Source organism: Oryza brachyantha, chromosome 2, assembly GCF_000231095.2.
Source record: "Oryza brachyantha chromosome 2, ObraRS2, whole genome shotgun sequence".
NCBI classification, from domain to species: domain Eukaryota; kingdom Viridiplantae; phylum Streptophyta; class Magnoliopsida; order Poales; family Poaceae; genus Oryza; species Oryza brachyantha.
The window spans coordinates 11,241,118-11,310,491 of NC_023164.2; the positions used below are offsets into that span (position 1 = coordinate 11,241,118).

Below are 69,374 nucleotides of genomic sequence, written 5' to 3' on the forward strand. Positions count from 1 at the left end.
AAACTACTATGCTTTACAAACATTTTGTTTGTAGTTTATGCCTAGTAATTGTCATGTTGATTCATTTCCTTGTTTGTAGAATGCCCTGCTCACTCCGCATTGGACAGTAAACGCACACACGGTGATGTACGTAACCACTGGCCAAGGGCACGTCCAGGTGGTGGATAACCGTGGTAGGAGTGTCTTCGACGGTGAACTTCGCCAGCAGCAAATCCTGTTAATCCCACAGAACTTTGCAGTGGCGGTGAAGGCTCGGCATGAAGGGTTTACCTGGGTGTCCTTCAAGACCAACCACAATGCCATCGATAGCCAGATCGCAGGGAAGGCATCCATTCTTCGTGCTTTGCCAGTTGACGTGGTCGCCAATTCCTATAGGCTTTCAAGGCAGGAGTCTAGGAGTGTAAAGTTCAACCGTGGTGATGAGATGGGTGTTTTTGCACCAAGGAGTGGGCAGCAGCAATCTGTTGAGTGGCAGATCAATGAGCAATAAACTAGATGTGTGGCATTCTATCTTACTTTTATCAATAATGTGAAGGAGAACTATACATCTTTTCCCATAAAATTATCAATAAACAATTGCTAGAATATTATAATACACCCTACGGAGGTCACATAACTCACAACTGGATAGCAATATTTTTGGCATTTATATTGGAAGTCATGACCACATCACATCATTTTAGCTGCATCAACACTTAACAACTACCAGCAACAATGTATTTCGCTTCGGCTGTGGATAGGGCTATGGAGTTTTTCTTCTTGGAAGACCACGAAACAAGTGATTGACCTATGAAATAGCATGTGTGAGATTTGATCTTCCTATCCATTCTGCAATTGGCATAGTCAGAGTCTGACTAACTGATTAGATCAAATGTTGAGCCCCTAGAATACCACAACACAAGGTTAGATGTATGAATTAAATGTCTAAGGATTCCCTTCATCGCCACAAGATGGCATTCTCTTGGAGATGCTTGAAACTGAGCACATAAGCAAACACTTAACATGATGTCTGGTCTAGGTGCACAAATATAAAGAAAGGATCCAATAATTGAGCGATAGAGTTTTTATCAACTGGTTTACCTTCGTCATCAAGGTCAAGATGACCATTAGTAGGCATTCGAGTCTTGACAAGTTTTCCTCTTTCCATCTCAAAGTTCTTGAATATATCCTAGAGATTCTTCGTTTGAGACATGAAAGTTCCTTTCTCATTTGCTTGAAATCCAAGGAAGAATTGCAATTGGCCCATCATCAGCGTCTCGAAACGTTTAGTCATAGTTGTACTAAACTCTTCACTAAATTATTTGTTACTAGAGTCAAATATACTATCATCAACATATATTTGGGAAACAAATAATTCTAAATTGAACTTTTTAGTGAAGATAGTAGAGTCTCACTTTCATATCTCAAAGTTGTTTTTAGTATGAAATCATGGGGATATTCACACCAAGATCTAGGGGCTTGTTTTAGCTTGTAAACTACCTTTATTTATTCAACTTGTAGACATGGTTCGGGGTAATTTGGATTCTCGAAACCCAGCGGTTGTTCTACAAACACAGGTTCTTGTACATTTAATAAAGCTTAAAATCATGTTGAGTAGTAAAAGCAAGTAATATGTGAATTGACTCAAGTCTAGCTACCGGCACAAAGGTTTCTCCAAAGTTTAATCCCTCGACTTGTGTAAACCCTTGTGTCACTAACCTCACCTTGTTTCGGGTGATAACTCCATTGTCATCTTGCTTCTAGTGAAAAACAATGGGCCTACTGGTCGATCGGCTAGTTGACCTAACCCAAATTGTTTATATTTTCCTTGTCAATTACAGAGGTCAAATTGACTGGTACACCATGAACCCTAATTTGATAGGACATGAACTGCAGTTAAGCAAATCTCTTGGGCCTTTGTGTGTGCTAGCACAATTTTCGCATAACAACGGTGGAATTTCGCATCAACAATCTTTTTGGCACGCCTGGTGGGACTCAATTTTCCACACAAGTAACAATGCCTGGAGCAGATAAGAATGTTGATGCTGGTTACGTGATTACTGTAGAGTTTGACAAGCTAATAGATGCATAGAGGCAGATGTCCTGTTAAAAAAATTATGCAAAGTCAGGTACCCTATATCGGTGAGGCAACAACACTATCAAACCATTCAGTATACAGTCTTCGATACATGAAAGTTTTCTCCTTAGGCTTCAAACCAAACGGCTACCTCATGTTCTCGGCTATCTTATCCGTCCATTTATCTAATCCTATAATTTCTAAGTGATAATTTTGAATGGGGTGATTTTGAATCATCAAGGCTCTCTCTCCGGGGGCATGTTACATTCAGACACCTCACTTTATTGATTCCATTCAGGTATCTCCCTTCTTGGTGGTCGATGCCCCCATAGTGAGTTGTATGATGATACCTAGGAGGAATTATATTACGCACTACATCTTTCCATTTCATAAGTAACTTGGGGTGCTTTTGTTGTATTCTCGGAGGGGAAGTATACAGGCCCTCTATATGGCTCATTAGCAACCGATCCATCTACCACATTCTTGATCAAATTTTGCAAAGTATTCTGTAGGGTTCCTACCCGGTTGATCAGTGTCTGATGAACAACTTCATTTATGGTCTCATAAAACATCCTCTAGGGACTATTATGTTGAGGTGGTTTACTTGACTAACCAACTTCTCCAAAGGATGGTTTTGGCAACTGAGACTTCTGAACGGTCCCTGTCCTGGTCATACTAAACGATTGGGTGGCGTATTGTTTGTGGACAATTGATGCAAGCTTGGCTTCTTGATCTTGTACGGATTGGAGGAGGTCAACGACGGAAGCTTCTTCAGCTGATTTTTCTTATGCATCACCTCCAACTGACTCAGTAGATCATCTTGCTTCTTATTGAGCTCCTAACTTCGAGCTTTGCTTTGGCGTTCATCAAGTTTGGTCTCATCAAGTTTGGTCTTCTCAGCTTGGGTTGATAGTCGATCCTCTTGCAAATCTTGAGTTAGTCTATTCTAAACCACCCGATCGGCCATATATAGTCTTGCCTTACTCACATTGAAACAATGAGACTCAAAGAAGAATGCAGGCGTCAAGGCATTGACAAGGTCTTCTGGGAGTTAGTGCTCGATCTCTGCAAACACCTAGACCTCTGATCGGACTAGATTGTTCTACCTGGGCACCAATTAGAGTGTCGATTCGATGCATGATGTCAGACGGTTGGTCTCATAGATCCTCATAGATGATTAACCAAGTTGGCGAACTCTTGGTTGCTTCCTCCCCCTCTTGAACATACTTGCCGATGTCGAAGGAGAATAAATCATCATGAGACTGCAACGGAAGGAAACAGAGTGAATATTGATGAAATAAATGACAATAAGCTACGAAATTACCTTGGTAGTGGTTGCTTCGGGGGTGGACATCCGCTATAACGTTGCTGGCAATAATCTCGGCATTGCCACTAGTAATTAGGACTTCAACTTTAAGTATCTCAGTGAGGCAATATCGGCTTCAGGAGCAGTTGTAGGTTGAGGTGTAGGAGCCGATGGAGGTGTTATTACTTATTAGAGCAGGTACAATACTAGACTATAAGTTAGCTATAAACATATTTTAAGGAAATAAGAAAGGAGAGAGAAGAAAAGTGGGCTACTAATTTGTAGTCAGCTGCAGCACGAACTCCATGACACAATGTGTGTATGACAGGTTGGACATGATAGTTTATGTTTTGTAGGTACTTATTGTATAATTGACTATTAGATTGACTATAGATAAATTGGAGCTAGTATGTGGCTATACTATTGAGCTTGCTCTTACAGTATATGTTGACAGTGTTGTGGCAGGTGCAAGCATTTTGTATTTGTGACCATGGGAAAGGAAAATCGCTATATGTACAACTTTTGTTGTACGATAAACGTACGATCTAACAAATGAATGTGCTGCCGAGCGACAGACATACTGCTGACGAGCGACGGCGTGCACTATGCAAGCATACTGTCGACGACTGATTTCGGCAATAAACTTATATGGTGGCTACCAAGCTCGGAATTCGATGGCTAAGATGAAGAGGGAGACGATTTACCTAGGTTTAGGCTGTTGACGTGGCGAGATAATACCTTAGTCCTACTTGGCGATCGTATTACGTAGATGAATCTTTGTTACCCTCAAGAGGGCACCCCGTACACCTTATATAGTGGAGAAAGGGTTATGGACTTGATAGAGTCCTAATCTAGTAAGACTAAGATCTATCCTAATTCGGTTACGGCTCGGGTCCGAAGTACTCGGCATGCAATCCGGTACATACTAGACTCCTAACTGATACCATACATATATATTCTCCTTCCTATCCGGTACCCCATTGACCTTACGTATAGGTATCCAATAGCAGCCCCCGGAGTCGTCCATATCAGCGCAAGTCATCCGTGTAGATCGTTGATCATCAGGCATATCTCGGCACTATATGCTGACACTATCCGAGTGCTTTTCAGGTGCTCCCCGAGTGCTTCCCTAGTGATCTCGAGTACTCTGTGATGATTGTGGAGGCTGTGGATGGCTCCAAATGGAAGAAGACATTGTACCTAATAGGTGTAGCCCCCGACTCTATGCTTAAATGCGTAACAATTAAACATAGTCATCTATGGATTGTTACCTAGCAGGTTTTTCTGACTCGAGCTGCACTGTATCAAGTGTTTACGGACCCGAGTGGTTTAGAAATAACAATGTGCCGTGTTTCCCCAGACATACGGCGTTCAGCTATGTTTTTCCCATGGGATAGATTGCGTCCACTGGCTCAACTGTTACAACCAAGTAGTTAGTACCGAGTATATTCGGGTTTACTGAAAGTTTAGGCACAGTCTAAAAAACGCAATTAAGTGCCATGGGCGATATCGACCGATGCCTGCCCGAGTATGGCCATGGGCCCATAACATAGGCGTACCGTCGATTCCCGATTTGAAGGAAATTACGAATTTTATTTCACCGTTTAACGTGCCCATAAAACTCGTAACGTTCCTTTAAATCAGCTTGGTATCCATTATGCCAGCACCGAAAATTTCAGCCTGCTCTGTCCGCCAGGGAACATAACTATACTTAGCCCAGTAACGGAATTTTCTAGCTGTTAGGCCCATTGACAGCCCATTTAAGCCTCCCGTTACCCTGACTTTTCTTCTTCTTCTCCGCCGCACAAGTTACTGTAGCCCCAATTTGCTCCGGCGATCCCCACGCCCAGTAACCCTAGCCACCGGATTCACCGCCTCCACCTCTCATTGCGTACGTGCCCTCCTTCTTGTTTGCCCGCGGTCCCAACAAATGGTTTCCCCAACTGATTCCAAGAAGGCACTGCCGCTGCACGCCTGGCAAGCCTCCATCATCTCCAACGACAACCTTTCGGTGCTATCGGGAGCGGGGCTAATCTAGAGCAAAGAGTTGGCGGGATATCGTGGTGCTAAAGGTGAGGCCTTTCCTACTCCCGACTCATGGGAAATAGTAGTTTTTGAGCCCTTTTTCGAACGTGAGTTTGGTCTGCCAGTTTCCTCCTTTTTTTCACAGCCTATTAGATTACTATGAAATTGAGCTCCATCACCTGAACCCTAATTCCATCCTTCAAATCGCGGTGTTTGTATACATCTGTGAAACTTTCCTTGGAATTCCTCCTCACTTCAACCTCTTCCGCCACCTCTTCGTCGTAAAGCCCTAGCCCAACCGGAATCATCCATCTGTGGTGGGCAAGGCAGGCGTCCAGCTTCGCGAGGGGACTAAGAAGGCTTGGTTCACCTTGCCGATGAGGACCTCTCTCAAAGGTTGGCACGCAGCCTGGTTTTACTGTTCCAATCTGGCCGACTCCCTTCCTCCCTTTGTTGGCCACGCCCCCGTAGCTTGGGAATCATGGTCACAATTACCAACGTCTGAGGAAATGTCTCAAGTCAACTCACTGCTCAATTTGATCGAGAACCTAAAGTCCGCCGGCCTGACCGGCGTTTGGGCGACAAAGCACTTCATTCGCCGCTGGATCCAGCCTCTAAAGGGCTGGGTCCGATTCGCCTTCAACTACACTAGGAGCGACGACCCAACTCGGGAGACTGCAGAGACACTGCGGTCAGAGGATATCTGGTCACGAGCCCGTAGGCTATTCGCTCCGAACACCCTGATATCGGCTAGCGCCTCCGGTTTTCCATCTCCGTTCAACGCTGGGAACGCTCCTCGTGCGGTAAGTCGAATCATGCCCTTGAGGACTTGTCTCCTATTTTGGAAGATGTTTGCCCCTGTTCATGTATCTTGATGCCTAGTTTTCGCGGCAGGATCGGCACCAATTCTTGTCCTACCCCGTAGTCGGGTTTTGCCCATGCTAAAGAGGAGATTGGAAGCCTCAGCCGATGAGCCCGCTGCCAAGAGGATGGTGTTTGATCCCGACGCCGAGCCAGCCGAAGCACCAGAAGATAACGATACCCTAGCTCTGACTCGCTCTCCGAGCCTGCCAGCCTCGAGGCACTTGAGGAAGCTGATTTTCAAGACCGGTCCAAGGTAATGCTACCTAGCCCGTAATTTACTTGTGGTTTATACTTGCTAAACTGCCATGCTTTCCAGGAAGTCGAGTAACATCGACCCCGCTGCTCCAACTGGTTCTGGGGAGGTTCCGACCCCGGGCCCACCAACGGCCATTGCGCCGGTTTCCCCAAGCACGATCCCCACACCAACAACTAACCCCATTGCAGGGCCAGCCGTCGGAGCGATTCTTGCGATCGTCCCAGCCATCACCTCAGCGCCAACCATGGGGTTGGGACCTGGCGTAGCGCTCCCAGTCGCAGGCAACGCTGGGCTAGATGTTGAGACACCCACTCCATCGATCGTGACGACGACCCTAGGAACAACCCCTCCTAGGGCCCGTGAAAGCCGCGTCGAGCAGGCCAAGGTCAACCTGTCGGACGACTCTAACGACATCTCCAAGATCGAGCGATACATCGAGAAGTCGGTCAAGCTTATGAAGGTATGCTTCCTTGTTGCTACCCCATGCGCATGACTTCCTTAGCTCACATCAAGGTGCTCAGCGAATCGAGGTGCGATCCAAGGCGAAGTCGGAAGCCCTTCTCTCGCTAGACCCGCAGCTCGGGGACATGGATGCCCTGCGCCGGGATCGCAACGAGATCTTGGAGCGTGCCAAAGCTATTGTTGACTTCAAAATGTGAACGTTGACGTGTCACACACGAAGGCCTGGGAGTCAATCTTAGACAGCTCTAGTGCAGGACCTAAATATTAGAAAAGGGTGTGCGGGCGTGCCAGTCAATTTGATCCTAAAACTGACAAGATGAACAGTAAAACAATCCGATCGGCTATCAAGTCGATAGGTGACTAAATATCCAGCCAATCGAATGTTGATGTTGCAACGGTTAGCCGATAGGATGAACGATCGGCTGTAAAAAGCATGGACTAGCTAGAAACACCAATATAAATAGACTTGAAATAAATATTAGACTAATGTAATCTGCCAAGTTACTTATTAATCTTAGTCGATCAGACAAGCTCCTATAACCAGATCGAACTAGACGTACAGAGATTGGACTTAACCAAGACAGTATATAGTCGAGCACGATATGATTATAGGAAACATGAAGATCGATAAGGCTAGTAAATAAACCAACGAATTACTTGGAATAAACAATGAATCATGTGTTGCGATCGGTGAAGACTAATTAACATCCAATCCTCATAAGCCAATGCAACATAAATAACTGCTGATCTAACTAAATCAAGCCGATTGGTATAGAAATAATGCAGTAAAGCAATCGGCTACTCTATTGATGTTGTAAATATAATGAACATGTAGATCGGCAAAGATCATCGGCTATAGACGGCGAACCAACAACCAAGATCTATAAAATATCTAGCCCAGATTACTAAGGATAATCGTAGAAGATCGGACCCAACCGAGACAGTTCAAGATTAAACCTAGCAATGTCAGGATAGATACTAAACAGATCTAGATTGCTATCAAGCCAATGAGCCGATGACTGGTAACTTATCGGCTAGTACTCTGATAAGACAACGAGTAAAATATATCATTCCGATATAAACCATCTGACAAAAGTAATCTACTAGATTGGATCTAACCGAGACAGTACTAGATTGAATATGTCAAATAGCGAATATCAAACAAACATAGATCGTCCAAAGTGGCCAACTAGATCAACTCAAAACACGAAAGTGATCTAAGTTGAAACTGATACGATAACTAGTAATCCCGCAACTACATTAGAAGATCAGACTGAACCGAGATAGCTCGAATCTAGCCGAACGATTACCAGGGCCCGGCGGAACGTAGGACTTACCCTTCCATCGTAGATCAAGACGATGCAGCCCCACGTCAGGTGCCAAGTTCCGCCGGAGTTGAAACCTCGGACAAGAGGGTGGCGATGCACCGAAAGAAGTTAATCTAATTGATGTGTAGATGATTACAATGACCACAGGCATACATATTTATACCCTCGGGTGGATGCTAAACCGTGTTGGACACGACATACAACTCCTAATAGATAAAAAGAAATAACAAACTCCTAGATAAATTCTATCTCTTAGAGATAAAATAAAAATCCTAACCAACTCTAATTAATAGATAAATTTACGCCGTCAAGCCTTGGTCTTCATGATTCCTTCCCAAATCCGGTCTCTTCTGGATAAGATTTTCTATCGGCAATTGCACCTTTCCTTATCCGAATCCAATACGGAAATTTACCAAATTTCGGTGTTAACAGCTATGGAGAGCCGCCTACAAGGTGAGATAGCTGACCTCCACATGGAGCAAGTGTCGAGCACCGCCCGGATCAAAGGTGCGATATTTTGACTTTGATTGTCATCCTCACTTCGTCACTAATCCTGATCTTCTCTCACTAGATCAAGATATAGCCTTGAGAGAGCTGAAGAAAGTGAACACTAGGCTACAAGCCGAGTGCAACAAGCTGCTAGCGGTGAAGGTCGAGCTCGAAGCCGAGCGCTCCCAGCTGTCGGCCTCGAAGGCTGTGCTGGAAGCCAAATGCTCTCGGCTTAAGAAAGCTAAGGACACTGCCATCGCCGAGCTCGTGGGTAAGTTCTTTTCACTCCATCCCTCGCTTCTTCCTTTGCATCGTCGGCCGACTCATGCCATTCTTAGCAAAGGCACAATCTCAGGCGAAATCCATGGTGGAGGCAGCCGAGACCAGGACCCAGGAAGCTGAGCTGGCTTGGGACCGGCTCATCATGGTTGCCCTTAACGTGCTTGGGGCGACGCTGCTGTTGGCGCAGGGTTCTTCGTCGGTCAGTATAGACGGGGTGATCCATCAGCTCGAGAAGATGTCTGCGGCTCACGGCGCCGAGCTACAAGAGACAGCGAAGTTGGCATCTAGCCACGCCCTTGCCATCATGAAGTTGTTGTATCCCCGAGTGGAGGTTGACGCCATCTACAACGGGTTTGCTGCCGACTGCGACGAGGAGACAGCGTTGAGGTACGTCGACGAGGCGCAGAGGGCCATAGAGTCGATTGCAGATGACCTAGGCCTGTAAAGAAGTAGGAGAACTTGCAGTAGTTTGCCATATTTAGGCTGAACAATTGTAATGTGATTTTATTTAATCTATTTGCTTTAGAGTCTTTCGCTGTGGTGTGTCTCATTGTCATGTGAAGAGTTATTCTCTCGGCGTATGTCTGTCCCAGCAGCCCCCGGGTGGACTTAGCCAGCGCGGAGCTTAGCGTAGTATTACCCGGTTTGGTGGAGAGCGAGGTGTAGCCAAGCGAATGTACAACCGCATCTAGACTTCGATTTAACCGACAGTTAAAGAACTCGTTGGCAGCAGATTTATTAAAAGGCACCCAGAGGTAGAGTACATTGTAGCCCCCGACTGATCTTTCGAGTGGGGACCACTCGGCGAGGGCAGTCGCAGGTAAACAAGAAAAAATTACAAAAAATCAACTATGTGTGGAAGGGACGTAGCTGTTCGATGTTCAATGAGTTCTCTAGCAGCCTTCCTTCTTCCATCCTTAGTCGGTACGAGCCAGGCCAAGTGACCTCGGCTATGATGTAGGGCCCTTCCTAGATTAGAGAGAGCTTGTGTCGATCCTTAGTGGTCTGTACTTTTCGTAGGACCAGGTCACCAACTAGGAATACCCGTCCTCGAACATTCCTGTTGTGGTATCGGCGGAGTCCCTGCAGTAGCATGCCGACTAGATGGTCACGATATCCCTAGCTTCCTAGCCTGTTGAGGTCATCTTCTCTGGCCATGTCTGCCGTGGACTCGTTGTAGTTGCGTATGCGAAAGGTTTCATGGTCGATTTCGGTGGGTAAGACTACTTCAGCTCCGTACACGAGGAAGAAGGGCGATTGTCCCGTAGCCCGACTGACGGAGGTGTGGAGCGCCCAGAGTACTAGTGGCAGCTCTTGTACCCATCGTCCGGCATAGGGATGTAGTCGGTCGAAGACTCTGGTTTTGATTCCTTGAAGGATCATGCCGTTAGCTCTCTCGACCTGCCCGTTGCTCTTCGGGTGTGCTACGGACGCGTAGCAAATCTTGATCCCACGCTTCTCGCAAAAATCCTGAAAGATTCCAGAGATGAACAGCCTACCATTGTCCATGATGATCCGGTTCGGAATGTCGAAGCGGTAGATAATGTTCTGTATGAAGTCTTTCGCATGCACCGAGTCGATCGTGGCGACTTGTTTTGCTTCTATCCACTTGGTGAATTTGTCGATGGAGACAAATAGGTGGGTGAAGCCCCTGGTGCCCGCTTGAAGGGCCCGACGATGTCGAGTCCTAAACAGCGAACGGCCATGAGATCGGGATAGTTTGCAATTCCTGTGCCGGCACGTGTGTCTGCCTTGCGAAGAATTGATACCCTTAGCACTTTCTAACCAGTTCTTGCGCGTATGTGACGGCAGTTGGCCAGAAGAACCCTTGCATGTATGCCTTTTCAACTAGCGTCTTGGCTGAGGCATGGTTGCCGCAGAGGCCTGAGTGGATCGACTGGAGGATTCGTTTGCCCTCATCGGTGAGCACGCAGTGCATAAGGATGCCCGACGCACTCCGTCGAAGGAGCTCTTCCGTGTGACACGATGTAGCAGTAGCTTCGTCTACTGACGCGCTCGGCTTCTGCTTTATCAGCCGGGAGGACCTCTTCCATGAGGAACTTGATGAACAGGGTTCTCCAGTCGTCATTGACGACTGCAACCGTTCGGCCGTCAGGTTTTGGTGATCCGCTGCTGGTCCCTTCGTCTGCTCCATTGCTTGGAGTCGGCTTTCCTTTCGACAGTTGGCTTTGTGAGGTGCTCGACGAATATGTCAATTGGCACCTGTAGTCGCTTTGAACTGAGGTTGGCTAATTCATCGGTGGCTTCGTTGTTGTGCCGCAGAACGTGGACTAGCTCAAGCCCTTCGAAATTGTTTTCCAGTTTGCGCACCTCCTGTCGATAGGCTTGCATGTTTTCGTCAGCACAGGTCCATTCGTTTATGACCTGGTTGACTACTAGTTGGGAGTCCCCATGAACTAGCAGCCGCCTAATCCCAAGGGATATAGCCAACCACAGCCCATGGAGGAGTGCTTTGTACTCGGCTATGTTATGCGAGGCCGGGAAGTGGAATTGGAGTACGTACTTGAACTTTTCGCCATTGGGCGATATAAGCACCACTCCAGCCCCAGCCCCCGACATGCGTAGGGAACCGTCGAAGTACATTGTCCAGTGGGGCAGTTCTTCTGGCAAGGTTTCCAGTTGTACGTCGATCCACTCGACTACAAAGTCGACTAGTGCCTGCGACTTGATCGCGGTGCGGGGCTTGAAGGTGATGTCATATGGCATCATCTCCAGTGCCCACTTTGCGATGTGGCCTTGCACTTCCTTATTGTGTCTGAAACCTGGTAGGCTTGGAAGTAGTGAACGAGCTTCCTTACCGTGATCAGGACGCCGTAGAGCAGTTTCTGGACTTGGGGATACTTTAACTTGGACTCCCCGAGTACTTCGCTAACGAAGTACACTAGGCACTGGACCAATTGGGCGTGCCCATCTTCTTCCCGCTTGACCACGAGGACTGTGCTAACGACCTGTTCCGTGGCTGAGACGTAGAGTAGGAGACGGGGGGAGAGGTCAAGTATCTCTTGAAGTCCTCAAAGGCTTCTTGTGCTTCTGGGGTCCATGCGGAGTGGTTGGTCTTCTTCAATAGCTTGAAGAATGGCATCCCTCGTCAGCCCGAGTCGTGAGACGAATCGGATAAGCGCCGCCATGTATCCGGCCAGCTTCTGGACGTGTCAGAGTTCGTTGGAGGCTTCATGTTGAGTATGGTCTAGACTTTCTCCGGGTTAGACTCGATGCCTCGTCGGGACACGACGAAACCAAGGAGCATGCCAGAGGGGACGCCAAACACACACTTCTCAGGATTTAGTTTCATCCTGTATCATCGGAGGTTATTGAAGGTTTCCTCTAGATCATCTAGTAGATCATCCTTCTTCCTCGACTTGACAACCACGTCGTCAACGTATGCTTCTACATTTCACCCGATCTGGTCATGGAGGCAACCCTGGATCGTTCGTTGATAGGTTGCCGCTGCATTTTTCAGACCGAATGGCATCGTGATGTAGCAGTACGCCCCGAATGGTACGATGAAGGCGGTCTTCATCTGATCGGCTAGTCATAGGCTGATCTGATGATAGCCCGAGTAGTAATCAAGGAAGCTGAGTAATGCACAGCCAGCCGTCGAGTCTACGACTTGGTCAATGCGCGGCAGACCAAACGGATCCTTAGGGCATGCCTTGTTAAGGTCCGTGTAATCCACACACATTCACCATTTGTTGTTCTTCTTTTTGACCAAGACGGGGTTGGCCAACCAGTCGGGGTATTTGACTTCTTTGATGAAGCCAGCCGTGAGCAGTTTGGTCAACTCCTCCTTAATTGCGTCTTTCCTATCATGTGCGAAGCGGCAAAGGCGCTGCTTAACTGACCTAGCGTCGTCTTTTACATTCAAAGAGTGCTCAATCACTTCCCTAGGGACTCCCGGCATATCAGACGGTTTCCAAGCAAAAATGTCTTTATTATTTCGGAGGAAAGTGATGAGCGCGAGTTCCTATTTAGAATCTAACTGAGTTCCTATGAATGTAAATTTAGACAAGTCGGTGGGGTCAAGGGCGATATGCTTCTTCTCGTTGGAGGTGATCTTTGCCTTCTTTTTGGACGGTAGATCGTCGTCCCCCATCTTGTGAGTCGAGGCTTCGCGTATCTGCTCCCGGCCGGCCTACTCTTTAGCCTGTTGTGCGATTTTGCAGCTTTCTGCCTCACAGCTGAAGGCCTGCTTGACGTCGCTGCGTAGGATGATGACGCCATGTGGTCCGGGCATCTTGACCATGAGGTAGGTGTAGTGTGGGACCGCCATGAACTTCGCCAGTGCTGGCCTGCCGATAATGGCATGGTACGTTGTTTCGAAGTCTGCGACTTGAAAGTAGATATTCTCTGTCCGGTAGTTATCCTTTGCTCCGAAGGTTACCGGAAGAGTGATTTGCCTGAGTGGTGTTGCCGACAACCCGGGAATGACCCCATGGAAGGGCGCATTACTCAAGCGTAGCTCTGACCTCGGGATCTTCATGTCATCAAGCGTCTTGGCAAAGAGGATGTTGAGGGCGCTTCCTCCGTCGATGATCATGTGCTTCAACTTGACGTTCTTGATGACTGGGCTAGCACCAATGGGTACTGCCCCGGGTGAGCCACTCAGTCAGGGTGATCCGAGTGGTCGAACATGATCAGAACTTCCGACCATTGTAGGTACTGGGGGACGTCCACCGTTGTGGTGTTTATCTCCCTTGATGCGAGCTTTTGCTTTCGCTTGGACTCGTATGCGAGCAGGCCACCAAAGATGTGGTTTAGCTCGGCGTGCGGATCCTGGAAGTCGTCATCTTTCTTGTCGACGGGCTTCGTCTTGCTTGTCCTGGCGGCCCCCGACTGGCCTTTGGCTAACTGCTCTGCGTAGTGACGCATGACAAAGCAATCTTTGACCAAGTGGGAGGACTTCTGGTGGTTGGGGCACTTGCTGTTCATGACTTTGTCATAATCAGACATCTTGGGGCGCTGGATCGGCTGTCGATCTATGACGGCGACCAGCTCCTCGGGCTTGCATTTCCGTGAGTCCGAGTCCTTCTTGTGCTCCTTCTCCTTTCCTTTGCCAGACGGCTATCCTTTCTCCTCATGATTGTCTCCCCGTGTGGCAGACATCGCATCGAGGGCCGCTGCGTAGGAGTTAGTCATGTCGAAGAGATCCTTGACAGTAGTCGACTCTTTCCTGGTAAATTTCTCATCGCGTACCCCTTTTCGTAATGCGGTGATGACCACGTCATCTTTTATGTCTGGGATGGAATTGCGGACCTCTGAGAACCGTTTAATGTAGGCCCGCAGGGATTCGCTTTTCCTTTGTTGGACTTGGTATAGATCGTACTTCGTCCTTGGCCTTTCGTACGTGCCCTGGAAATTGGCGATGAACCAGTCGCGAAGCTCTGCCCATGAGTCAATGGACCATTTAGGGAGCCCCGACAACCAATGTCCGGCAGAATCGTCCAAGGCAACCAGCAAATAGTTAGCCATGGCTTTGGTATCGCCTCCTCCAGCCCGGAGGGCCATGGAGTATACCGTGAGCCACGCTTTCAGGTCAGTGGAGCCATTGTACTTCTTAATGCCAGTGGGCTTGAAACCAGTCGGCCAAGTCAACTAACTTAAGTTCTTGGTGAAGGCCAGGACGCCATCTGTCATGTCAGTGTCAGAGCTCTCGAGTGACCGATGCCTAGACGTCTGGCTATGACTTCGGTGGTCACGGTGATGGCGGCGGTCCTCCCGGTGAGTGTGGCGTTGGCGTTCGAGCTTGCGGCGGAGGTCGGCGGAGTCCTCTTGATTGAGGCGCCGCTTCCCGTCCCTGAGATCTTGGCATTGCCGATCCAGTCGGTGAATATCATCGTCGATGCGGCGTTGCCTTTCAACGGAGTCTCTCCTCCGCGCTGAGTTAGGAGAGTGCCGGTGTGCTCTGCTTTCGCTATGGGGCCACGACCCAGTCGGTTGTCGGGAGACGTTCGCCCAAGACCTAGGAGATCTGGACGACTAGGCCTTCGAACGAGAGGCTGGGGTACCTGTCGTGCACTGGAGGGAGTGTTGGATTGCAGCAGTAGTCACCATGGCCTTGACCTTGTTTATGGTTTCTACCACCGGTAGATCTGGCTGTGGGAGCTGCTGGATGATGTCGCTGAGTAGATCGGTGGCCGCACGGACGTTCTGCTGGGGCGTCTTGAAGACGTCATGCCCGTCGACTTGGGTTTGGAGCAGGTCGTGCTGCATCTTCCGAGATTGGACTCGCAGCGCGGCGTGAGACTGTGTCGCTTGTCGTTCCCTTTCCTCCCGCTCCTGGCGTTCTTTTTCCTCCTCGAGTCAGCGCTCTTCTGCTAGTCGGGCCGCCTCCTCTTCTTTCCGCTTGGCTGTGGAAGAAGGTGACGCCAGCTTGCTAGCGGCGAAGACCTCTCGGGGCGGCACGAAGCTTCTGGTGCTACTACGAGTCTCGAAGGGGTCGACCAAAGGAGTCGACGCCGCCCCGAGATTAGTCTCCACCTCCATCGGAGTCGCGCCTTGACTTGCCTGCCGATCTGACCCGGGAGAGAGCATCTCGGTGTCATGTGACCCAGATTTGATCTGGGTCTGACCGGATGTCTTTTGGTCGGGCTGGAACCGGCAGACCTCTTCATCGGAGTCGGAGGAGCTCGAGTCGGTGTATGACAATGCACCGAACTGGTCGATCTGAAGCCTAATGCCGCCGAACTTGAAGGTCGAGCCTGGCAGGAACTTCCTCTTCATTATGTCGGAGTTGAAGTCCATCGAACTTCGCTGAAAAGAGCTTTAGATCGAAAAAGAAAGGATAGCGCACCCCTACCTGGCGCGCCAACTGTCGACGATTGATGTCGGCAATAAACTTATAGGGTGGCTACCAAGCTCGAAATTCGATGGTTAAGATGAAGAGGGAGACGATTTACCCAGGTTCAGGCTCTCGACGTGGTGAGATAATACCTTAGTCCTACTTGGCGATCGTATTGCGTAGATGAATCTCTGTTGCCCTCAAGAGGGCACCCCATACCCCTTATATAGTAGGGAAAGGGTTATGGACATGATAGAGTCCTAATCTAGTAAGACTAAGATCTATCCTAATTCGGTTATGGCTCGGGTCTGAAGTACTCGGCATACAATCCGGTACGTACCAGACTCCTAGCTGATACCATACAGATATATTCTCCTTCCTATTCGGTACTCCATTGACCGTACGTATTCGTGTAGTCTCCGAATACCCCGGTATAGGCATCCTATACATACGCTGCACCGTGATTGTACCACGGCCGTATGATGGTCATACGTATAGCATCTCTCTTGGGAAAGTGATCCCCATAAGAGAGTTAATGGTGTAGAAGCGCCAGGCCCCAAGGTGAAGTAATGCCGATGGAGGTTGTTAAAATATAGGCTGGCCACTCTAACTCAACTCTACAATGGCCCTGCAAGGTTAAATAAGAGTTTAGAAAATATGGAGACATCAACATCACAATAAGAAAGGATGGCCAATGGTACCTCATTATTTGATTGCTCGTAATCAGGATCAAGGGTGGCACAGTAGTGTGCAGCAGCAAGGCAAAATACGTGTTTCTGTCATTTCTTCCACCACTTGGATAATAAGACCTTGGTGTTGGCAGTAGGGATGGCAATGGGTCGGGTCGGGTTGGGTACGGGCGGAGAAAGAACATACCCGACCCGATACCCGCCCGCCAATACCCGACCCGTACCCGAATTGGCTAGCAGGTAAATTGTTGTACCCGAACCCATGCCCGACGGGCAAGCGGGTACCCGGTGGGTATTTTTAGAAAAATACATTTTAGTTACATCCCAGAATCATTGGTCCACACTTCACAATTTCACAATGAACACAAAAGAGAAAATGAGCTCAGTACACCGTGTATTGATGGGAGACCGCTGGCCTGCCAAGGAGACCACCGGTCCGTCGCCTGCCGAGGAGAGGCCGAGCTGGTCCCGCCGCTGGCCTACCGCCCGCCACCATCCTGCCGAGGACCACGGAGACCTGGTCCCGCTGCTCGGCCACCTGCTGTCGCCCGCCTGCCGCCACCGGCATGCCCCGATTTGAGAGGTGAGGGACAGAGGGAGGCTGAGAGGTAAGAGCCAGATCTAGAGAGTTGAGAGAGACCGAGAGAATGAGAGAGTGTGATGCCGCCGTCGGCTGTGTGCCTGTGTAGATGGGGTTTTTGATAGAGCTAGGGTTTTTATTTTGTGATATATATGATGGGCCAAGTGGGCCAGAACAGAAAAAGTCTATTATACATCCTCTATCTAATTTTTGGGTCGGGTACAGGTTACCCGCGGGTAAAATTTGTTACCCGACTGCTACCCACTATGTTACCGGGTATCAGGCGGGTATGTCCACAGGCAAAAATTTCCCATACCCATGCCGGTCGGATACCTGCGGGTAAAATTGCCATCCCTACCAAGTTGGCATTACAGTTTCAAACCCATCAAACTCTCCAGATACTAGGCCATCAAACAGAGAACGCATGCATCCGATCATAAGCCAACACACTACTGGTGACGTGGCCTCTAAATTGCAGTTTGTCGATGAAGAAGAGGCTGATCGGTAGCTGACAAAACCCAAGCTGACGGACACAGACCGATGGGTGATAGAATTCATAAGATGGTTGCTGAGTTTGGGCCAGGCTGGGTAGGGCTGACCAGGCTGACCCCAACTTAAACAAGCTTACTCTTCGTTGCCTGAAATGAATTGTGTTATAGCAATAGAGGCCTGCCTTTTCATTGCCTAAAATGAATGGTGATATATAGCAGGACAAAGGCACAACCAATTGTGGTTAGCATTGCTGCATTGGCGATGGTATTTCCAATATGCACATAGTAGCATTGTCAGCTAAACGTTATCTTCTGAAAATTATATAAAAGGGGATAGTGTTTCTGTCAGCCGTTAATCATAATCACATCATCATTACATTATGTAACTTCGCTCAAATTAGAAACTAAGAGGGTGTTTAGTTGTTGGGGAAATGAAAAATTTCTGGTGTTATATAGGACGTTTGACCAAATATTAGAAGGAGTTTTTGGACACGAATGAAAAAACGAATTTCACACTTGCCTGGAAACTACGAGACGAATCTTTTGAGACTAATTAATCCGTCATTAGCACATATGGGTTACTATAGTACTTATGGCTAATCATGACTAATTAGGCTCAAAAGATTCGTTTCACGATAACTGCACAATTAGATTTTATTTAATGTTTAATATTTTATTTAGATATCCAAAGATTTGGTGTGATTGTGAAAAAAATCTAGGAAGTGGATAAGTCTTTCCCGTAGAAACCCAAGGGTGTGGGTTCGACTCCCAGGATGGCATGTTATATTCTTTTTGGTAACGCGATAGCATGTCGGACCGTCGGAGCAGAGTGTTTAAGTGCCAAAATTATAGTGTTATTTGCTATATTTTTTATTATCAAATATTTTAGATACAATAGATTGAAAATTTGAAACCAAAAAAATAAAATTTAGATTTTTAGTTTCAAATTTATAGTGTTGTTTTTTATAATTTTTAATTATTGTTTTTGGTAGCGCGATAGCACATCGGACTATCGGAGCAGAGTGTTTAAGTGCCAAATTTATAGTGTTATTTGCTATAATTTTTTATTATAAAATATTTTAGATACAATAGATTGAAATTTTGAAACCAAAAAAAAAAATTTAGATTTTAGTTTCAAATTTATAGTGTTGTTTTTTATAATTTTTAATTATCAAACATATCATGCAATAGATAGTAAATTTAACAACAAAAATTTGTCACCTAAATAAATTCTCAAACTAAATCATTATTGTTGTGATTTTAGGGTAGATTATTTTGATATTGTACAAAGTTGACGAGCAAAAATATTTCTACATATAAATATTTTATTTATGTATAAATATTACATTTTACAAAGTTGACGAGGAAAAAACATTTTTGTCGTCCAAAACCATTGTTTGAACATGATTCACACTCGACTTTAGTAAAGAAAAACTTTATAGCCAAATGACTAAGGCATTGGTAGCAGACCTATATGTGCTAGGTTCAAATCCTAGTAAAGTCAAAAAAAAAATTGTCTTTTAATTGCTGGTATAGTTTTAATTTATTGTCTTTTATTAGAGATAAATCTAACATCAGTAAAGTGTAAAGTAATAATACAATTACACAATTGTATGATTATCGCACTTTACTGTTCCTGACTCAACACGTAATTTGTTTTTAAAATTTATTTTAATTTGCATAATTAAAATTAACTTAAACAGTGCAATGCACTGACAATTTTTTCTATTCTTCTGAAAATTCAGGTGCGATTAGCGTACAACGAAGTTTCTGCATTAGCGTAAACCGAAGTTTCCGCACACGTTTGGGTAACTTTTTTTCTTGGCACGCTTTACGTAAGCTCCAAAGAGGTAAGAATAAATCATGGTACAGCGTAACAAGCCAACAGGACGAAAGTTTTGGCCGATGAAGGGGGAGACCGTTTGGTTTTTCATGAAAAAAAAAACAAGCCAAACGATATATTTATAAATAAAAAATAATTTATGAATAAAAATTTCATATACGTATTCTTAGCGATCAAAAAGCTATTCTTAACGATCAAAAAGCTAAGACTGAAAAATAAATTTTGGTAAAAAAAACCTTAAAATCAACTCTAAATTTATGGTTAACAATTCAAATTTTGGCTTATAAACATAGATACAAGCAAAAAGATGATGTGGAAAGCGTCAACCAGACATAAATAAGAAATTGCCTATGTTAGTTCCGCCCAATCCATACCATGTTTCCGTCTAGAATGACTCGAAATTAGTTGTTGAATACAGAATGCCTGCTCTGCTCCCAGATAATTTACCACTACTGTTCAACCATCTAGCTACGCTCCAATTCAGCGTCGAGAAAATCCAACATATGAGCATACACTATAGTTGCTTCTGCATCCTAGGAGCCAGTAATCTCACATTTGGCCATCATCTTCACCGCAAAAGGCATCACCATCAACTTCAGTCACTCAAATTGTTCTCACCTGCGCTAGGCTGCACTGGCCTCTGCACTGGCTCATCATCCTCAGATTCTGACCATGCTCGTCTCTTCCGCTCTATAGCAGATTGAGGATGTCCCTACAGACAGGAAAAGATAAAGGGTGAAATAAGGCAACTCTATACCAAAGTATCCCATAAAAAGTGACTATTTCTTGTAATGATAAACAGGCTAAGAAATGCAGATGAACATAAGAGGACAAAACTAGGTCTAACAAGTATAAAATTTCCCATACCCATGCCGGTCGGATACCTGCGGGTAAAATTGCCATCCCTACCAAGTTGGCATTACAGTTTCAAACCCATCAAACTCTCCAGATACTAGGCCATCAAACAGAGAACGCATGCATCCGATCATAAGCCAACACACTACTGGTGACGTGGCCTCTAAATTGCAGTTTGTCGATGAAGAAGAGGCTGATCGGTAGCTGACAAAACCCAAGCTGACGGACACAGACCGATGGGTGATAGAATTCATAAGATGGTTGCTGAGTTTGGGCCAGGCTGGGTAGGGCTGACCAGGCTGACCCCAACTTAAACAAGCTTACTCTTCGTTGCCTGAAATGAATTGTTATAGCAATAGAGGCCTGCCTTTTCATTGCCTAAAATGAATGGTGATATATAGCAGGACAAAGGCACAACCAATTGTGGTTAGCATTGCTGCATTGGCGATGGTATTTCCAATATGCACATAGTAGCATTGTCAGCTAAACGTTATCTTCTGAAAATTATATAAAAGGGGATAGTGTTTCTGTCAGCCGTTAATCATAATCGCATCATCATTACATTATGTAACTTCGCTCAAATTAGAAACTAAGGGGGTGTTTAGTTGGGGAAATGAAAAATTTTTGTTGTTATATAGGACGTTTGACCGAATATTAGAAAGAGTTTTTGGACACGAATGAAAAAACGAATTTCACGCTCGCCTGGAAACTACGAGATGAATCTTTTGAGCCTAATTAATCCGTCATTAGCACATATGGGTTACTATAGTACTTATAGCTAATCATGACTAATTAGGCTCAAAAGATTCATCTCACGATAACTGCGCAATTAGATTTTGTTTAATGTTTAATGTTTTATTCAGATATCCAAAGATTTGGTGCGATTTTAAAAAAAATCTAGGAAGTGGATAAGTCTTTCCCGTAGAAACCCAAGGGTGTGGGTTCGACTCCCAGGATGGCATGTTATATTCTTTTTGGCAACGCTGGCAACGCGATAGCATGTCGGATCGTCGGAGCAGAGTGTTTAAGTGCCAAATTTATAGTGTTATTTGCTATATTTTTTATTATCAAATATTTTAGATACAATAGATTGAAAATTTGAAACCAAAAAAATAAAATTTAGATTTTTAGTTTCAAATTTATAGTGTTGTTTTTTATAATTTTTAATTATTGTTTTTGGTAGCGCGATAGCACAGCGGACTATCGGAGCAGAGTGTTTAAGTGCCAAATTTATAGTGTTATTTGCTATAATTTTTTATTATAAAATATTTTAGATACAATAGATTGAAAATTTCAAACCAAAAAATAAAATTTAGATTTTAGTTTCAAATTTATAGTGTTGTTTATTATAATTTTTAATTATCAAACATATCATGCAATAGATAGTAAATTTAACAACAAAAATTTGTCACCTAAATAAATTCTAAAAACTAAATCATTATTGTTGTGATTTCAGGGTAGATTATTTTGATATTGTACCAAGTTGACGAGCAAAAATATTTCTACATATAAATATTTTATTTATGTATAAATATTATATTTTACAAAGTTGACGAGGAAAAAACATTTTTGTCGTCCAAAACCATTGTTTGAACATGATTCACACTCGACTTTAGTAAAGAAAAACTTTATAGCCAAATGACTAAGGCATTGGTAGCAGACCTATATGTGCTAGGTTCAAATCCTAGCAAAGTCAAAAAAAAAATTGTCTTTTAATTGCTGGTATAGTTTTAATTTATTTTGTCTTTTATTAGAGATAAATCTAACATCAGTAAAGTGTAAAGTAATAATACAATTATACAATTGTATGATTATCGCACTTTACTGTTCCTGACTCAACACGTAATTTGTTTTTAAAATTTATTTTAATTTACACAATTAAAATTAACTGTTTGACTCAACACGTAATTTGTTTTTAAAATTTATTTTAATTTACACAATTAAAATTAACTTAAACAGTACAATGCACTGACATTTTTTTCTATTCTTCTGAAAGTTCAGGTGCGATTAGCGTACAACGAAGTTTCTGCATTAGCGTAAACCGAAGTTTCCGCACACGTTTGGGTAACCTTTTTTCTTGGCACGCTTTACGTAGCTCCAAAGAGGTAAGAATAAATCATGGTACAGCGTAACAAGCCAACAGGACGAAAGTTTTGGCCGATGAAGGGGGAGACCGTTTCGTTTTTCATGAAAAAAAAAACAAGCCAAACCATATATTTATAAATAAAAAATAATTTATGAATAAAAATTTCATATACTTATTCTTAGCGATCAAAAGCTAAGGCTGAAAAATAAATTTCGGTGAAAAACCTTAAAATCAACTCTAAATTTAAGGTTAACAATTCAAATTTTGGCTTATAACCATAAATACAAGCAAAAAGATGATGTGGAAAGCATAAACCAGACATAAATAAGAAATTGCCTATGTTAGTTCCCCGCCCAATCCATGCCATGTTTCCGTCTAGAATGACTCGAAATTAGTTGTTGAATACAGAATGCCTGCTCTGCTCCCAGATAATTTAGCACTAGTGTTCAGCCATCTAGCTACGCTCCAATTCAGCGTCGAGAAAATCCAACATATGAGCATACACTATAGTTGCTTCTGCATCCTAGGAGCCAGTAATCTCACATTTGGCCATCATCTTCACCGCAAAAGGCATCACCATCAACTTCAGTCACTCAAATCGTTCTCACCTGCGCTAGGCTGCACTGGCCTCTGCACTGGCTCATCATCCTCAGATTCTGACCATGCTCGTCTCTTCCGCTCTATAGCAGATTGAGGATGTCCCTACAGACAGGAAAAGATAAAGGGTGAAATAAGGCAACTCTATACCAAAGTATCCCATAAAAAGTGACTATTTCTTGTAATGATAAACAGGCTAAGAAATGCAGATGAACATAAGAGGACAAAACTAGGTCTAACAAGTATAAACTAACTTTCTATATAAATCTTGGAAAGGAATTAAAATTTACAATACCATCATTGATAAAGCAGACATGCAAATAATGAGTAAATAGAAATGAATTTATACAGGTTATTTATGAAAAAAGGACAGAACCCTAACCATGTCATCTTCAGCATCAGAATCTTCAAGACCTGCAGCAGCAAGAAGGTGACCTGGGGCTTTCTCTGAATCGTCACCATCATTACCCCTTGCTGTATTTGGGTAATCATCTTCTGCTTCCGGTTCATCTCTGTATTCATCTTCTTCCTCTTCCCCATAGTGTGCCTTTGTCTTCTGATCCTTCCTTTTCCTGCCACCCTTCCTCCTCCTCTTTTCACTTCCCCCCTCTTCATCTTCATGCTTAGACCTATCTTTTCTCTTGCCAGGGTTATTGCTTGAGGTTTTCCATTGCTCCTAATGAAAGACAGTCGATAACAGAATGATATTTTAAACTGTCATGACAGACCAAATATATTTGCAGTATTCCTGTCTGAAAAACAATCCTGGAGTAAAATGCTTTTAAGTAGGTCTTAGAGACATATATACAAAGCAAAAAACCACACAATCGGCCAGCTAACAACAATATCAACTGTTTAGGGGGACTCAGTTGAATGCCTCAAGTTAGTCAGAAAAAAAACATCACCAGTTCTATGATATATTTGCCATTCACCAGATGTAAGAGACATTAAGTAGCATTTTTCTAAACCAAAAACTTAAGGTGGCAAGTATCTGAGAGCTTTTCGTCAGCTGACTCTGTTTGCTAAACCTATGTACCCATTCTTGGTAGAATGTGCATAAATTTATTCCAAGACTAGTACCTGATTTCCTGAAGGATAGCATTCAACAAAGTGTGAGGCTATCAGATTTCACAAGAGTCTAAAGGTTCATTCAAACTCGTTCAATTAGAGCACGGCAGGAAAATAATCAGTTCTCACCAAAAATGAGGGAAAGGAACTAAACACGTTTGTGTTTTCAAGTAGCATTAAGAAATCATGTCTTCCATGGAAAGGGATGGAGTGTTTTACATTTGACATAGATAATCTTTTATATGTATCAAAATATATCAAACATCATAAAACGAACTATGACAAGAGGCCAGAGTTGATGAGACCATGTCACAGTTTAAATAGGTGATACATGCAGCTTGAAGAAAAGCAATATCCTGTTTATCCTTAGGAAACAAAAAATATCTCATGCCACCAGGTCCTGAATATGAATAACATGTAAAATACCTTGACACGCTCGAAGTGTTGCTCCTGTTGCATTACTTGCTTTAGCTCGTCCTCTTGCTTCCTTCTTTCTAACTGTTGACGCCACCACATTAGGAATAAACTTGGTACAGTTTTTATCAACATAAAGGCATATTGCAATGCAGTAAATGCAGTAAGACCTACCTGGGCTTTCCTCTGTTCTTCAGCCTTGCGGCGAGCTTCATCAGCCAAAGCAATTTGTCGGGCAACTTCCATTTTTTGCTTATTTTGCTGCTCAGCCTGCTCAGCAGCATCGCGATGAACCTTAGCAGCATCAAGCAAATGTTTGCAGTACTCAATATGAGTTTCTATTTTTCTCTCATCAAAACCATGGGAATGGTATGTAGATGCCACAGACAATAGACTGAATACTCTAATAGCATTCTGAAGCTCAGAGACTGTTGCACGAACCTGGAAACAGAGAAAGAAAAAGTTACAAAACCAGAAAAGGTTTTCCAAGTATATATATAAGATAATATATTTGTCAAATATCATTCAGAATGACAAGTATGAGGGAGAAATATGTACTAGTCTTTTTTTAAAAAAATTATAATGTCATCTCCAAACACAATCAATTTGGACATATAATCAACTATGATTGAAGGCATGGTTATATAATACTCTCTCCGTTCCATATTATAAGACTTTCTAGGTTTGCCTAGATTCATGCATGTATCGATGTATATGTTGTATATATGTGTATAGATTCATTAGCGCACAAATAAATCTAGGCAAGACCAGAAAGTTTTATAATATGGAACGGAGGAAATATATAAGATGATATATTTGTCAAGTATATTCAGAATGACAAGTATGAGGGAGAAATATGTACAAGTTTTTTTTTAATTTACAATGGCATTCAAACACAATCAGTTTAGACAAATAATCAACTATGATTTAAGATATGACTATATAATTCATTTTGCCTAAAGTATATAGCACTTTGATGAGTTTTCCAGCTAAGTAATAATTTCCAAAATCAAACAAACAGATCAAGTATAGGAAAGCAGCATTACTGACTTCATCAACTGTTCTTTTTGTCTTCTGTAGAGTAGAAGCGGAGAATTTCTGCATCGAAACACCTACATTGAACCGCAATAAATAATTTGATGGAGCCAAATGAATAGCTCTCAGTAAAGTTTTCCTGCAATCTTGCCATTGTTCAGCTTCATAGTGTGTCCGGGCAAGATACAAAAGTATAGTCGCATCAGTGTTGTAGAAGAACTTCCGCAGGCAATTTTGGTACTGCAAGAAAGAATCAATAACATTTTGTCAGCTCTTTACTGTCTTAAAGATTCGTGCCTATGCATTCCTACGTCTGTGTGGAGAGAGTACCATTTTCACAGCTTGTTGAAATAAACCTTGAGCAAAATATATGTGAGCCAAATTTATCCAAACATCAGGCATCTGAACAAATATACTTCCTGATGCAGCTTCATGTACCTAATTCATTTCAAATTGCTAATGTAATTTCTCACAATCTGCAGTAATCATATAGAAATAATGAGCAGCTATCTCCCTTGACCTGTGTAAATAGCTCCTTGGCAATATCCCATTGGGCTTTCTCAGCATATAAGATACCAATACCATTTGCAGCAAACATATTACCACGGTGCTGCTTTAGTACCTGCATCAGACATTCAGATCTCAAAAAATGAATAGAACAAGTGCTTAACGTAACCACCCTAAGCATCAAGGTGCAATATTTGCTCATTTCTACGACAAATCCAACAAAAGTGCATCCAAAAAATGAGTGAGCATATTATCACATATTGTCGTGTCTTACTTAAGTGTTGCAATAGCACCAGAAGTCCAAATCAAGCCTTTCAAGTTCCTTGATTTTTTTCTAAAGACTACATCTACATCATGCCATGATCTTTCGGTAGATATCAAAAATAAAACAGACATTTGAGTGTGAAGGTTTTCCATTTCAAATGAAACTGGCATTTTTATGACTAACAAAATTCAATGAGATAGCACTTTAACCCTAGGCTTTAACATCATGTATTTAAAGAAGATATAAGGACAGTATTATGGAAGCACTTCTATGACAACTGCACTCACCATTTTCTTGTATCCAAGCAACATATTCTAGACAATATTTTTGGACATCATTATAATTTTACTACAGCAATTTTATGGTTTCACTATTTTCAGTTGCGCAGAGTAGTTGCAACTTCTAAGAAACCATGATTGCAGGAGGCGATGATTTAGCAAGAAAATAAAGTTTATAATAAAAATCAAACTTTACCCAAAAGAAACTGAAACTGACTTTTTGCTATATTCCTAAAAAGCTAATTAAATGTGTTCCTTTAACCAGCTAATCAAATTCAGTTTTCTACATAAGCGATATTCCTGTTGATGGATGAAAATCAATGTAAGCCTCTGTGCTGGTTATTACTGTTTGATGGATGAATATCAACCACCTTAAATCATATAAGCCCATGTGCTGGTTATATAACAACAGCAAATAAAGCATGTAGCGACTAATTGAGAAGAGTTAAATATGACATTTTATAATTCTTTGCTAGCCAGAAATATCACCAAACAAGAATAAGTCCATGCTACTGGCATCAAACACAAGTATCTTAATCTGGTAGATAAAATAGAAAGAATAACACACAAATCTAAGAAAATGTATAATATAGACATGAGATTACAGCTACCAACATACACGACTAGAAAAAAGTTAGAAGTTTTATAACAAGGCCAACATTGAAAAGGCATGTACAAGAAAATGCCTTCACATACATCAGCAAAAGAAAACACAGTTTAGGCTAAAGAAAAGTTAACAGCCTTTGGTTCTTAATATTTTAAAGAGAAGTTCAATATGGAATACCAAAAGCTGCAACATGAATCAAACAGTTAAATGCAAGACGAATCTGAGTATGTAATCAGGTATAGTTTATTCGCCAGAAAGTTACAATTATACACAATATAATCCTGATCCTTTGAAATTGGTATTGAACATACATTTGAATACAGTTCCTTGGCTTTCTCCCTATGAGTGGCCTCAAATTTTGGGGCCTTTTTCTCAGGGCGGTTAGCAGCAAAGTAATTCCAGTTCCCCTGTAACAACATAGAAAAATATTTTCAAAAATAGAGAAGAAGCAACTGATCATTTACATAAAATGGAAGCATGTGTTAAAATAACCAGCTGATGTAAACCTATTGGGGTAAAACATCAAACTAAGAAATTATGCTGGCATGCCCTAATTCAGCAATAAATGTGCTGATATGCTAGTGATTCAAAATAAATTAGGCACAACTCATCATCTCCTGCCAGCTGGTAGCAAATGCCCTGACATTACATGCTAAACAAAGTTATCCGTAATTAAAGGAAACTAATTTATGATGAGGAGTTTACTTCTTCACTTTCACCATAACAATTCATATTCATCTTCCTGTAAATAAGTCTTCATTTGGGCTTTAATTTTAAAAATAAAAATAGAACAAAGTCCACAACAAATTTCATTTCAGTTTGGTGCATAAACTCCCTTGCTGCTTTTGTAACGAAAGGCAGTTCATTATTAAACCATTACAGTGATAAGTAAAGTGAATAAATGTAAGAGTATGCTCACATACCAGTTGAAGCATAGAGTATGTGTCTTTTCCCTCGGAAGCATCTTTAGCTTCACGGAAATGCTCCTTTGCAGTAAGCCAGGTTTCGTCACCTTGGAGTTCAAGACTTCCAAGCATAGAAAGTGCATTTGGATACTTATCATCTATCTTTAGAGCATCACCTATCTACAAACAAATATATTACAGTTATTCTTAATAAGTGGGACAAAATGCAGATGCATTAGTACTCACCAGCTCAATGCTCAGTTGAACATTGTTTTTTTCTTTTGCAATAGCTGCTAACCTAAGATAAGCATCAATGTAGTCTGGGTACTGCCATTTAAAAATAAAAGGAGTTAGTATTAGAAATACAGCACACAGTACCCTAAAAAAATTTAGTTTCAAAGGAGGCTTATTGTTTTGACATTACTAGGGGAAATCTACAACCAATACCTATGCAACATTATAACCTACTTCACATCCTCAAGGTTGACCATGTGACCGTTATTTGGGTACACATATTTGGAGATGAGATGATTGCCAAATTGGTTGTGAAAGTACTCCCTCTGTCTCAAAATGTAACTACTTATGTGCTTTTTTGAAGGGATTAAGGTTGAGTTGAGAAATGGCTGTGATGGTTTGAGATGAGAAAGTAGGTAAAGAAATTAAATGGGGAAAGGTTACGATTGGTTGAGATGAGGTAAGTGAAGTAGTTCTATTTTGAGACAAATTGAATCCTGGAGGTAACTATATTTTGAGACCAAGGAAGTAAATATATTTTCAAGCATAACCCTATCCATAACAGCTTGTGACATGAGCTATGAAATATACACATACATGTAAACGGGTGGACTATTAAATGGTTGTAGTCTTTTGATAACATTAATCATATCTCATAAATTTCTGTAATAATCAAATAGCATGAATACAAAAGTTTTAGTACTGCAAGACAAAAAAAATTAGTGAGGAAGATAAACCATTCTTAACAGTATAATTCATGAACATGGAAATGATAATCCCTGTGACCAAACAAGACAAGACATCAACTAGTTTCACAAGGGAAGACCATAACAAAGCAAAGACCTTCACTGTATATATTAGTGAAGCTACACAAACAAAATAAAATGAGGTGTGAACTCCCATGCAGATGACTGTAAACATCAGAATGCAACAAATAAAAATATTTCGAGGTTGCATAACAGCAGCAGTGATAAACGTCAAGAATACAATGTACGAGCAAAGGTCAGAATTTAAATATGTTTGTGTTCTTTTCAGCTCATATTGTCATGTCAAAAAAGAGCAAAGGACATGACAATATGCAAGAACAGACTCTGCGAAGGTGCATAATGGTACACCTGTGGTGGGGATGGCAGTACCTTGAAAATAATGAGGCGGTAAAAGAGACTGGCTTTCACAGTATCGTGAAGCTCTTCAAACAATCTTGCATAGTTAAACAACGTAGTGACCTTATCCCAAGGTAATTCAAGAGGCATGCCTTCTTCAAGTTGGTGAAAAAAACTCTGGTCCCTATACTGAACACTCCAGTTAACCACAGAGCTACCTACACTGCCATCTATAATTGAAACGCAAAAGCCATCTCCTAGTGCTTCCTTAAAACTTTGTTCAGCCATCTGAGAAAAAGCAAACAATAAAAGTACTCTCAGGTATAAATGACTATTTAGAGTATTTTATATGTATACTCTAACAAACCTCAAGTTCTCCCTTCTCAAAATGAAGCAGTCCAATTCCATTGAGCAATTCAATGGGTATTTTCTCTCCTGCCTTCTTTAGGAGATTCCGAGCCTGTGAACTGCTAGGTAAGATTTTTCATATTTTAGAACTGAAGCAAGATCCATGCTGATTGGATCCAAAGAAAGGCAACGGATATGTTTCATTCAGAGGTAACAAGAAAAGACTACAAATATTGTTCAGTCAACATTATCTAGGTTTAGATTTTAGATGAACCACACTACTGTCACCATCTGCAGATAAAATTTGAGGCTGTGCCATAGAGTACATGATGCAGTAGAATAGAATAACTCAACATCGAGTACAGTGAGGCAATCATTTACTCAATAGCTGGGATGAAAGAAATAAAAGACTAAGATGGCGAAGGATCCAGCCAAAGATTGTAAGAATATACTGTGATGATCGATAACAGAGGAATTCAATCAATATAAACATTAGACCATGTGTATATACACTGAACATACATTTGCATCAGCCAACAGATTCCTCAAAACAAAATTACTGTGGCTAAAGCTAAACTCTATGACTGAAACATGTACATGATTTATTTGAGAAAAATCCCACAGTATAATCTATACTGGTTAACAGAATAAACTTCTAGCTAAGTGGATAGCCTTACTGTTTTCAAGTATTCCATAGCAGCAGCCCAATCAGATTGTACCAATAATTCACCTAATTCCATAAATGCCTGCAAAATGGTTTGACGAGTAAATATTATTTACGTAACATGAACATAATGGGCTACAAAATCATGTGTGCCCAGGAAATAGAATGTAAGGTTTTTCTTTTGCGAACTCTTAATAAATGTAACTCTTAATGAGTGGATGCTTAAACGTTTCAACTCAGCAGCTTTAATGTGCATTACAAAGATTCCAAATAAATATATTGTAAGATTTAGAGTTAGAAGTGCATGAAAATATGTATCCACAATTCAAGAACTTATAGACATGACAACATGAGACAAATAATTAAAAAAAATTAAATACACGCATATGCAAAGAATTTTTATTTTTTTTACTAATTGTATCTAGTCTCAACTCAGAAGTCAGAAGTGACCTTGATGAGGAGATAGATGTAGAATACACCATCACCCTCGGTTGCTCTCCTTAAGAGGAAAAGAAAAGAGGCTTTTTTTCCATGAATAAGTAAAAGGCATTCATATCGTTACATTAAGAGAGGAACATGAAAGTTGCAAGGTTCATATAGATATACATGGTATTCTCCCATGACCAGCAATGAAAGAAAGCTGAAGAGAGCAAAAAGAAATGAGAACTTTCAGTCACTTTAGTAAATCTTTTTTTCCTCTCATATCTAAAACCTATTAGACATAAACATCTATCTACTACAAACAAACAAGTGAACGGAACTAATACAACATTTCACAATGTTGATGAAACATTAGATTCAATTGGTCTTATAATACATTTTACATTTTAAAATTTTGACCCCAGAATAGCTTTAGAGAATTAATAGGTAGGGCAGGCAGATTAAGAATAAAATGCACTTTGAATTCCAGTTCAAAGTGAATACTTTTAGGTTATAGAGCACCACAAATATACAATGAACTAATTATTGGAGTACCAGTTAGTATCCGTAATTTTCAATGAATACATACTCTAAGATCAGCATCATGCTTCAAGGTTACACATGCTTTTCCCAGATTTAAAATAAAAATGCCCAGGTGCTCAAACAATACCCTCAGACCACCTAGCAACACTCCACTCCTATGATTCATAGATTAACATTCACATTCTTTTAATCCAAAACCTCCCAATATTGAAACCTGGGTATGGGTTCAGTCATTCTGATGTTCCTCACATGGAAAGGACCTTATTCATTATATGTACAGAAGAAACATATAAAATAATGCTTAAAGAATGTTTAATATAATAAGCAAGCGAGCAAGAGAGAGAAACCACCTGATGATCTTTTGGATCAATCCGGGTAACCTTCTTGAAGGTTTCTATAGCTTTGTCATTCTCACCCGACTTTGCATATATGTGTCCAATAGCCTTGACAAAGCAACATAAATTAGTTCAGACAACCTCTTCACAAACAAATGAATAAAGTGGAAGCCTCATCTCACCTTTAAACTTTCACAGTTTTCTGGGTGCACCTCCAACACTTTTTCAAAGCTAGCTAATGAACTTTTGTAGTCTGCAAATTTTAATTGTATCTGACCAAGTCCTGGTTCAAGTCATTAATTTGTAACAAACAAAATGAGAAATGCAGAAAACTATTCCCAATTGACCAAAAAAAATTAAATCTATTGGAACTGCTAGCACATGTTTGACAAAATCCAATCAAGAAAAGGAAGGAAAAAGAAGCATATAAACTGATTCAATAGGGTGGAATGATTTTATTTACACTTGCCAAACATAATGTAATCCATCAAGGACAAGATAACAAAGCATCAACATTACACATGAAGTACAAAATAAACAATAAGAGATCGAGGGCTTTGTTGGACGTAATCCAAACAAGCTATTAGTAAGATCATTAACTGCATTGGTGAAATTCTGATGGCTGCAAAAAGGAATTAGATATTGGGTAGCATGCACCAACCAATTCAGCCAAAAGCTCCCTATGTCTAGGCTACTATTTTTGTCTTTAAATTGTCACTCGCTAGGTACCAACCAGTTCAACCCATTAAGCCAAAATACAGAAAGGTAGGCAATTCACTTGTACATCAACAGCAGCTTCACATATATACACAGGATCTTGAACAATAAGAAGAATATTTGCAACACAGGAATAACATAGGTATAATGGTATGTATTGAACTACTGATGATTCCCAGTAATAAGGGGGGGGGGGGGGTAGCAAAAGAGGCATAGTAACTTTTTAAGTTAGTACAGTGCATGTACATTGCTACTGGATCACAAATAAAAATACAATAAGTTACAAAGTTAGAACTTAGAAGTGCAAAATAGACAAATTGACAATCATGATTGACCTATTCAAGGAAAAAACATAACAAACACTAAATTTCTCGATTGAAACAAGTCATACAATGCCTCCTGTGAGTTTCAAGGTCAAAATGACACACGGAAGTCTCGTACCATCAGCTTACACATGCCACTTAGATCACCTTATACTATTAGTAGTGAACAATGAGATGGTCAGCAAAGACAAAAGAAAAATATCATGGTTTGGACACTAAAGATATTTCTACAGAAGAAGGGAAGCCAGAGTATCCTTAAGAAAAGACCAGTTCGATCAATGTGCTTAAGAGACCAGAAACAGAAACTGCTAAATATGACCCAATGCACCCAAAGAAACAGGCCTATCATATTTCACATGGTGGTCAATTAACTTGCATGTAAAGGCAAGAATGCTGAAAAACTCCACACCAACTCCTCTAATTCTAGGAAAGGACTTAGTGGTGATTGGTGGTTGGTTTCCAAATCCCCTGAACAATTGTACTGATGGCATCATTTATGGAGACTTTGTGTATGTTAGTAATAGAATTTTCTGCCGAGTAATGTATCATACACACATTTATGCTAAGATTTTCTGCTATGACTTAGTCAGGGATTAACCACGAACTATGTATGCAATAGCAGAATAAAGATAGATTATAGTTGGTTTTGAGCATTTAAAGTTGGTGGTATATGTTTATTGAGATTCATTGCATTTCAGTACATAAACAATTGGCTCGTGATGCCACAAAAGTCCCTAATGAGGACAACAGACTTACCAAAAAATGGCAACACAAAGTCCTGTGGCTTACTGATTTCATTGACAGAAGCCATATAATACCGTCCAGCAGTCTCAATATCACCCTGAATTAATCAAGTTTGTAAACAAGAGTAGTGACAAAAGAATCAAAGATTTCAACACAGAGAAAAAGAAAAGGAATAACCAGCTAGTTCCACTGGTGCATGAACAGAGTATATCACCTTACTGTGGTATGATCTGGCTAAGTTATAGAAAGCATGTGATTTCAGCAGTCCATGATTACTTGAAGAGAGAGCAGTCTCAGTCAGTTGTTCAACCACAAAATGCTGCCCAGTAAAGAAATAATGGTTTGCTAGGTGGTTGAGTGCCAAAGTGCAATAAGGATAAATTTCAAAAGCTCTTCTCATTTGGTCCATTCCTCTGCGAATTCCACCAGCTATAGGAAAGTTGCGAGACTTCAGGGGGAAAACAGTAAAAAGATAGAAACCTTCTTGTTAGTACTTAGGACAGAGCATTTACCTTCATTTGTTTGCAAGTCCATGATTGCCAGTGCTACTAAAGCATCAATATTTTCAGGGTCCAGCTGTGAAACATTAGTTTATCAATTAACCAAGGTAAATCTTCTATACAGCTATAAAAGTGACAGAAATAAGACTTACCTGCAGAACACGTTGAAAAGCTTGTCGAGCTTTATCTGGCTGACCAAGTTTGTATCGGCAAAATGCTATACCAAGCCTCACAGCAGCAGGACAGCTGGTATAGGCCCGCAGGGCTCTCTACAAAATTTATGGAAGTTAAAACACTATCCCAGCAAAATAATATGGAATTGTCAAAAGGAAAAACTCAAGTGCTGAGTTATCTCTAACCTTATAGAGATCCAGTGAGTTCCTATAATAGTCCAGAGCTTTCTTGTGTTGCTGCTCCATGTCACCCATCAGGAAATAAACAGAGGCCTGCATACACAGGATTTTATAACTCAAGAAGATTAACATTGGAAGAAAGAAGCTGGAGAAAACAATGATTACCACATTGTTTTTTTTTAGTCCCTTCAACAAGTTGTGACAATCTTTATATGTTGCATGATAAAGAGCCAAAACACAGGACACAGTATGAAGATAAACTAATGCAGGAGAAACTAGCAAGCATATGAACAAGTGGTGTGAAGCCATCTATCCAGGACTCCAGGTCATCATATTTACCCACACTACCAATATTCTAGTATTATGTAGAATGATAGTAGTCATAGCACTTTACCCCCATCACTTCCCTTCGACAATCTTTTTTGAATGGACATACGCACATTCTCTTATTTCATTATTTTGTGTATATGCAAATGGCCAGTTTAGCTATTATTGATTATGTGTACAACCTTTCAGATATGATGATAATATACTTTTCATTTTACATATTTAGAAGTTTCAGTTTATTTGTTTGAGATATATCACAATGTACCGGCACTGTGATAGTAACGTAAAATGATAACACTTCTGGTTGGCTGCTTTTATAGGTATATGCATTCAGTGTTCACATCAAGCTCAAAACATAAATAAAAAATATCATACCGTATCCTAATACATGAAACAATCTGTTGGCCATTCAGAATTGCGTATACTTAATTGAAAAGTATTTCAAGTAGCAACAGGAATCGATATGATGATAATATACTTTTCATTTTACATATTTAGAAGTTTCAGTTTATTTGTTTGAGATATATCACAATGTACCGGCACTGTGATAGTAACGTAAAATGATAACACTTCTGGTTGGCTGCTTTTATAGGTATATGCATTCAGTGTTCACATCAAGCTCAAAACATAAATAAAAAATATCATACCGTATCCTAATACATGAAACAATCTGTTGGCCATTCAGAATTGCGTATACTTAATTGAAAAGTATTTCAAGTAGCAACAGGAATCGATATGATGATAATATACTTTTCATTTTACATATTTAGAAGTTTCAGTTTATTTGTTTGAGATATATCACAATGTACCGGCACTGTGATAGTAACGTAAAATGATAACACTTCTGGTTGGCTGCTTTTATAGGTATATGCATTCAGTGTTCACATCAAGCTCAAAACATAAATAAAAAATATCATACCGTATCCTAATACATGAAACAATCTGTTGGCCATTCAGAATTGCGTATACTTAATTGAAAAGTATTTCAAGTAGCAACAGGAATCGATATGATGATAATATACTTTTCATTTTACATATTTAGAAGTTTCAGTTTATTTGTTTGAGATATATCACAATGTACCGGCACTGTGATAGTAACGTAAAATGATAACACTTCTGGTTGGCTGCTTTTATAGGTATATGCATTCAGTGTTCACATCAAGCTCAAAACATAAATAAAAAATATCATACCGTATCCTAATACATGAAACAATCTGTTGGCCATTCAGAATTGCGTATACTTAATTGAAAAGTATTTCAAGTAGCAACAGGAATCATGCCAACAGCAGCTGCATTGTTGTACACTTGTGACTCAGATCACTAGGGAACAACATCTGGCACAAATTGACCAAATCAGCAACCTCGTTAACGGCAAAGGAGAGGAGGGGAAGGGGAATCCAACTGGAGTAGCCAACAATGTTTCTTTATCAACTCTGCCACCACCATAGCTGCTCGTTGCCACAATTACAATGGTCACTGTTTGCTGAAATGCTGCTGGATGCACCTCAGTCAGGGAGAAGGGAATAAGAGATGTAGTGGGAAGGAGGGAAAGAGCAACAGCAAGGGAAAGGCCGAGAAGACAAGCACAAGGGAGAATGGCTAGCAACAATAAGATAATAGATTGACAGAAAAATCAACCCTGCAGCTTTGCGCTGATGACTGATAGAGAGAAGGTACGGGGAAAGGAAACAATCAGGTCGACCTGGTGGGCTGGGCCCATTACATCATCTTCCTTAATATCAGTTTTTCACATTCACGTACTTTCTTTGCCATTTAAAATCCACATTCCTTTCAAATGTATTTGGATTAAGTAAAATATTGCTATTTGACTACAATGCTATTTGACTACAATAATAGGGGTAAATTTGCTTCTCAACCCTACCAAAGAATTGGAAGTGCCAAAATTTAGTTATGGGCTTATGGCACTACCAAAATTTGGTAGTGTAGAGTTGTCTTGCCTTAATGATTGGTATGCTACCAACTAGGAGTCAAATTTTGTAGAGCATGGTTCTGTAGGGTAGAGGAAGACACTACCAAATTTGAGCATGGGCACCAAAAAATTGGTAGGGCACATTTTGTGAATCTTTTTATTTTTTGGTTAAATTGTGTATCTCAAAGGCTCAAACCCCACGTACTTACCCCCATAGAACACAATCCTCGTAACTATATTTTTAAGATCCTCAAGAAAATCACCTGACCAAGTAAAGCTGGAAAATTGCTTCCATCGTCATCCAATACAATCTTGAATGAATCAGATGCCATTTGCAAATCGCGCTTGGCCACACAGAGTTGACCTGAGGAGCAACATCAATAAATCAATGTACTTAGAAGTTGTACTAGTTAGGAAAAACACAGAGTTCTGTTCTGATAATCATTCAAATGAATTAATATGGTTAATAAATGGCATTAAATGCAGAACTCACAAGTGTGCTTTATGCTCAAATAATAATACTTAAAGAGAAATGAATACATTTTAAGTTGTGAAAACAGACAATATATACTAAAAAAGTTCTTCATAATTCTCAAAACGAGAATGCCATGGAACAAATGACCAAATAATAAAAGGTGCTCAATCGGAATAAGAATAAACCATGGTCACAAGTTTTGCCTAATAGTTGAAACTATGAAAGGATTGGTTTTTCTTCTTTCCTGTGTGCTCGCAATGCAACACAATACTGAAGATTGTGTTCCATGACATGCACAAACAGGAGTGGCCTCACCGAAATTCCTATGGTAAGATTTAAGCATTCACCTGGCAGAGATTACAAATAATGTGACCTTCAAAATAGGATCCATTCTTTTCAGTTACTTTACTGGATTATTATTGATGTGCATTATTCTACTCCTCTACGCCTCTAAAAATATGTTTTCTCAGAAGACATTCTTCCACTGCATTTCTTAACCACTTGTTCTAAGTTTATTTCTCAAAAATACTTAATTGTATCCCTATAATATAGTAGATAACCCACAGCAATAAACCAGTCAATAGTCCATCTCAAACAGGGCCTAAAACAAAGTTGTTGAAAACAGCTATAAAGCAGTATGAGGAACCAACCTTTACAGCTTACACCACACCTTTATCAAACCATGTAAATAAATCAGTGGCTGTAAAAACAAACTAAATAAACTATGTTAAACTACATAAAACTCAAACCAACTCTTAGGCTTCCTCCTTTGCAATCTTGCTTCATCTAAAAGGGCTAACCTATTTCATATGGATAATGGTTACTAGATGTTATATTCTACTCTACACACTAGAACTAGCCTCCATGGGACTAATCCAACAGTAGCAGGTCTCAGAGCCAAGATGTTCAGAAACAAAGATGCCCCCCCCCCCAAACATATATATGACATTAATAAAAGCATTGAAAATAATATGTTTTTTCAAATTGATTAGGCCTGCAAGAAAGCACCATTTATGAGTATTAGAAAATAATTAAGCACGGTACTTCATTGCAGCATTTCTTCAGAACCAAATTCAGCTTTCTAGGAAGAAAATTTTGAAATAATAGAATCAAATATATATTATCAAATTGAGTAAATTGCGATACCGGTGCACTTGCGAGGTGGGTGCAATTTAGTATGTGAACTTGTAAATGGCTCATATTGGTGCACAAAATTGTATAGTGCATGTAAACCAAAGTCAAAATTATATGGCATGACTAATTTCATTAAGTTGGAGACCGATTAGAATCTTAGCTGGGCTTGTATGTTAAGATAATGTCATATACATACAAACATGCTCAATCAAACATAGAGTAAGTGACTTTGTGTATAAATAAAAAAATTATGAGATACAAAGGGAGTATAAAATAGATACAAAACAATGCAAAATAAAATAAATACAAAACATACATAAAGGATATTTGCACATATGACATTTCTCACGGTCTCATATCTACATATGGCATCCTATTCAAATATAACTCAGCATAATTTGCCACAATATGTCGTTTTGGACTTGGTTCGCACACGCTATTCAAGTTCATGCATCATAATAAGCATTTTAGGAGTTTACGTACCAAATTGCATCCACAAAACAAGTTTGTGTACCACCAACACAATTTACTCTATCAAATTTCGTAGAAATATGAGATAATTTTAAATAAAAAATTGACAAAAACATAACTTCACAGCCGCAAAAGAAGGGGTTAATCACACAGTTCAAAGATCAAATGAATACGCAGGCAATCATAATAGAACCACCACAGTGGTAAAAGGAGATGTGCATAACATTCACTAAGCTATAAAAGACAATATATAAAGATATTTTAAATGCTCTAAAATAATAAAACCTCTTCCAATCCATGTAGAAGGTTCAGTTTCATCTATCCTTGATGCCCTATTGTAGTACTGAGTTGCTTCTTTGAAATGGGCTTCCTTCTGATGTGCTCTCTCAACCTTCCCCAGGAAAGTATGGAAAGCACCCAAAGCATTAAGGATAGCTATTCTCTCATACTTCACATCAGCATAATATTCATCAATTTCTGCAAGGGAGGAGAGATCATTCAACATGAAGGGGTTCAAGAATCGATAAGAAACTAAACTAGCAGGGTACAATCAAAGATGACGTGGTTCAGACCAGTAATCCTACAGGTAGAGAATTAGAAAACAAAAAAACAAACCTGGGCCTGATCCTTCCTCTAGAATCTGTCGGAACTGTTCTATCTTTCCTTGCTTGAAGTACTCTCTCTGTTTCAACACAGGATTCACAAGTGACCAAAACAATGCATGTGATTGTTCCCTCCAAATTTACAACAGTTAGATCAACCATTCAGAAAGGCTCAATCACTCAAGAGGGCAATTGAAAGAGAGGGTCCCTTGAACTCGAACTACATGTTTCATTAGAATGCTACTCATAGATTAAGTGCAGCCACGCAAGTTGCAGATGAGCATCAGTAATTTCTAGAATGGTCTTCAAAGTATAACAAAGCTAATCAAGTACAGAATCACACCTTTCAGCAAATAAAATGAAAATTTGAACAACATTGGCCAATCTGTCAGAAGACCAACCCAAAAGAAGGAAAAGGTGCGCATCTGCAGGAAGAGATCGCGCGAGGGCCTGCCCTAAAAAACTCCAATCACCTCAACCATGCTGCACCCTATTACTCCTAGCGACGCCACCGACGATCTATTATAACTCCGTGAAATCGCAGGGAGTATTGGTTGCAGAGAATAATGGTGGTTTTCGCTGGATTACGACGACTCGCGAGCACTAAAGGAGAGGGAGCGTAGATAAGCGTACCGCGATGATGAGCCAGAGGTGTAGCGGGGCCTGCTCGGCCTTGAGGATGTCGAGGATGTCAGAGGCGTCGGCGGGGAGCTGGTCCAGGGCCACCCGCACCTCCTCCTCCGTCCCCTGCACCGGGATGTACACGCTCGCCATCTTCCCGCTGCCTCCCTCTCCCCCTACCACGGCAGCCGCAGCCGCAGCCGCAGGGGAGAGAAGCCCTACCCGGCCGGGTGCTTCGACTTGTCCCCTGACGGCGGGCGACGGGAGGCGCCGGCGCACAGCGGCACGGGGAACGGGAGGAAAGACGGTGGAGTGACGCCGCTGGTCCGATCTGTGCTGCCAGGGCTTGGGCGAAACAGGCTCGTGTCAAAGGGGTTTTGTTTCGACAAAAGGTCAATTTACCTCCCTCAACTCTTCTCTGAGTCCAGATCACATCCCTCAACACTAAAACCGGACACATTGGCTCACTCGACGGTTTTGCTAACAGTTTTGAATGACGTGGCCTGCGGACCGCATGACATGGACATTGACCACGGTCCAAGTTGATGAGTTAGCTAAGCCTTGTGGCAGAATGGGCTGCTACTTAAAAATGGAGGGTATGTATTCGATTTTGTGAAACCCTAGCTTGGTGGCTGAGGGCGGCGCGTCGTGGTTTGGCGGCGGCGGTGGAGGGAGGGGCATCGTGGTTTGGCGGTGGCAAAGGGCGACACGACTTAGCGGCTTCGGAGGACGGCGCAACGTCGATTCCGAGTGGTGAAAGCTGGATCCACGAGCTGAAACAGCGGAGGTTAGTGTTCTTGTTATCAGTTTTCGAGTGGGGATTTTGTCTCGGTGGAATGGGGATTTGTTTAGTGTGGTTAGTTTGTTTGTTGTCCGGGGAATGTCTTGGATGAATCATTGTCTAGGCAAATTAAAGGTGGTTAGTTGTATATGGTCTTATTTTATTTCTTAGTGTGTGGAAAGTTGATGGGATTTGGAACTTTGTTAGTTAAGTATGATGGGAAATAATTTTCTTTGTTTGATTGTCGTGTAGGGGAACCTAGCAGTGTATTCATGGACATCCTTGGCACCCTACCTATACGATTCCATTTCAACGGGGAGTTTGTGCGTTCTGGAAGACAAACCAACTATGTCGGGGGAATGAGGCAATATCTTATATAGATCGAGATAAGGTCTCTCTTCCTGAGCTAGTTGGACATTTGTGTGACCATACCAAAGTACAGGAAGGGACTATGCTGCACTGGTTGTTCCCGGGCGAAGAGCTAGGTTCCGGTCTTCGTGCTTTAATGGACGACAAGGTCTGTCAATACATGTCTGACTGCATTGTTGAAGAAGGAGTTGCTGAAGTGTACTCAGAGGAACCAATTTTAATTGATGTGTCAGATGGGGATGATGAAGATAGTGATTACGAGGTTTAGATGGAAGATGAAACAGATCAAGATTCTGATAGTGATGAAGAAGAAGCCTGTAATAAAAATGATGATAAGAGACTAGTGGTCTATAACCATGAATCAGCACCCCCCAACATTGAGGTTAATTCTAACGGCGACAGTGATTTTATTCCCAGCGATGGTTCACCTTCAGATGATGAGGAGGAGGCTATAGAGATAGCAGACACTATAAAGAAGTGAAGAAGAAAATAAAGGCAGGAAAGGTGTCTGAGTTGGATGAATTTATTTTTGAGGCAAATAATTCAAATGCAATTGTTCAAGTTAGTCATGAAGAAGATGGCAATGACACCCCATATGTTGATAGTGACACTGAAGAGTCAGTAGAAGAAGCTAGCAGTGATGGTGATATTAAAGTTAGAACAAGCACGTACCCAAGGTATAAAAAGAAGGTAGTTGTTCCAATTTTTAAAGTAGGGATGAAGTTTAGTTGTAAGAAGCAGTTCAAGAAGGCTATTACAACTTATGCTTTGGCTGAGAGGAAGGTCATAAATTTCGTAAAGGATGACCCTAAGAGGGTAAGAGCCAAATGTGACTGGTCTAGTTGCCCTTGGGTCTGTCTACTATCGAAGAACTCAACCTGTGATAGTTGGCAAATTGCAACACTAGTAAATTTCCATGCCTGCCCTCCAAGAAGGGACAACAAGATGGTGACAGCTGCAAGGATTGCTGAGAAATATCACAAGTTCATACTAGCAAACCCATTATGGAACCTGTCTCACATGAAGTCAACAGTGCAAGAAGAGATGTTTGTTGATGCTTCCATCTCTAAGCTAAAGAGAGCCAAGGCAATTGTTATGAAGAAAGCAATGGATGCAACCAAGGGACGATATCAGAAATTGTATAACTATCAGATGGAGCTCCTAAGAATCAATCCTGGAAGCACTGTTGTTGTTAACAAGGTAGAATATGTCGAGCCACTGATGTTCAAAAGGATGTACATATGCTTGGATGCTTGCAAGAAAGGCTTAATAGATGTGTGCAGAAAAGTGATAGGCCTTGATGGCTGTTTTTTCAAGGGAGCAACAAATGGAGAGCTCCTTTGTGCTGTCGGTAGGGATGCTAATAATCAGATGTATCCAGTTGCATGGGCAGTGGTTCAGAAGGAGAATAATGAAGAATGGGATTGGTTTTGTGACTTGTTATGTAATGACCTGCAAGTTGGTGATGGAACCGGATGGGTGTTTATATCAGACCAACAGAAGGTAATTTGTCATGTACAACATGTATCGATCGTAGTATAGCAAGAGTTGCTATATTCTAATTGTATACCTATTTTTTTTTAGGGAATCCTTAATGCTGTGCAGAAATGGGCTCCAGAAGCTCAGCACAGGAACTGTGCACGACACATATATGCTAATTGGAAGAAACATTTTAATGACAAGGTATATCAAAAGAAATTTTGGAAGTGTGCGAAGGCACCGTGCAGGATGTTGTTCAATCTTGCTAGGGCAAAACTAGCACAACTAACCACTCTTGGGGCACAAGCAATAATGAACACACATCCACAACACTGGAGTAGGGCATGGTTTAGATTAGGTTCTAATTGTGACTCAGTTGATAATAATATGTGTGAGTCCTTCAATAAATGGATATTAAAGGCTAGGTTCTTCCCTATCATCACTATGCTTGAGACAATTAGAAGGAAAGTTATGGTTAGGATTGATAATCAAATCAGGAATTCATCAAGGTGGACCACAACAATATGCCCACATCTATTCTAAAAAAATTGAATGTCTATATCTCTGAGTCAGCCTTTTGTCATGCAATATGTAATGGAGCTAATAACTATGAGGTTAAACACCATGACAATAGGTTCACAGTGGATTTAGACAAGAATGAGTGTTCATGTAGATATTGGCAACTTTCAGGATTGCCCTGCCCGCATCCAATATCTTGCATTTTCTACAGGACTAATTCACTGGATGGTTACATAGCCAATTGTTACTCAGTGGATGAATTCAAGAAAACCTATAGTCATTGCCTGCAACCATTGGAGGGCATGATCTGGTTGGCCAGTGGATGGTAGAGAACCTCTCAATGCACCTGGTTATGTGAAGATGCCATGTAGACCTAAGACAGCAAGGAGAAAAGAAGCTAGTGAGGCACCACAAGGCACTAAAAAGTCTAAGGTTGGCACTGTCATTAGATGTGGCAGATGCAAGCAAGTAGGCCACAACAGATCAACTTGTGATAATAACCAGGGAGGAGGTTCCAAAAGTTCAGGTTCTCATGCAAAGGCAAGTGCAACTGATAAATTGGTGTTGTCAGCCAATCAACACAGTTGTACACAACATAGAAAACGAAAGACAGTCACAACTGCTAGCACTCAACTTGGCAACACTCAAAGTGCAAACGCCTCAATCAGCAAGAAAATGAGAAAGGAAGAGGTAATTCGTATGGTCTGCATCTGTATTTGTTTGTATTTGTACATATGCAATTTCCTTGTCTGAGATATCCAACTCTTTTACCAGCAGGTATCCATGGAGTCCATCCAAGTGGTGAAGGTCAGTGCTAGTGCTAGAGTTTCAACAGCCAAAGGTGGCTCAGCTAGTGTGGCCTTGCATGCTAAAGTGCCACAATCACGAGGATTCACAAGTGCATCAATCAAACTCACATCGGGAAAGGTTGTTGTTAATGTTTCTACCCAAGAACCAGCACAGGCAAAGAATACTTCAAAAAAATCTATCCCTGGACCGCTCCTTCTTCCTCCATGGGAATCTGACAAGCTTTGATAAACATGTAATGCCATTATTAGTTGCTTCGCCATGTGTGTGATATAATGCCACACAGTACGGCTAGTTATGTGTGATGTATTGCCAGACTATAATAGGCAAGATATGTGTTATGTAATGCTTGACTAAAATGCCATTTGGTATCTTGCACTAAGGTCACGTACTGACAGACTATAGTAGGCAAGATTTGTGTTATGTACTGCCTGAGTAAAATGCAATTTAGCATCCTCAATTAAGTAAGGTGTACTGTCATACTATATTATGATGTTTTTTCTACCATTCAGTGTTCACCTGGTGCCATTTATTCCTACAGGTTCTCATGTGGCATATATTTACTTCTTCTCGAGTCAGTAAAAAATGGAGAAAGGAAGTTTTCAGATTCAGCCTTCACATTCTACCATTTATTCCAGATACAAGCACATTCAATCATTCACAAAAGGGTAGATTTTGATTTCAACATTTGCCACAAATTACAGCCATCCATTAGATACCACCAACATTGCAACACAGAAACCTACAACTAGGAAACCAAACATAAAAACAACTTTCTCAGCCTCTAGCCTACTATTTCTATTCTTCAGTGCAACGATTCTGGTTTCATTATGCAAAGCAACATTTCTCATGTACTCAAGTTCTTTTCTAGCAGCTTCTAGCTCTCTGCCTTGTTCCTCTGCCTTCAGCCTCCCTTCTTCCACAACACTTAACGATTCTTCATTCTTCTTCCTTAGTGACCATACAACATCCCTTAAATCGTTCAGTAATTCTCGCATGAAACTTGTTGTTCCCCCATCATACCAAGCAAAAAAATCGTAGCCACCACACTGAAATACCAATCCAAGCTTAAATTTAGCAATTGAAAAAAATATCAACCACCACTTGTACAACGATAACTCACCCGAGCATTCCGGCATTTAAAATACCGACGACCGGGGTTGTCCACGCTCCATGAAATCCACCTAGCTGCCTTTGCTTTACACTTCCATATCACCACCGGCTCATAGTCAAATAGACCGACCCTATATGGTACCGGAGAAGAGGAGATATGCCGGGAAGAAGCACTTGAGCCATCGCTCATGTGACTAGCCATCACAGAAACCTTCTCTTACCTCGTCGCCGGTAATTAGGCCAGAGTTGAAGCCATTGCTCTAGCACAACACACTGTCGCCGGAGCAAATACCCTCACCGTCGACTTTTATAGCCTACGAGCCTCAGCTCAAGTCATCGCCAGACCAAATCCCACCATCGTTGGAATCCCCTCGCCGCCGGACCCAATCCTATCACACCCGGAGTTTTGTCCTAAGCCTTAAATCGTAAAAAGAAATTCGTAAACAACAATTGGCTTAATTAACTCAGGCAAAATCCCTCTAAAAGGAATTAATTCAATTAAATCGAGGCTCGCAAATCAACTAACCGGATTTAAATTCAAATTGCAGAAGTATAAAATGTGGACAAACAAATTAATTTAAAACTCGGCAAAAGTGGGGCTTTCCTTTTTCCCTCCTTTTTCCTTTCTTTTTCCCTTCCTTCTCAAATTGGGCCGAAGTCCAATTTTTCTCCCTTCTTTTTCTTCCTCTTTTTCTTTTTCTTTTTCCTCCTTCCCAGGCTAGCCCAGCTGAGCCGGCCCACTTTCCCCCGTTCGGCCGGCCCAGCCGAGCCGGCCACCGGCCACCTCCCCACGCGCGCGCTCCCCTCCGCCTGGGCCGCCGCCTCAGCCCAGCTCGCGCGCCGCACTCGCCCGCGTAGTCCGCGTCGCCTCCCTCCTCCCTTGCGCCACTGATAGGTGGGGCCCACCTGTCAGCGACCGAACCCCGCCAGCCCGCGCGCCCGCGCCGCCCCACGCCGCGCCGAGTCCGAGTCCGCGCGCCGCCGCAACCGCCGCCGCCGCAACGGCCGCCGCCGAGACCTCGCCGCGCCCGACTCGGTCTCCAACCTCCGCCCCGCCCTAGCCGGCGCCGCCACCCTATAAATCCCCCCCGCCGCCGCGCCGTCACCCACTTTCCCTCCCAGCCCAAGTCGCCGTCGCGCCGTCACCGTTCGCCGCCGCAGTTCGATCTCGCTGCCGGACGCCTTCGCCACCGCCTACCCGCGTCACCACCTCCGCGCCGCCATCGCCGTTTGGTTGCCGCCCCTATCGTCGCTGGTGGGCATCCCCAGCGCCGCGCATTCCTTCGCCACCCGGTCGCCGCCGCGCCCGGCCTCCTCACCGTCGCCAATCGATCTCCGCCGCCACCACCGATCTTCCGCTCCTACCCGCGTCGCCACCTCCGCCTCAACCTCGTCGACTCGCCGCACGGTCGCCGCCGCCGGTGAGAGTCTCCTTCCTCCTTCCCCCTCTCTTTTCCTTCCCCGCCGACCGCCGACGAGCCGCGCGCCGTCGCCGGACGTGTGCAAAGCTCGTAGCCGCCGTCGCCCGCTGCTGTCGTCGTCGCCTTCGCGACGCCGTCGTCGAGTCGCCGCCCCCCGCGCCCATGCATGCCCGCGCTCGCCGCCCGGTCGTCGACGCCGCACCAGTTGGTCGCTGCCGCTTTGCCCGGTTGCGCCGCGCGCGCCGCCGCCTCGGTCGCGCGCCACGCGCCGTCGCCGGACGCCGGTCGTCGCCGTCGCCGTGCGCCGCCGCCGTCGCTACCGCCGACTGCCGTCGTCCGCCCGAGCCGCTCCCCGCTCCCCTCTCTGTTTCCCCTCTCACCGACCGACGGGTCCCACCCGTCAGCCACCCACCGCTCCCTTCCTCTCTCTCTTCCCCGGGACCCACTTGTCAGCCCCTCGTCCTCCCCTCTCTCCCACCGACAGGTGGACCTCTCCCGTCAGCGCCTCCTCTCTCCTCGCTGACGTCAGCAGCCCCATTAATTGCGCAATAATTGATTTAGGGCTTTTCTGTTTAGCTAAAAAACCCAGAGAACTTCTAAAATTCATAAGTAATTCATCTAGTCTCCGTTTAGGTCCATTGAAATTTCATTAAATTCATAAAATTGTCAAGAATCCATTAAAAATAGTTTCTTTTGTTGTTTCAGTAGACTTTGTGCCTGTTTTATTTATTTTTCTGCTTTGTCGCTTAGATTCGGACCCCGCCGAAGAGCCAGTTTACTTCGAGATCGTCACCGAAGTTCCCTAGGGACCAGAGCAAGGCAAGTGACACTCATCTTTGATCATATTGAACCCATTATTGCAAATTCCCCGTTTTATTTATTCAAATATGCATTGTTTTAATTAAAGTATTTATTGTATTTATTTTCTTCGGTAAACCTTATTATTATGCCGTTGATTATCCAACTTTATCCATGCTGGACCAGGGGTAACTTGATTAGAGTTAGGCCTAGGTTAATGCTTAGCCCTGCTTAGAACAAATAGCTCATGGGATCACATTTAATCATGCTTAGTTCTGAATAGCTGAGATAATGATCCATTACCCGGTTCGGGCTAATGTCAACTAAAATATTGATAATGGTGGGCTGTGGGTGCATGGTTTTGAGAGTCGCACCCATGGCAATTAAGGACCGGTTCACGGGAAACACTGGAAGTAATTAAGTGCTAACCACATGCCGAAATGGGTAAGGTAGGATTTGACGTACCGAGGCAAGGGTAGGCGTGATGGAGTATGGACGGGCAATCGTGGTGTAACGAAAGTCTCTGCTGCTTCCGGATCTACCAAGGCACAAGAGGGGACTGCCCGACTTGGTGTAAAGGAGGGGGTGAAACCTGAAGTGTGGTGCGATTAAATAGGGAGGGTTATGTGACGGGTTCTATCACAGTCTCCTTTCCGGTATACCATGGTGGTATGTCGGCGCACGTTCAAGTGTAGTGGAATCGTGTCTTGTGGGTACAGTAGTACACCTCTGATCAGAGTATAAACTATTCGAATAGCTGTGCCCATGGTTACGGGCGAGCTCCCAGCTTCACTGTGATTAGTGAACCTCTAATAACCTGAGTAAACTGTTTTTCGCTTGGGACTACTGCAACGTGGTGTAACGTTGAGTAGTGGTTGGGCCTGTTGCAACGTGGTGTAACGTTGGACAGTGTTGTGGTATGTTACAGCTGTTATTTACTTATCCTTTACTGTATTCAATTACCTTTAATCTTTTAATCCCTGTTATTTGTTTAACTGCTGCTTTATTGCAACTAACCCTAGCCTGCCCTTAATAATCCCTATGCATCATTTATTACCCTCTTTTCCGTGTCGCTTGTTGAGTACGGTGGTTTGTACTCAGCCTTGCTTAACTTTCCCCCATCCCCAAAGTTGGAAGTTGAGTCCGATGGAGGTGCCTCTCAGGAGTGAGCTGTTCCGCCGTCGAAGCTTTGCCTGTGGACTGGAGCCGTACCCGCTGGAGCTAGTCTACTTTTTTTTCCGCTGCATTTCCGCTAGAATAAGTGTAATTTTCAGTTGTTTCTAAGAACGATGGTTATGTAATCAACATTGTCTTTTTTGTACCCTGGCTGGTCCTGGACAGGGATTTAATACACAATTAAGTTTAGAAATTCGTGTGAGGAATTTCTGGGCGTGACAAATCCCCTCACCGTCAGACCAAAATCTCGGTAGCCTTTGCGTCCTAGGGTTTCATGAATGGGGATGAGAAATAATCGGTCAAGACATCTAGGAATTTATACTGCATATCGCTCTAGTGACTTAGCAATTTGGACCATGGTCAACGTCCATGTCATCTGGTCCTTGTGCCACATCACGCAAAGCTACTAGCAAAACCGCTGACGGGGTTCAATTGAACATGTTTGTAAAGTACAGGGAGCCAACGTGTCCGGTTTTAGTGTTGAGGGATGCGATCTGAACTCAGAGAAGAGTTGAGGGAGGTAAATTGACCTTTTCTCTTTTGTTTCCTTTTCATACCAGTGGTGCGTTTCACCGGAGATTTTATTAGACGAATTCATATTACCATATTATCTACCTTATGGGACACATTTCTATAATCATTATCTCTTTAAACCAACGATCAATATCTATTTGTTTCAAAATCAACGGTCTAGATCATCTTCAGTCTCCTTTCACTTATCCCATGGGCCACTAGCCCACAACCCGCCCATGACCACCGTCCTCTCACTCTCATACCCTAACAGCTGAACCCTAGTGGCCGTCGCACCGCTGTAACCGTACCTCCACCTCACAGCCGTAGGCGCCGCCGCCGATCCATCAAGCCATTCCTGTCGCGTGGAAGGTCCTCGTCGAGTTGCCGTACATAGCGTCATCTCTGTCTCATGGGAGGTTGTCATCCAACACGCTAGCTCCTCCGTCCTCATCGAGTTTCCACCACTCCAGCTTGGCCGCATGGAAGGTCGTCGTCCACCACACAGACCCTCGCGGCACATGGGCTACCAGCCTTGACCACCTCTCGCACCATCCCTCACTCTGGGGCTAATCCCTCTCACCTTAACAGTCATCGCCGCACCTCCACCATGTCGCCGCCGTCGATCCACGAGTTGTCGTCCACCTCACTGCCCACCGTGCCGCCACAACCGTTGCGTGAAACTTCGCCGTCCACTGCAACTGGTAAGTCTTTCTTTGTGGCAGACAAAACGACATAGTTTTAATAACCGAATACAATCAAACAACCACTTTATCGGAAAAAATATCAAACAGTTTAAAAAGCATTGAAGTTTGCTAATTGGCTGATTGATTAAACATAACGGTAATTTGATTTAATGTTGACAAATGGAGCCAAACTTATCTTTCGAATTACTTTTACCATATCTTTGTTAACACTTGACAAAGCAACATTGTGTATCTCCCATTTTTGTATGGGATTACATTTTTATCTAGACATGATTTGCGTAGGATTGTGTGGATTTATTTAGTAATGTAACTATGGGAGGGTGGCAGCTATTTATCACATGGTATTTATCACTACGGGAGGGAGGATTTCATGAAGTTCCTACCTCGAGAAAAAAATATGTCGGTAAATTACTGGAGCTGAACTTTCTCTATAGTGTTCAGAAAGTATATACAAGATTTGAGCAATTGTACTTTTTAAGGGTAGCCACCCATTTGGCCTGTTTTTTAATTTTTGCTGATTTTGACAGCTACGCTAGAGAGCTAAAGAAATTAGTTTGTTGGGCAAATTGCCCTTTGTCTGAACTAACACTGGGTTACAGAGCTAGAGAAATTAGTTTGTCTGGCAATGCCAAATTCAGATGAATTTCCGATTATCTATTACCATACAAGTCACTTTCTAATGTCAGTATGCGTTTTAAAGGTAATAAAGTACTAGCCTGCAGCACTAACAGAAAAAAAATACATTTTCAATTAACCTGTAACTAATTTGTCAAGCATTTAGAAGCTGACTTACTAAAATCTTTTTCATTGTTTCAGGATGAACCCATCTTAAATTTGGACCCAATCATCAGTCTCAGTATTTCTGATTTATGGAGAAACTCTTTGCTGAGGAAACTGTACATGCTGGAGGAGCTCTGATAGTATTTTCTTTTTACAGTTCTACTGAAAGATTCATAATTGTAATTCTTAAAGATATTTGACTGTAATTTTGATAGATGGTTCATGTAATTATGTTTTCCCACCCAGTTGTCATTTTTTCAGGGCAGTTCACATTGACTCACACGTGTAATGCATTGACGTAGCGATACATACGTTGGTTGAGATGAGTAATGTAGACCTGCATTTTTCTTTTATTTTGCCCAAGGTTTCGTACAATTTCAATTTCTTTTTTAATCAAGTTATTTTGCTCATATCTCAAAGCCCTTCTAGTTGTGCTGAGAGCAAGGCCTGCATGTTCTGTACATGGGTTATCACGCTTGAGCTCAAGCCCTACATTCTTTGATAGGTTGGCCTGGTGCTCTCGATAGCGTTTGAGTTCATACTGCTTCTATAGGCCAGTGCTCAAGCCTTGCGCATCAATCTCGAGTTATGGAGATGCTAGCATGGTATTGGTCTCACAAGCTATGGCATTAGGGGTGGACAAAAAGTTCGAAACTTGTGATTTGAACCGACTCATATGAAGCTCGACTCAAACTCGTAGTCCTGATGGGTCAAGCCAATATGGACTTTTAGCTTGTGAGCTTATCAAGGCAGATCGTGTTTAGCTCGTTTAATACACAATATTACTATATTTTTATGCGTTTATAAATTCTTAGCTAATGCTTAGTCTTGTGGTCACATCCAAACTATTTACATTTAGTGAGTTATGTATTAGTTAGTGTATATTCCTATGTTAATATATGATAAATTGGTAAATTTATAAATTATAATATGATCTAGATGAGATATAACTTATTAACAAGCCTAAAAAGCTTTATGACCTAGTTCGTGAGATAAGGCAAGCAATGCCTTTAGCACATTAGTGATCCGAGACAAGCTGGTTCGTTATCCACCATTGTATGGTGATTTGCTTTAGCGCCGATAAACTAGGAATGACAAGTGTCCACTCCCTCCACCCTAGTAAATCAACATCTAGAGTTTAAACATTGTCCCAAAATAAATCAAGCCCTACCATCTTATCTATCATTCGTCTGTAGATTGAAAAATTTCAACGCTTCACACCCTTACTTGCCTATCTACTAAATTGTTACATCGACGAGGGATATTTAAATATTTTCCCTCTATGCTAATGTTGCATTGGAATTTTAGGAATCCAATTTTTTCTAGGATGGAGAACACGAAGAAGTCGCCACACAGTTTGCATTGAAAATGAATTAACCTTTGTACTGTCACTGACCTAGCATGGTTGAACCAAGTACAACTGAAAGTGCATCTAGCCTCTAAATAGAGTTTTGGATGATTAATGACAATGCTAGCCAAACATGTGTGCGCTAATTAGTTGTGATTGCAGAGAAGATAAGGGATCAATTTCAATTGAAGGAATACGTGATCTAATTTGAAGCATGTGTGACCCAAAGTGACGTTTCTATGGAGTTGAAGGCGTTCGAAGGCGGATTTTATTTTTTGTTTTTGAGTCGTAGGAACTCCGTACTATTAAGAGGGGTCACTAGAAGCTTAGCATGCATCCAAGAGTAGTTAGGGTTAAGTTTGAGCTGGTGGAGGCTTGTCGCTGTTTTTCCTAAGCAGCAGGGACCAGACGGTCTGACCTCCTGGCCAGACAGTCCGGTGACAGGACGGTCCGGACCTGGGTCTGACCCCTGCTCTGAGTGAATGTGTTAAGTGTCGGCCGGATGGTCCGGCCCCCTGGCCGGACAGTCCGGTTAGGTTTCTTTTCTAATGGCTAATTGACGTCTGCCAGCCTATATAAGGTCCCCTTTAGATCTAGCCGTTGGTGAGGCTTTCTGTTTGAATTCACTGGTTGCTACGGCAAGTTTAGCATCTCTCAAGCCTCTCCACTAACCCAAAGCACTTTCTAGAGAGATTAATCGCTGGATCATGTTTTAGGCAGAGTGTTTAGGTTAGTGAGTGATTGAGTGTTCGTTCTTGGGCGTTGATGGATGCATGCGGAGTCAAGGTGATCTATTATTCTTGGAGATTGATCTCCTAGACGGATAGGCGTCGCCCGCGAGCCTCCGATTCTTGTGGATCGCCTGAGAGAAAGTTTGTGAAGGTTGTTGTCTAACCTCCGCAAGGAAATAGGTAAGATTATTAGTGGTTTCTTGTGCTTCTTCATAGAGGGCTGCAGGGTAGAGCGGATTGCAACCTAGGGCTAGGCAAGCTGCCTTGATCTTGACCTTGGTGGTCGATCGAAGGGGTTGCTAGTTCTTAGTTGTGAATCCAGAGACTCGTATTGGCCTTGTAGGAGGAAGCCAAGAGAGGAAAATGATCGAGAGAGATCCCGCTGGCAAGAGCGCCAAAACGAAGAGTAGGATTGAAAGATTTGAACTTCGAGATAAATCTCTCGTGTCTTCGTTCTTGATTTCTATGTTCTTTTTGTTCCTGCGATCTTTCTAAATTTATATTCTGCACACGATCACTTCACGTTCTCAGGAACTTCACTGGAAAAGGAGACCTTCAAGTCTGTTGTTTCCACTGACCGGACGGTGCGGTGTTCTAACCCGGACGGTCCGGCCAGAGCTCTCGGCCCAACCCGAGAGTGCCGACCGGACGATTCGACCCTAGGTCCGGACGGTCCGGCCCCTACTGACCGCTGCCGTTCCGAAGAATTTTTAAGGACATCTATTCACCCCCTCTAGACTATCTCCCTGGGACTTCAATTGGTATTAGAGCATGTTCTTCTGAAAAGACTTAAACACTTGAAGTGATCCAAGATGGAAGACAAGTCTAGCGATGTTTCCAATAACAATCATGGAGACGGAGAAGGTGGAGAAGACTACCAAAAAGGGAGCTACTATTGAGCTTGACTACTCTAAACTCAATATTTCTTCTTCTTCAAACATATCTTTTTCTTCCGGTTGTGTTCCTCTCTTTGATAGCACTCACTATGGGGTATAGAAGCACAAAATCAGACTTCATCTACTCTCATTGCATCCAAGTGTTTGGAAAGTTATGTGCACAGGTGTAAAAGACATGCTGGATGATGAAGATCTCACTCCGGCACAAGAGCTTCTTATCCACCGCAATGCTCAAGCGGTAAGTGTGATCTAGCCCGGAGGAATTCAACAAGGTTGATCAACTTGATGAAGCCAAGGAGATTTGGGATACTCTTCGAGTGGCCCATGAAGGGTCAAGAGAGGTTCGAGAACCAAAGATCGAACTTCTTGAAGGAAGTTTGGAAGGTTCGTCATGGAAGATGACGAAACATCTCAAGAGATGTATGACTGGATGATGTTCATTATGAACAAGATCCGTGGGCTTTGAAGTAAAGACATGACGGATCATGTTGTGGTGAAGCGCTTGCTCCGGACCATCTCACCAAGGAACCCTACCTTGGTGACCTTGACGAGTGAGTCAAGCGGTTTCAAGAGGATGACTCCTAGCGATGTGCTCTCAATAATCATATCACATGAACTCTTAGAGGAAGAAGCCAAGGAAGTCAAGAAGTACTCTACCAACGCCGCTAAGCCAAGAAAAAGAAGTGACATTCAAGGCGAATAGGGGAGCTTAAGTGACTCGGATAGCGAAGATGAAGAACTCGCTCTCTTGGTCCATAAGTTCAAGAGATTCCTCCGCAAGAAGGTCCATGGAAGAAAAGATAAAGATCGATCCAAGCGGCAATCCAAGAAAGCTTGTTATGAGTGCAAGGAATTTGGGCACTTCATAGCAGGTTACCTGAAAATTTTGAGTCGGTTTTTTGGGTTTTTAAAATTTCAGGTTTTCAAAATCAATACCCAAAATTAGTGAAAAAAATTCTAAGACCCAAAATTTTGGGTACCCGCAAAATCGGGTTCGGGTTTTGGGTTACCCGTTATAACCCGAACAATGCTCGGCATACTAAAAAACAAATATTTCATTGGTCTCTTTGCATAAAAAATAGTAGTGACATAATCGAGTCCTGCATTTGCATTACCATGCTAATTAGATTGTGGCACTGTCAATCTGTACGATAATTAAAAAGAGAAGATAAAAGTTAAACCTTGTTATTTCAATATACTGCAAGTTGCTATTTTAATTAGCCAATTAAGTCCAACACATTCAAATATCATGAAACTCTAAACGAGACTACACCATTCACGATGGCAGTCTGCCGAAGGAAAATATAACTAATCACCAATTAGTTGTTGGATTAGAGAACGAAGATTGACATTGCACGATTTTAGGCTTTACCTTTTGGGCTAGGCTCAAACTGAAGAAATCAAGAAATTGTTGCTCTTATTTTTGGGTAGTCGGGTATTTCGGGTAGTGAAGACACAAACCCGATTTACCCAAAATAAATTCGGGTTTCCAAACATAAAACCCGCAAATACAGTTTGGGCATCGAGTTTTGGTTCTTTCGGGTTTGGGTTTGGTTTTTTTCGGGTTCGGTCTTCGGGTTTCAGGTTTTATGTCCGGTGCTAGGAACAAATATGCTAGAAGTTGAAAAGATCATCAACTACAATTAACTAATAATCAAATAAAATCTATACAATATGGAATGTATCATTGTTGATAATAATCTTGATAGATTAGACTTAACCAAGACTGATGAAGACATCAACGTCATCGATACATCCACAATCCCACAAGTACAACTTCATTGTCCTATTATCCGCGCTCGTGCACGTCAACTCAACTATCAGGTGAGTTCCTTCTTGAGTTCATGTTCCTCTTCTTTATACCCCAGAGACGTGTGCACTATTACTTTTCTTAGGAGCGATGGAGAGAATCCAAAGGAGCGAGGATTCGCGCGGGGTGGATTCGGAATGTAGGACATCGACAACTTCTGACAGCCGCCACAACTTCATGCGAACTCTGATTTGGATGTACAAGTACTTCATGGAAAGCTTATCGAGTCTATTTTCAAATGGATCCAACTACACGTCATTATCTGTTCTGGAGCAGTCGCTATTGTTGTTTTATTTTGGACTGTTCTATGTCTATGGGTGCCGCGTCACCTCTTTTTGGCCCAAGGGGCTGTGTATCAACTTGGGCCCAATAGGGGCGCGTCCTAGGGTTAGAGCATGCCCTGTGGTTGTTCTATCCCCCTATTTATACCCTAGCCGCCATCAAGAACGACGAGTTTTGTTTCGGTAAGTTAGCTTTTGCTACTTCCTTGTACACGTGTGTGTTGGAGCTTCATAAAACCCCGCCCTAATAATATTCATCTTTGTGCTTCATATTCATCTCGCAATTAAGTTGCCTTTTTACTTTTTCTTGCTAGTTCTTCAATTGATTGTAGAACAAGTGCCCTCGTGGCCGGCGTCGCGCACCGCAAGATCGCGATGATCATTGGATGTGGTGTATTGGTTGCTAAGGTGTTCTTGGACAGTTGTAGTCGAGCCGTGAACGTCATCCCATTTCAATCGAGTAATCCTCTCATCGAAAGATCGGGCACCAATAAGACCTTACTGAGACAATATAAGTTTGAAAATAACAATCAATAAAGTATTAAGCCGATATAAATGCACAAAGTAGAAAGCGAGGAAATAGAAATACATGCACACGCCAATTCATAGAAATTTTCTCAACATGCTGGAATGTATGTAAAATTTCCTTTCATTCTCTCTACAATTTGTAAAGAAAATCCTTTTTGTTAAATTCTAGTTTAACGGATCATTAAATCATGTCGTTGTTTCGGCCGTACGTTCGTGATTCGTGTTTCAGTACTGATTCACTGTACAAATGTCCGATTCATGCACGTTTTCGTCCTATCGTGCGAACTCGTGTTTTGTCTTGTGTTTTCCCGAGTCGCCCAAGTTGCCGTTAAGAAGTCGTCAACCCGTTTTTCTACAGGTTAAGCAAGAAAACCACATAACTTCTAAAAATCGTAACTAATTAATCCGAAGTCTATTTAAGCCCATTCAAATTGCGGTGGATTAATAATTTTGTCAAGAATCCACTAAAAATAGTTTCTTGTTCTGTTTCAGTAATCTTATAGCCTATTTGTATTTGTTTACATTGTTTGTCGTGTAGAATCTGATTCCGCCTAAGCATTGCTTTACTTTGAAGTTGTCACTGAGGTTCCGCAAGGTCCAGAGCAAGTCAAGTGGCACTCTAACCTTGATCGTACTAATCCCATGTTTTAAAAGCTCTATTTTATATTCAAATATGCATCATTTTACTCTACATTGTTTTGTTAGGCAATTACCTATTGTTGAGCCGTTGTATCCCAATTATTATTGTTTACCTTGGGTAATTTGACTAGAGTTAGGCTTAGGTATTGCTTAGCCAAGCTTGGTTCAATTAGCTCATGGGTTACCATTAAATTAATGCTAGACAATGATAGTTGATGTTATGATTAATTACCCGGTGAGGGTTAATTGCAACTGAAATATTGATAATGGTGGGCTGTGGGTGCATGGTCTTGAGAGTTGTGCCCATGGAAATTAAAGACCGGTTCTCAGAAAACCCTGGAAGTATTATCCGTACTAACCACAAGCCAGAGTGGGCAATGGTGAAACTTGTAGAATAATTTTTCTCTGTCCGACGTATCCAGAAAAGGGTGAGCGTGATGGAGTATGGATGGGTCCTACGTTGGCCTATGCTGCTTCCGGATTTGTCTAGGCACAGGAGAGGGCTACCTGCCTTGGTGTAAAGGTAGGGGCAAATCCTGAAGTGTCGTACGATTGGTTAGAGAGGGTTATATGAATGGTTCTATCATGTTTTCCTTTCCAAGTATTGTGGTGATACGTCTACGCATGGTAACATGTTGTGGGCCATGTCTTATGGGTAAAGTTGTACACCTCTAATCAGATTAAAACTATTCGAATAGCCGTGCCCGTGGTTACGGGGCGAACTGCTAGATTCACCATGATTATTCTCATCTTTAATAACCTGATTAATGTGGAACTGATTTAGTTCAGTTGGTGGTTTTATGGGCCTATCTGCAATGTGGTGTAATGTTGGATAGTTGATGATTTTAAATGTTTACTTTATTTTTATTTATTCTATTTAAATTACTGTTTTGCTAAAGAAATGTTGTTTTATGCAAAGTAATTTTAGCATATCCTTGATATCCAATTTCATCCATTTATTTTTTCTCACACATGAGTGTTACTTGTTGAGTATGGTTGTTTGTACTCAGCTTTGCTTAATTTATCCCTTAGAGCCATAGTTTGATTCTGACAGAGACTGTCCATAGGAGTAAGGTTTGTCCGTATGTGAAGGGTGCAAGTGGAGTGGAGTCGCTTCGCGAGTTTAAGATTAGATAGTCTAGTCTTAGTTTGTTTCTTTTCCGCTGCATAATCATTAGACAATTGTTTTTATATGTTTTTAAGTCGTGAAACTATGTATTCAACTTTGTCAAAGTATGTACTCAGGTGATCGTTGGACCGAGATTAAATGCATACTATTGTTCAGAAATTGGTGTAAATTTCTAGGCGTGACATCTTCACAGTGCGTCGACGTGTTGAGTGGCTCAACTTAGCTCGAAATCGCGAGTCTTCACTAGGATGCTAGGATCCAGCAGAAGAATGCATGTCTTCGTTAGGAGTTTGTCAACAGGAGGACACTCGATAAGAGGCGACACACTCGGTGTGGACGTGCCCGGACGACGCATGGCTTGGCGGTGCCCGCCACACCCCGAGTCGGCGCTGCCCTAAGCCCTGCTCGTCCTGAGCCCACTGCCGGTCATCGTCCCGAGCTCATCGCCTGCCACCGCCATGTGTGACCGGAGAAGAGAGGCCAGCGGCAACCGGAGAAAGGAGGAGAGCAACTCCCGACCATCGCCACCCTGAGCTCCACTAGTGACAGCTACGCTCTCAACCGCCGCCGACCGCTACCCGTACACTCCGATCTGCGCTACCGGTGGAGGGTGATGGGGAGAGGGAGCGGCGTCGGTGGGGGAGAGGATGAGGAGAGCCGCCGATGAGGGTGAGGATGAGGAGAGGGCGCCGATGGGAGAAGGGGATTTGATATTTCTTTTATGGATTGTAGGGTGTTTGCTGCAAATTTTTTGACCTCCACGTAGATTAAGGAATGTATTGGGACTGAAACAAACACTCGTAAAACCATAGGAAAAGCAAATTTTAGCCTTGTATCCTAGCCCTAGTTAGCACCTTGAGACCACTCGTATGAGTGGCTCGCATTGTGAGAGCGTTAAGAAAAGATGGCAGCACAAATATATATATATATACATATATATATATATATATATATATATATATATATATATATATATATATATATATATATATCTCGTCCCTCTTTTCTCAAATTGACAAACAATGCATTGTTTAAATATTACTTTACAAAAGTATTTAAAAAATAAATACATGTATTTTTAAATTTGCAATAGTTAAAGTTTAATTAATTATATGTTAATTAAATTTGTTCTCCGATAAAAGAAAGTGGCTAATCACAAAACGTTCAAACGCAGCCTAAACTGCTTATTTGTCCGGATGATCAAATACACATGATACTGTTGACGTCAAAAGTTGACCCGATGACACGTCACACATGAATGCCTAAGAGTCACTTCTCATAACGCTCTAGTGCAGGACCTAAATTCTTAGAATATGTGCGGGTTAGTCAGTTTGATCCCGCAACTGATAAGATTGACAGTAAACTAAGTTGATCGTCTATCGAGCCGATAGGTAACTGAGAATCCAGTTGATCGGATGTTAATGAAGTAGCGTTTAGCCGATAGGCCGATCGATCGGCTGTTGAGAACATTTATCGACTAAGAGTCCGATACATATAAGCTCAAATAGTTAAATAAACAATGAATCAGTCGTTACGATCGGCTAAAACCAACTAGCATGTAAATCTCATAAGCCAATGCAACATAAAACAATTACCGACCAAAGTAAATCAAGTCGATTGGTGGAAACGTAACGAAGTAAGGCAATCGGCTACTCTATCGATATAAATATGATGATCATGTAGATCGGCAAAGATCATTAGCTATAAACTACTAACAAACGACTAATATCTATAAAATATCTAATTTAGATTACTAAGAATAATCACAGAAGATCGGACCAAATCGAGACAGTACAAGATTATGCCTAGCAATGTCAGGATAGATATAAACATATCTAGGTTGTTATTAAGCCGATGAGCCGATGATTGATAGTTTATCGGCTGGTACTCCGATAAAATAATGAGTAAGATACATCGACATGATATAAACTATTTGATAGATGCAATCTAATAGATCGGACCGAACCGAGATACTATCAAATTGAATATGTCAAATAGTAAAATATCAAACTAATGTAAATCACCCAAAGTGGTTGTCACGCCCAGAAATTTACACCAAATTTCTGAACAATAGCATGCATTAAATCTCGGTCCAGGAATCAGCCCGAGTACACACTATGACAAATTAATACACAGTTCCACGACTTAAAAACAAATAAAAATAATTATCTATCGAAATGCAGCGGAAAAGGAAAACAAGACTAGACCATCTAATCTTCAGCTTCAGCTGGCGATGACGGCTCCACACCACAGGCACTCTTGACGGCGGACTGAACCTTACTTCAACCTTCGGAACAACCTTCTTCTGACACAGGCTCTGGCACTTGCTCTGGTGGGGGAAAAATTAAGCAAGGCTGAGTACAAACCACCGTACTCAACAAGTAACACCCAAGAGAGGGAGAATAATGAATGCAATAGGGTACAAGGAATAGGCCAAGGTTAAATTGCACAAAGCTGCAGTAATTTAGCAAAACAGAAGACAGAATAGACTGAAATAAAAGTAAAGTAAGCATTTAAAATAAACATCCACTGTCCAACGTTACACCACGTTGCAACAGGCCCACACCGCTGTCGAACGTTACACCACGTAGCGACAGGGTCAACCCCCTGCCTAACGTTAAACCACGTTGCGACAGACCCAAACCACTGCCAACGTTACACCACATTGCGCAGGGTCAAACCAGTTCCAAGATTAGTAAAATTATTAAAGAGGTTCATCTAATCCCAGTGAGTCTGTCAGTTCGCCCAATAACCGCGGGCACGGCTGTTCGAATAGTTTTACTCTGCAGAGGTGTACAACTTTACCCACAAGACATGGCTGCCAAGCATGTTACCATGCCCCAACGTATCACCATGATACCTTAGTACGGAAACCATGATAAGACCTTTCACCTAACCCTCCCTAGACAATCGCACCGCACTTCAGGTTTCACCCCCTTCTTTACACCAAGTCGGACAGTCCTGTCACGCCCGGAGTTTTATCCCAAGCCTAAATCGTAAAAAGAAATCCGTAAATAACAATTGGTTTAATTAACTCAGGAAAAATCCCTCTAAAAAGAACCTAATTTAATTAAATCGAGGTTCCAAATCGACTAACTGGATTTAAATTCAAATTGCAGAAGTATAAAATTTGGCCAAACAAATTAATTTAAAACTCGGCAAAAATGGGGTTTTCCTTTTTCCCTCCTTTTTCCTCTCTTTTTTTTCCCTTCCTTCTCAAATTGGGCCGAAGTCCAATTTTCCTCCCTCCTTTTCTTTTTCTTTTTCTTTTTTCTTTTCCTTCCCGGGCCGGCCCAGCCGAACCGGCCCACCGCTTCCTCCTCGGCCGGCCCAGCCGGGCCAGCCTCCTCCGCCTGCGCGCGCCCCTTCCTGGGCCGCTGCTCCGGCCCAGCTCCCGCGCCGCGCCCGCGTCGCGAGTCCGCGCCGCCTCCCCCCTCTCTCAAGCCACTGATAGGTGGGGCCCACCTGTCAGTGACTGTTTCGCCGCCTCCGCGCCAGCCCGCGCCCGCGCCGCGCCGGCCGAGTCCGACTCCGCGCCGCTGCCGCATCGGCCGCCGCCGAGACCGCGTCGTCCCCGACTCGGTCTCCAACCTCCGCCCGCCCTAGCCGGTGCCGCCACCCTATAAAATCCCGAGCCGCCGCGCGCCGTCGCTCACTTTCCGCCGTCGCCCGAGTCGCCGCCGCACTGCCGCCGTTCGCCGCCGCCGCGCAATCTCGCCACCAGTCGCCGGTCGTCACCGCCTAGCCGCGTCATCGTCTCCGTCTCGGTGTCGCCAACCTCTCCCCGGCTCTCGTCGTCGCCGGTGGACGCCTCGCGCCCGCCGCAGCTCCTCCAACCTCTCCGCCGTCGTTGCCGATCTCCCGCTCCCACCCGCGTCGCCACCTCCGTCTCGACCTCGCCGACCCGTCCGCGCTCTCGCCGCCGCCGGTGAGCATCCCCATCCTCCTCCCCTCTCTCTCCCCCTTCCCGGCCGACCGCCGCCGAGTCGCGCGCCGTCGCCGGACGAGTGCGAAGCTCGCCCCTCCCGCCGGCCGCTACGGTCGTCGTCGCCTTCGCGTCGCCAACGTCTAGCCGCCGTCGCTTGCGCCCGCGCGTGCCGCGCTCGCCGCTCGCCAGTCGCCGCTGTTCTGCCGGGTGCACCCGTGCGTCGCCGCCTCGGCCGTCGTCGCCGTCGCACCGTCGCCGAACGCCGGTCGTCGTCGCGCCGTTGCCGTCGCGTCGTCGTCGCCGTCGCCGTGCGTCGCCGCCGCGCCGCCCGTCGCTCCCGCCGGCCGCCGCCGTCTGCCCGAGCCGCGCTCTGCTCCCCTCCTCTCTGTTCCCCTCTCGCTGACGAGTGGGCCCCACCCGTCAGCCGTTCCCCGCGCCCCTCCTCCTCTCTCTCCTCCCCGGGCCCGCGTGTCAGTCTCTCTCTCCCCCTTTCTCTCACCGACAGGTGGTCCCCACCTGTCAGCCGTCAGCCTCCTCTCTTCTCGCTGACGTCAGCAGCCCCATTAATTGCGCAATAATTGATTTAGGACTTTTCTGTTTAGCTAAAAAACCCAGAAAACTTCTAAAATTCATAAGTAATTCATCTAGTCTCCGTTTAGGTCCATTCAAGTTTCATTAAATCCAGAAAATTGCTAAGAATCCATTAAAAATAGTTGCTTTCTCTGTTTCAGTAGTTTTATAGCCTGTTTTTCTTGTTTTGCCTTGGTTGTCGTAGGTTTTTCCCCCGTCGCAGCGCCGTTCGTTCTCGAAGTCGTCGCCGAAGTTCCTCGTGGGTCTAAGCAAGGCAAGTGGCACCCTTCTTGATCATATTGAACCTATGATTATAAACTCCCCCGCTTTTACATTCAAACATGCATTGTATTCAAATGTATTTACTTCATTTATCTATTAGGCATTTACCTTTATACCCGTTGATCCCTATTTATTATTATTGTCATCCCAGGGTTAATTTGACTAGACTTAGTGTTAGTCAATGCTTAGCCATGCTTAGTTCAACTAGCTCACCAATTCTTATTTAATTATCTGATTAAACTTTGATAGACCTTTATTGGTTGTAATCATTATTAATCTCCCGATGTGGATTAATACAACTAAAATATTGCTTATGGTGGGCTGTGGGTGCATGGTTTTGAGAGTCGTGCCCATGGCAATTAAGGACCGGTTCTCAGGAAACCCTGAAGGTCTTACACGTACTAACCACAAGCCAGAATGGGCAACGGTGAGACTCGTAATCTAGCTTGTCCCTATTCGACGTACCGAGGCAAGGGTAGGCGTGATGGAGTATGGACGTGCAATCGTGGTGTAACGAAAGCCTCTGCTGCTTCCGGATCTACCAAGGCACAAGAGGGGACTGCCCGACTTGGTGTAAAGGAGGGGGTGAAACCTGAAGTGTGGTGCGATTGTCTAGGGAGGGTTAGGTGAAAGGTCTTATCATGGTTTCCGTACTGAGGTATCGTGGTGATACGTTGGGGCATGGTAACATGCTTGGCAGCCATGTCTTGTGGGTAAAGTTGTACACCTCTGCAGAGTAAAACTATTCGAATAGCCGTGCCCGCGGTTATTGGGCGAACTGACAGACTCACTGGGATTAGTCGAACCCCTTTAATAATTTTCTTAATCTTGGAACTGGTTTGACCCTGCGCAACGTGGTGTAACGTTGGCAGTGGTTTGGGTCTGTCGCAACGTGGTTTAACGTTGGGCAGAGGGTTGACCATGTCGCTACGTGGTGTAACGTTCGACAGTGGTTTGGGCCTGTTGCAACGTGGTGTAACGTTGGACAGTGGATGTTTATTTTAAATGCTTACTTTACTTTTATTTCAGTCTATTTCATTTACTGTTTTGCTAAATTACTGTAGCCTTGTGCAATTTAACCTTAGCCTATCCTTGTTATCCTATTGCATTCATTATTCTTCTCTCTTGGGTGTTACTTGTTGAGTACGGTGGTTTGTACTCAGCCTTGCTTAATTTTTCCCCCACCAGAGCAAGTGCCAGAACCTGTGTCAGAAGAAGGTTGTTCCGAAGGTTGAAGTAAGGTTCAGTCCGCCGTCAAGAATGCCTGTGGTGTGGAGCCGTCATCGCCAGCTGAAGCTGAAGATTAGATGGTCTAGTCTTGTTTTCCTTTTTCGCTGCATTTCGATAGATAATTGTTTTTATTTGTTTTTAAGTCGTGGAACTGTGTATTAATTTGTCATAGTGTGTACTCGGGTTGATTCCTGGACCGAGATTTAATACATGCTATTGTTCAGAAATTTGGTGTAAATTTCTGGGCGTGACAAGTCACCTCTTGTGCCTTGGCAGATCCAGAAGCAGCAGAGGCTTTCGTTACACCACGATTGCCCGTCCATACTCCATCACGCCTACCCTTTCCTCGGTACGTCAAATAGGGACAAGCTAAATTACGAGTCTCACCGTTGCCCATTCTGGCTTGTGGTTAGTACGTGTAAGACCTTCAGGGTTTCCTGAGAACCGGTCCTTAATTGCCATGGGCATGACTCTCAAAACCATGCACCCACAGCCCACCATAAGCAATATTTTAGTTGTATTAATCCACATCGGGAAATTCATAATGATTACAACCATTAAAGGTCTATCAAAGTTTAATCAGATAATTAAATAAGAATTGGTGAGCTAGTTGAACTAAGCATGGCTAAGCATTGACTAACCCTAATTCTAGTCAAATTAACCCTGGGATGACAATAATAATAAATGGGGAACAACGGGTATATTGGTGAATGCCCAATAGATAAATAAAGCAAACACATTTGAATACAATGCATGTTTGAATGTAAAAGTGGGGGATTTTATAATCATAGGTTCAATATGATCAAAGAAGGGTGCCACTTGCCTTGCTTAGACCCACGAGGAACTTTGGCGACGACTTCGAGAACGAACGGCGCTTCAACGGGGTCAAAACCTACAACAAACAAGGCAAAACAAGAAAAACAGGCTATAAAACTACTGAAACAGAGAAAGAAACTATTTTAATGGATTCTTGGCATTTTTCTGGATTTAATGAAACTTGAATGGACCTAAACGGAGACTAGATGAATTACTTATGAATTTTAGAAGTTTTCTGGGTTTTTAGCTAAACAGAAAAGTCCTAAATCAATTATTGCGCAATTAATGGGGCTGCTGACGTCAGCGAGGAGAGAGGAGGCTGACGGCTGACAGGTGGGGGCCACCTGTCGGTGGGAGAGAGGGGAAGTGGGCGGCTGACACGCGGGCCCGACCAAGAGGGAGGGGCTGGCGGGTGGGACCCGCTGGCCAGTGAGAGGGAAACAGAGATGGGGAGGAGGGCGCAGCTGGCGGCAGCGGCGGGACGGCGCGGTGGAGACGGCGAGGGCCGAGGAGAAGGAGAAGGTGGAACCGGGACGACCGGCAGCGCGAGGGCGTCGACGTCGGCGACAGGAGGGCGACGACGGCGTCGGCGAGCACCGGCGCGAGGCGACGGGCGGAGGGACGGTGACGAGAACGGCGACGACGAGTCGGCGTGGAGGAGGCGGAGACAGCGACGGGGTGGCACGGCTCGGAGCGGCGACGGGCGACGGGAGGGAGAGACGATGACGGACGCCGGCAACGGGGCTTGGCGACCGTGCGACGACGGTGACGAAGGGCGGAGATGCAACGGCGAGTGCCGGCAACGCACGACACCCAGCGACGGCACGCTGGAACGGGTGGCGGCGGAGGACGTCGGCCAACGGCGAGCGGCGGGGCGCACTCGCGGTGGCACAAAGAAACAGAGGAAGGGAGGAGAGCGTGGCCGGCGGCGAGCGACTCGGGCGACGCGGCGGCGGCGCGACCCGGCGGTGGCGACAACGGCGGACGCACGGCGACGACGCGACCAGCGGCAACGGCGCGGGACGGAGGCTGGCGGCCGGCAGCAGATGCGTCGCAGCGGCACGACGGGGACGCCGGGCAGCTCGGGGAGGCAACGACGGCGCGACGAGCGTGGCGGTGCGGCGAATGGCGGGAACGAGCGGCAAGCGGAGGGGCGACGGCAACGGAGGGGCGACGGCAACGCCCAAGGCACGCACGCGCACGGTGGCGGCGGCGGCCTCGGCGGCATCCTGCGGAGAGGAAATGAGGGGAGGAGGGGAGCGGAGAGGCTCACCGGCGATGGGAACGACGGCGACAGGTCGGCGAGGAGGCGGGACAGGTGGCGACGTCCGACGATGCGACGGCGATGACGAGGCGATGGGATCGGGGTGGCGGTGGCGAGGTCAGGAGCGGCGGCGACCGAGTGGCGAGAGGATGCGCGGGCGCTGGAGATGCCCGCCGGCGACGACCGGGGCGGTAGCAAGTCGGCGACGGCGAGGCGGAGGTGATGACGCGGCTGGACGGCGACGACGGGCGGCAGAGGGCGCAATCGCACGTCGGCGGTGAACGGCGGGGCACAGCGGCGGCTTGGTGGCGGAGGGGAAAACAGCGGCGACGCGGCGGCAGGGAGGGGATTTATAGTGTGGCGGCGCCGGCTAGGGCGGGACGGAGGTTGGAGACCGAGTCGGCGACGCAGCGAACTCGGCGGCGGCGGCTGCGGTGGCGGAGCGGCGGGCGAAGGAGTCGCGGTTTCGGTCGCTGACAGGCGGGGCCCGCCTGTCAGTGGCGCACGGGAGGCGAGGCGGACTTCGCGGCGGCGCGGGCGCGGACGCGCGAGCGGGCGAGCTGGGCCGAGGCGGCCCGGCCGGGAGGAGGCGCACGCGTGCGCGGGGACGGAGCGGAAGGCCGGCTCGGCTGGGCCGGCCAGGCGGGGAGAGGTGGGCCGGCTCGGCTGGGCCGGCCCGGGAAGGAGGAGAGGAAAAAGAAAAAGGAAAAAGAAAAGGAAAGGGAGGAAAATTGGACTTCGGCCCAATTTGAGAAGGAAGGGAAAAAGAGAGGAAAAAGGAGGGAAAAAGGAAAACCCCCACTTTTGCCGAGTTTTAAATTAATTTGTTTGATCAAATTTTATTCTTCTGCAATTTGAATTTAAATCCAGTTAATTGATTTTTAACCTTGATTTAATTAAATTAATTCCTTTTAGAGGGATTTTTTCTGTGTTAATTAAGTCAATTGTTATTTACGAATTTCTTTTTACGATTTTAGGCTTGGGATAAAACTCCGGGCGTGACAGTGGTCGACCAGATCAATCCAGGATACAAAAGTGACCTAAGTTGAAACTGATACGATAACTAGCAATCGCATAAGCAAACTAGAAGATCGGACTGAACTGAGACAGTTCTAATCTAGCCGATACGATTACTGTGGCCGGCAAAACGCAGGACTAACCCCTCGACTAGAGATTGATACGCTGCAGCCCCGCGTTAGGTGCCAAGTTCCGCTAGAGTTGAAACCTCGGGAAAGAGGGGAGGGTGGCGATGCGCAGTAATTGATCTATGTATTGATAAGTAGATGATTTACGATGACCTCGTGTATACATATTTATACCCTCGGGTGGAAAGTAGTCCACGTCGGACACAATAGACGACTCCTAATAGATAAAAGGAAATAATAAACTCTATCTCCAACACGACACACATCTAATAAATAAAAAGAAATAACAAGTTCCGATCAGACTCTAACTCTCTTAGAGAAAGAAAAAATCCTAAACTAACTCTAACTACTAGATAAAATTACGCCGCTAAGCCTTGGTCTTCACGATTCCTTCTTGAATTCGGACTCTTCCGAATAATATTTTCATCTGCTGATTGCTCATTTTCTTAACCGAATCTGCTAAGGTAATTTTTCAAATTTTGATGTTAACAATACATGTCGCGTTCCTTTTCTGAGTGGCATGTACTCCTAGCGAATTGTGGCATAGTAAAGCAAAGGGACAATTGCACATTTTTCACTGATTTAAAACATTATTGCAAAACCGCCACTAAAAAATTGCAAAAATGCCACTAAAGCTATTATTCGAGTGGCATCCTTGTAATTTAGAAAAAAACAGTGACAAATTTGCAAAAGCCCCTAAAGTAAAAAACACTAACATATATCAAAGGGGTGGTGATCGGCGATTCGGCATATTCGCAAACAGAAAATAATTTATAAATAAATATATATATACGTACTTTTAGCGATCTAAAAACCAAAACTGAAAAACTTTGGTGAAAAAAAACCTAAAATCAAATTTAAATTCAAAGTAAAAAAATTAAATTTTAGCTTATAAGTATAATCAGAAGTGAAAAACGAAGGTGGAATTGTTCCTCTAGTCTATATCAACCACCGTTACTTTCTTGCCTCAGGTCTTCACCAAATGAAGTCGTGGATTTTTCTAAGCATATGTTTGATCATTTATTTTATTTAAATGTCCATAGAAATTTGACAATATAACATATATTTAGAGTACATTTAATAATAAATTAAATCATGATAAAAGAAATAATATTTTTATTTTTTAATAAGAGAAATGGTCAAATATGCACATTTCATTTTGTAACACAGCATACTTTTAAAACTTTATTATAATGGATGATTGAATGCATGCCATGTGCAGCGGTTGAAAGAACATTTATTTTTAAAAAAATCAAGATTATCTCTCCTTAATGCCTACGAAAATCAATGCGCAATTCCCGTGAGTACCATTATCGAGAAAACGTTCAGCTTAAAAAATCGTATTCCCTCTGAATATAAGGAATTATGCTATTTTTACAAAGTTAAGAAAATAATAATAATACAAGCTACGTCAAAAAAAATGTTAACTGGGAGGATAAAGTATTACAGAAATTGATTGATGGGAAATAAAATGATACAAAAAGTTGATTGGTGGAGAATAAAATAGTACAATATTTATAAATAATATAACATCACATCAGAATTACAAAATCGCTTGTCTGAGAGCAAAGTCACTAAAAAGAACTACTTATCGTAAGTCTTTCTAGTCTTATATAATTTACGTATGTGTCTAGATTTATTAGCATTTATATGAATCTATGCAATGCTAGAAACACTTACATTGCGAAATGGAGTAAGCAGATGATACTTCACAAATATTCTGTCACCGAGGACTAATACAAAGACAACTCATATAATGGTTATACTCCATATCCTTCTCTCATGCTGTCATGAATACAGCATTTGCACTGGTATGTTTTTTTATATCTCTCCTATGACTAATCATATATCTGATATGATAATTTATACGACCTGTTATATCGCTTACTGTATTAGCTCCCGTAGAACATTTTTTAGGATGTTAATAGTAACTCCATACCAAAGTATAAATATTTCTATATTGTTTAGCCAATCTAGCATAGACTAAAGACATGCCAAAAGATTTTCTTTAGTCACTTCATTGGTTAATTTTTAATTTTTAAATTAGTTAGATTATTTTTCTAAGCATATGATTGGCTTTGTAGTTATTGAAATAATTAAAATTATGTGAATCCGTATAAAATTACTTATATTATAAGATAATTTAAATAATAGAAATGTTTATATTTATAACGAACGAAGTATCAAATATACATGCTAACATGTATAGCAGAGAGATGGATCCCAGTGACTCGGTCCCATCCCGTCCTAAAAGAGCTCGCCGTCGGTAGAAACCATGGTTTCCGTCGGTCCTCTATCGGTCGTCACCAGCCATCCCTCGTCCGTCGGCCGGTCTTCCCTCTCTCACCACCGCTGCCGCCTTCTCCTACTTCGCTGCTGCCCCTCG

At 43.1% G+C, this 69,374-nt stretch overlaps 3 protein-coding genes across 3 annotated transcripts in view; 2 read left to right on the forward strand and 1 right to left on the reverse strand.

The window, feature by feature from the left end:
- The window catches only part of LOC102702161 (glutelin type-A 1-like), a 1,918-nt gene extending 1,356 nt beyond the window's left edge, over positions 1–562 (forward strand). Inside the window, exon 4 of the mRNA XM_006647182.2 lies at positions 80–562. Coding sequence (XP_006647245.1) covers positions 80–490 — 411 coding nt within the window. The 3' untranslated portion in view covers positions 491–562. The remainder of the gene's footprint in view (positions 1–79) is intronic.
- A 22,091-nt stretch (positions 563–22,653) lies between these two features.
- Positions 22,654–40,238, reverse strand: LOC102701888 (protein CTR9 homolog). Its single transcript, XM_006647181.3, has 24 exons — positions 39,944–40,238; positions 39,324–39,390; positions 38,994–39,185; positions 36,892–36,992; positions 34,378–34,464; positions 34,171–34,287; positions 34,031–34,094; positions 33,733–33,947; positions 33,531–33,615; positions 31,917–32,017; positions 31,750–31,842; positions 30,450–30,518; positions 29,792–29,884; positions 29,458–29,712; positions 28,334–28,414; positions 28,106–28,267; positions 27,494–27,589; positions 26,046–26,147; positions 25,856–25,963; positions 25,541–25,765; positions 24,665–24,931; positions 24,503–24,574; positions 23,391–23,684; positions 22,654–23,113 (listed from the first exon to the last, which is right to left on the reverse strand). The coding sequence occupies exons 1-24, from the start codon at positions 40,082–40,084 to the stop codon at positions 22,997–22,999; spliced, it is 3,204 nt and encodes a 1,067-aa protein (XP_006647244.2). The 5' UTR covers positions 40,085–40,238; the 3' UTR covers positions 22,654–22,996.
- Positions 40,239–41,349: 1,111 nt separating this feature from the next.
- Positions 41,350–44,114, forward strand: LOC102718904. The gene is made up of 4 exons (XM_006648541.1): positions 41,350–41,558; positions 41,648–42,584; positions 42,666–42,764; positions 43,857–44,114. Exons 1-4 carry the CDS (start codon positions 41,350–41,352, stop codon positions 44,112–44,114), a joined length of 1,503 nt encoding a protein of 500 aa, XP_006648604.1.
- Positions 44,115–69,374: the final 25,260 nt, after the last annotated feature.

What these genes read in the sequence shown, in the direction of transcription:
- LOC102701888 (XM_006647181.3), bottom strand. Translation starts at nt 40,084, where the DNA reads ATGGCGAGCGTGTACATCCCGGTGCAGGGGACGGAGGAGGAGGTGCGG. An exon ending in AGAGGAAGGATCAGGCCCAG is followed by an intron (nt 39,186 to 39,323) that starts GTTTGTTTTTTT and finishes CCTCCCTTGCAG; the next exon opens with AAATTGATGAATATTATGCT. An exon ending in TTCTACATGGATTGGAAGAG is followed by an intron (nt 36,993 to 38,993) that starts GTTTTATTATTT and finishes GTTGCTCCTCAG; the next exon opens with GTCAACTCTGTGTGGCCAAG.
- LOC102718904 (XM_006648541.1), top strand. Translation starts at nt 41,350, where the DNA reads ATGGAAGATGAAACAGATCAAGATTCTGATAGTGATGAAGAAGAAGCC. An exon ending in ATAGCAGACACTATAAAGAA is followed by an intron (nt 41,559 to 41,647) that starts GTGAAGAAGAAA and finishes TGTTCAAGTTAG; the next exon opens with TCATGAAGAAGATGGCAATG. An exon ending in TTATATCAGACCAACAGAAG is followed by an intron (nt 42,585 to 42,665) that starts GTAATTTGTCAT and finishes ATTTTTTTTTAG; the next exon opens with GGAATCCTTAATGCTGTGCA.